Raw genomic sequence first — 72,089 nt, forward strand, 5'->3', positions numbered from 1 at the left:
TGGGGTGAGATGAAAGGTTCCTATAGGGAGCGGAGATGATGGGATCCCTGCATCGGGGTCAGTGGCCCTTTCCTTTGGACTTGACTTTTCACAGGGGAGTGAAGTTTGCTCTTTCCAAAGGGAAAAAGCACTGCGTTTTCTTGTTTTTATGCTCTGTATTTCCTTCAGTCATTTTATTTCAGTTTGCTACATATCATTTGAAAGCAATTTCATAAACATCAAAGTGGCTATGAAATTCAGTGTTTGTATCTGGCAGGTGGTTTATAAAATCAAGCCCAGGAACCACCTGGGTTTGAAGAATTGGGATGATGTGTCAAGGTGCAGTCAGAGAAACAGAACCATCTCGAGTGCTTAGAATAAAGGATTTGTTACAAGGTTTAAACCTTACACATTGTGGGAGCTGGTAGATTGATCCAGGCAGGCTGTTGCTTTGGTGCCCAGCTCTGGAACTAGAATTGGCATTGGTCAGTCAGACCAGCAGTGGTCAAGAAAAGCTTGAAATGGCTAAGAGTGAGGCTGAACTAGAAACTCACGAGGACAACTGAATCCAGTAGCAGCAACTGGAGTCCCCATCTATCTTTGACCACTTAGAATCTCAGTGCTGTCAGTGACTGCAGAGAGAAGATGGTACTCTCCCCCAAGGAGCTGCATGGGAACCTTGCCAAGGACTGAGAAGTTGAAGCAGCCGAAGCTGGAGAAACTGGATCCAAGGGCTGTAGCATGTCAGTGGGCTATGCCAGCAGGTCCCCAACAACACATATGAGCTGTCACTGTGCCTGGTGCCCAGTCACATGCACCGGTCTTGAGAGCATTAAAACAAGTCTGCCGCTTCTCTTCTGCCTTCCAAAACTTGCACAAAATGTCACTTGCGGGCACTGCTGACTCTAACCGTGCAGGAAGGGAATGCTGGGAATCAACCATAGTTCTTGCTTATATTGGCATTGTACAAAGTCACACCATGACATGGCTCAACAAGGAGTGTCTGTGCGCTCACAGATCCATAATGGAGATCTCACACTTCGGAGAAACCTTACTTCTTGGTGAATAGCAAGGTGTCACGGTTTGATGATGTCACTCAAACACATGTTGACCATATATAATTTGTAAGAGGGAATGAGAGAGCTGTAGTTGGCATACTTACTTGCTGATTGATCAAAAGGTGTTTTGTTGTAACTGTATTATTCCACTTAGGTGAGGTATATGACGAGTCACATTCATAGAGACAAAAAGCAGAGTAGTGGTTGCCAGGGGCCAGAGGCAGGGGGAAAATGAGAACTTAGTGTTTAATGGGTACGGAGTTCCATTCTTGTGAGAAGAAAAATGTTAAGTAGATGGATAGTGGTGATGGCACAACCATGTGAATGTGCTTAATGTTATTGAGCTACACACTTAAAAATGACTAAAATGATCAATTGTATATATATTTTAAAAAATAATTTTAAAGATATTTTATTGTTTGGTGGGCTTATAAATGGTTCTATTCAAAAAATATTTTTAAAAATATAGTTCCTCTTAAAATATTAAAATAACACATATCAGTGTATATTATAAGAAAATAAAACACTTTTTTATATTACGTGGACAATAAAAACAATGTATGCAAAGTAATTATTCTTAGTACATTTTCCCTACTTTTGTAAGTTCTTGAAGCCATGTTTCTAATAAAGTATCACTAGTATTCTGAAGAATATACTCTTTTTATTGTTATCATTACTTTTAAATTTTTTCATAAAATTGCCTGCAACTTTCAAAGTTGCATTTTTGGTTTGAAACTATTGACACTATTTAATTTACTCTGATACTCTTAAGCAAATAATTACTCTCTCTATAAATACTCAAGTATCTGATGAGCTCAGGGAAAAATTCTATTAAGTGGATTACATCTCAATTCTTCTTCTTCTCCTTTTGTCTCCTCCTCCTCCTCCTCCTCCTCCTCCTCCTCCTCCTCCTCCTCCGGCTCCTCCTTCTCCGGCTCCTCCTTCTCCTGCTCCTCCTTCTTCTTCTTTGTCTCCCCCTTCGTAATGAAGTGTGTAAATATTTCAGACCTAATATCTTCATTGGTACTATCTTACTGCTTTAATTCGGGGAAACTTCTTGTGATGAAAGGTTTGTAAGACAAAACTCGTAATCATCTGTCTTTTTGTAAATCTTTTGAATGTTTTGCCAAGTTAAGCTGCTTAAAAATCCTAAATTTTTTTTTAATGTTTATTTATTTATTTTTGAAAGAGAGAGAGAGAGACAGAGCACGAGCAGGGGAGGAGTAGAGAGAGAGGGAGACACAGAATCTGAAACCGGCTCCAGGCTTGGAGCGGTCAGCACAGAGTCCGACGCGGGGCTTGAACTCACAAACTGTGAGATCATGACCTGAGCCAAAGCCAGACGCTCAACTGACTGAGACACCCAGGTGCCCCAAATTGCTTAAAAATCCTAAGTTTTCTCAATTTCACTTTATCCAGTAAAGACATGAATTTATATAATTTTTAAAGAAGAGATGCATCCAAATATTCTTTGTACAGTTTGAGATAGTCTAAAGGCTATTTATAGAATTTCAAAGTAAAATCTTTTATATCATATGTGCTCTCATAATTTAATATGTTTAAATTTCCTTCTTGCTTTTTGAGGGATACATTTCAATGTATTCTTACATACAAATTATTGTGATTTTTCTGAATTCTTCAGGCTGTAGTCTTTTGGTGTTCATTTATTGAACACTTAATTAAAGCCCTCTAACTGATTTTTTTTTTTTTAAGTTTTTTTTTTTAATGTTTATTTATTTTTGAGACAGAGAGAGACAGAGCATGAACGGGGGAGGGTCACAGAGAGAAGGAGACACAGAATCTGAAACAGGCTCCAGGCTCTGAGCTGTCAGCCCAGAGCCCGACGCGGGGCTCGAACCCATGAACCGTGAGATCATGACCTGAGCCGAAGCCGGACGCCCAACCGACTGAGCCACCCAGGCGCCCCTAACTGATTTTTAACAAAATGCAAACAAAATATAGAGGACTCACTCATTTATAAAATTCATACCACTGTAAAACAGGTTGATTTATAAAGTAGTTCTTCAAAGGTTGAGATCTAAAACCCACTGATAAAAAAAATTAATGATGAGTAGCACAGAAAGAAAAATACAGTCATGGTCAGAATTTCTTTAAAAAATGAATTTTTTATCAGCTGAGTCATAAAATCTTTCTGCCTCAATTAATTTAATTTTGAGTATATAAAATATAAATTTTAACATCTATTTCACTTGAAACCTAAAGTAAATAAAATTAAGAGAAAATGACATTTGATCTAAATGAAAAGTCATGGTTGATAAAGTGGTACCCTGTCAAACCTTCTAGAGCTTTACATATTAAATAATTATCTTTTGGTATTATCTTCTCAGAATAACTAACTTTTTAAGTGGAACATAATATTTGTTTAGCAGATTGTATCTTTAGCTTTTTTTGTACTCAGTGGTATCACTATGATATCTCCACAGTAGATGGTCAATGTCAACATACGTTTTGTGCTCGTTAAAAGCTTTCATCAACTTTTTTAAGGAGTAGAAATTCATAACTGAAATTTCCTTTCAACATCTGTTTTTGTCATTTTGGGCTTATTGCTGGCTGAAGAGTTCATTGCAATATATAAAGCATTATTGGATATTAAATAGTCATAGGTTCTCACCATACATGGAGGCACAGAGCCCAATAGAAAGAGTACACACATTATTCTCTATGATCCATGACAGGACTGTTATAATTTTCCACTTCTGATGATTCTTCCAACCTTGTGCATCTTCTAGGCATGGGCCATGGCACACAAAGAAGCCAGCAAGAGCAGTGGTGACAAATATCTTTCTCACTACCACTGTCAACCAGAGGAGTTAGATTTCCCTAAGTGCTTACTTTATCCACAAATCCCCTGCAAGCCGTCCTTGAAAAAGAAGTATGAATTGAGTCTTAAGATAGACATGGGTTAGCAGTAGTCCTCTTTCAGATTTAACCATGTGCTAATGTGAGAATTCTGTTACTACACATGAATCGCATCCACAAGTAAACAATACCATGGCAGAAGCTAGAATTACAAAGTGCAGGTCTACTAGATCGGTCCTGGATTGATACATGATTAAGGAGAGAAAAATCCAAGACAAATGCTCAGGTAAATGAGACACCGGGACAACAGGAACACCCTGGGGTTGGCCTGGGCTCATCAGTACCTTTCACCCTACTGAAAGGCGAATTTTGTTGTGGTTGTTGATTCGCGTGTTGATTTCACTGCTCGTTTAAAGAACTTGAAGTAGATTATTTTCAACTCTGATCTTCCTTTGTTGGCAAGCAGATGATTTCTAAGAACTCATTAGGCCTTGGTGAAACCTTCAGAAGGTAGCACTTTGCATCATTGTTTTCTTAGCAACCAAGCCTGGGTGTTAATGATGAGTAAATATTGAAATTCTGAGTCCGCCTTCCTTGCCATTCTTAAGAGAGTTGATCCCTTTTGGTTGGATATTATCAAATTTGAGATTATTTAGGTTATTACTTAGTCTAGAAAGCTGTACACATTTTTCACACTCATCTAATTGATGGAAATGGTTATTAAATGGAAATAGTTTCATTCAGAGTTAGAATAATTTCTAAAATTACAGTGGTTGCTGCAGACTAAAAAAAAAACAAAACAGGAAATCCTGCAACTCCAAGTAGGGATCACATATTTAACAAAGCATCAGGCGTTTGAAACAGAAAAATGGTTTTATTCTGCGAGTCTGTATATCAGATGGTTTTTTGCTCAGAATATGTCCAATTCTGTCTAGTGCATCTTTCCAAAATATGTATCTTTAACCCTTCAGTCCCCCTATAAAGAATGGCTTTTCTCTTGCACTTTAAGCCTAAATGACTCCTGCTTCCAGGAATATGTTTGGGTTTTTAAAAAAATCTTGTTTGCCTTTATTTTGAACATAATGCCCCATTTGCATTTTCTTATTGTAGCCTGTCTCTCCTTATTTCAGAAACTTTCCTTGAGGAGTTTGGAATAGCTTTTTTCCCCTCTGAACATCACTGGTTTATGTGTATGAGCTGTTATAAAGTGCAGTGATTGCTTAAAACGCTATAGTTACTTTAAAAAGATGACTTTGATTGTGTGTTTTTTGTTCCCATCACAATAACACTTTGCAGGTGATTATTAAATTAGAGATTTTCTTTGTTTTTCTAACAAGAAAAAACCTTTTTTATGTCAGCGCCAATTATGAGTGGTAATTTTTCACATTTTACAAAAGATTTTTCTGTCCTACCTCCACGCCCCTCCCCCAGATAAAGAAGGGCTTTGACATTCTATGACAGGGAGGGTTTTTTGCATACACAGTGCTTTTGACTTTTCTTTTTAAAAAATCTGTTGACTCTATTGAAATGTGACAGGACAATATTTAACCTGAATAGAGGCATGTTGACTCCTCTTATTAAAACTGACAGTTAAGGACGTTTCTCTCTTTATTCCTTCTGATACACGCAGACAAGTCTTCACTGCTAACTAGTATACAAAATCAAAAACAAAAAAATACGGAGCGAAGAGATGACTACCTTATAAACAATATATGAATGACAATCGCAAGTTTAATCTAGCAAAGAAACCTTTTTTTATCCTTTAAGAAAATTAAAGCCCTTTCAAATTAGCTTGATATATGAAGACAGACTGACATCATTAATTTTCAAGCATTCACTCTTTTACTCTGGCTGCCTTTCCTCTCAAAGATATGGAGTTCTCCGCTAAGCCCTGGACAGGGCCACAGCGACATCTATGGAGAGAGTCCAAGGCCTTACTTGAGTCTTTCATAGAGCTTGAAACCCTGCATCTTGTTCCTTGGAACTCATCCATCTATTTTATCTCTCATGGGACAAAAATGGTGGCCATGGTGTTTGTCCCTGAGCTCCCTACTGATGCTTGGTCTCTCTAAAAAAAAAAAAAAAAAAAAAAAAGTCTGGAACTATCAAGCTTTCGAAGTCCTTCTCTCTTGTTGGACAAATAAAGGGCCTCATTAGCATGAATGAGGCTTAAGTTCCTTTGAATTGTGCATGAAGTGGGCCTCTTGGGAAGAGTACAATTGGGAACCTGATGCCAACTTTCAGGGATAGGCAGAAACCATATGGAATTTGGATGTCTTTGGGTACTTGCCCACTCTGCCTAGCTTCCAGGAGTCAAATCTCTTAAAAGGAAATGTTGGCTTCCTTCTGTATAATGCACTGGGTATTTAGGTGATATAAGTAAACTGTCCACTGATGCTCAATTTTTTGTGTGTGGGGGAGGGAGGGTATCATAGAAGGATTAATGATGGAATAATTTTTGTGTAATGGAATTTGAGCTGCAGCAAAATGGTGAATGGAACTGTGGGCTATAGTGCAGGCAGTTACCTCTTACTTTGATTTCCATACTGAGCATACTCTCTTCTGCATTTACCGCCCAATAAGGGTTCTTTAAACAGTCATTAAGTCTTTCAACATTTGTGTTGTAGAGAGTCGGAAAAATAGTTTGTTCCATAGCAGCCTCTTCTATTAGCCTTGCAGAATAATCAGTCTTCTGGGCATCTATGCTGATGTGTCCAGTTTATCTCTAGAAATTACCTTATTTGTATTACTCTGGTTATCCTGAAAAGGGCCACATGGGACATCTGGTCAGGAAAGCCTCTAGATCATACCACAGAAGCAATTCTAGATTTCCTTCCTCTTGAGAAGAAGGACCCACTAATGTGTCTATGAGATTCAACAGTGCCTATGGTAAGAAAACACCCTCAGGCCATTAGGTCTAAGGATGTCAAAAAACGTTAAAAATTGGAGGATAAGATTCAGTCCCTCTCCTTTGTGTATGTCAAGGTTGTGGGAGAGGCTACTGTCTGTCATGGTTTTTTAGTTGAGGATCCCCCAGAAGCAGATCTCAGGGTAAGGATACGAAGCAAGTAGTTAATGTGGGATTTGAAACAAGTAGTTCATGTGGGAAATGGTCCCAGATGTGCTGGAAGAGAGTAGGGGGAAGGAATATGTCCCACGAAGAATGTGGGCAAGTAGGTTAGTACCGTGAGCAGTTGGAGCTTCTTCCTGTTGGAGGTCCTATCAGATTCATTGTAGAACATCCTTCAGAAGGGGACTATGGAGGGACAAGAAAGCTATTTATGACTTCTATCTTTTGTTGCTTGAGGGCCATTCCTGGGCATTCATTTCTCAGCATTAATTTCTTTCTTCTGCTCCTAGTCAAACAGACCCACCTTGGCTACAGAGCGCAGGAAGGCAATGTATGTGGGACATTTTGCTGGTTCCCTCTGTGGTGGCCTGAGGAGATAAGGGGAAGGCACCAATAGTTTCTGGTTTACACAGTTTAGAGAATTAAGGTACAGTGTGTGTATGTGTGTGTATTGCCACCGTGACTCTCAAGCAGAGGTGCAAGGTTCTTGTTAGACACAGAGGGAAAACTGTCACATGGTACAGATTCTCAAGTCCTCTGCATGGATGTTTGAGCTCTAGTTGAATATATAGGCAAGAAGAAGAGATTCATTAATTGGACAAGTGTTACCATGTATGAGAGTGAGTTGTGAGCCACAGCAACCTGTGTTTTGTCTTTATTTCAGCTGTTATTAGCTCTAGAACATAGCTATCCTGTAGAACTTGTTGCTCCTTCCATGTGGTTATTGAGATATGGTTAGTGTGACTATGTTAGTTTGCAAAGGCTGCCGTAACAAAATTCCACAGACCAGGTGGCTGATAGAACAGAAATGTATTTTCTCATGGTTCTAAAGGCTAGAGGTCTGAGATTAAGGTGTTGGCTAGAAGTCTCAGATTTCATTCTGAAGCCTCTATTTTTGGCTTGCAAATAGCTGCCTTTTTTGTTGTCTGTCTTCACATGGGCTTTCCCCTGTGTGAACATATCCCCGGTGTCCCTCTGTGTATCCACCTTTACTCTTCTTATAAGGGCATTGGTAAGATTGGATTAAGACCCACCCTAAAGACCTCATTTTATCTTCATTATCTCTTTAAAGACCTTATGTCCAAATATAGTCACATCCTGAGATATTGGGGTTAGAACTTCAACATATGAATGGGGGAGGGGGGATGCAATTCAGTATAATGATGAATGAAGAGCTGTAATGTCTAACTTAATCTAATTATAGTTAATTTAAACTTGAGTAGCCATATGTGCCTAGTGGCTAATATTGGATAGTGTAGTTCTAGATGATTTACTTGTTAGCTTTTCTCCTGTGAATCCAGAACAGTCTACTGCAGCTATTGAAATTCCTCTTTGACCGCCAAAGGGATAGTTTAACTGGGACACCAGTCAATGGGTTGTGTCTTAGGGATTTCCTACATCAGAAAGAGCCATGATTCTGACAAACAGTGAAGTTCAAGGTTCGAAGAGACAAAAAAAAAAGTCAGATTCCAGGGTGATAGATCAGGAGTAGAGTCACCCACAAGAGTCAGGGGCAGAAACCTAGGGAGCAGAAGAAAATCTGGCATAGAATGCAGAGGGTCCTGGACACTTGGGGCAAGTCTGATTATAACTGGTCTCATCTTACTGTTTAGCGGCTACAACCCTTGACAACAGTCTCTAGGTTAAATTAATTCTGTTTAGGGTAAATGTTGGGCTAATGTAAGATTCAAACACCTTTTCAGGGAGGGTTGTTTCTCTTTCCTTTAAACTGTCTAATCCCACCACACTTCTTTTATTCCAGTAGCTTCTGGGTACAGGGGAAGAATATGTCTTCTTCATGGTGGCTCACAAGAGAGGGTCCTCGATATGTGTGTTATCTTTGGGTCTTTTCTATGGTGTCAGTGGCCTGGGTAGTTTCCTCACATGCAGTGCGAGTACCCACTGTGGTACAGTTGGATCTAGCTGGTCTTTCTGGGTTCGGTGTTGGCCTGGCCATTGCCTCTGGTCCCTCCACGCGTGGTGTCTTCTGGTCTACCAGTTCACCCACCAATTCTACATCCACCCCTTTTGAGGCATCTGGTCCTCCTTGATTGCCTGTGTTCTAGCATAGGTTCTGAGAACTAAGGTGCTACTTATAGTCCCATGGTTCTCTAGTCCCAACAAAGAATGATTTTTCCCTCTCCCTAGGGGTTCTTGGCAATGTCTGTAGACATTTTTGGTCACCTCAACCTGGGCATGTGGGTTGTATGCTGGCATCTAGTGGACAGAGGCCAACGATGCTATTAGATATCGTATAGGATACACAGGACAACCTCCAAAACAAGGATTATCTGGCACCAAATGTCATGTTGCTGACGTTGAAAACCTCATTCTAGTCCATCCTTTTAAGCAACTCTTTCAACCATTTCCAAACAGTGCTTGGCAATAACATTCTGTGAATATTTCTATCACTCCTTACTCCCAGTCTTTCTCTGGGGTTTTGACCCCAAAGGGAAATTCATGACACTTGTATCTCATCTGTTATTCCTTATCACCTCTTACATTTACTCTGCTCCATGGCTAGTTGATTCAGGTGCCCTGGGCTTAGCTCCATGAAGGGGAGTTTTTACCTCTCCACCCTTCTCTTGAAACAATGAAACTCCTTTATTTAATGGATGGTGAGGGAAATCCACTTAGAAGAAAAAATTAAATAGTTTAATGTTTTCAAAATATCACCCTTTTATGCTATGGCTATTGGGGTTACTTCAGAGTTGTTGGTGAGCATGTGGTGCATGAGCATGTCAGGTGCATAAAGGTTTGTGACCACACACATGTCCGAGTCTGTAACTTGGTCACTCATGGTTTGAAGGAGGATCTTTGATTTCATTCTCAGCACTACTGCTCAGCCCTCCTTCCACATAGCTTAAATTATGACCTTAATCTTGTTCCTAATAGCTGCTGATTTGAGAGAATTAGAGCAGGAAGTATAGGGAGACACTTGGTGCTTCTCTAGTTCCTTCTCTTACTCCTGATGTTAAGCAGTCTATACTCCACCGCATTCCTGGATCCCCTACTTGAGTGCGTGTACGTGCAGACGTGTGCACACACACATGCACGCACACACAGGGAGGTAGCAAGAATGAGAAATGGTGCTGATAGGAGGAAGATCTGTGCTTCCTTGGGAATCCCCATAACCACCTTGGTCTCTTCCGTTGGGGACCATAGCTCCAAATCTTGGCACCTTCTGAGCCCTCCTGGCTGCTTCGCCTTTGGCAGTGTGATTCGGGAGGGCTGCAGGCTTGCAGCTTGAGCACATTTCTGTTTTGCTGCTGCCTCGAGAAAACAGAACCCTTTGTGGCTAGGGTTTGGCAAAGCACAGAGCATTTGAAATCAGGCTGGGCCAAGAAATGCAGGTCTAGTTTTCTTTTTATATATAAAAGCTTTTAAAAAATCTTTAAATTTGTTCTTCAAGAAGAAATAAACCTTTATTAGACCCTCTGTATTGCTGTAAATTTGATTGACCAGATGTTTGTCAGATTTAATACACGCTGTTTAAAAAGTTGTTTTCTACATTTTGACTGAGGCCCTTTCTGGTGAGGAAAGAGCCAGTTTATAGGAAACAATGAAATCATTTTTTACACCTTACAGATGCTCTAATCCCATTACAGACTGAGGTGTTTAAAATTCTTGGTGTTTTCTTGCTTTATTTTTATGGTATGAGTGATTCTGAAGGAGAAAGCCAGGGCAAGAAAATATTTAAAGGAGACGTCCCCCAAGGGGGCTAGTGGTGTGGGGTGGAGGAAGGGGTGCAAGGAATGGTTGAGGGTTGCTCTTTGTATTTGGTTGGCTTTCCAGCCCTGGCTACTGGCAACGGCTGAAAGGCTACTGCTAGAACTTTGATCAGTGGTGCCAAGTGCTTGGACCCAAATTCTGAAAGTTGCTAAGGAGAAGAATTGGGGCTAGTTTCTCTCTGATCTCACTAAACAGAATATGGCTTTCATCGTCTCCTAAAATTCCTTCCTGAAAAGAGGCTGGTAGTGTGTTTCCTAAGAGGGTAGCACACTCACATACCTACGAGGGCCAGGCAAATAGCAAAAATGACCAAAGTCAGCCAGAGAGCCCACTGTGTCAGACTGGAAAACCCCAAGTCCCTCCCCACCTTAAAGAACACTGGGTCCTCAATTACAGCATGTCCTTTCCTCTGAGGATGTGAGCCCAGTAAAAGAATATTCACGAGAAGCTTCTCAATTGTTAGCAAACACAATTCATCCACAGGGTATATTCTGCCTGAGGACTGCAGGTTTGCAAATCTTGTTGGAACAAAATGTGTATAAATAGAAATGCACTATTTATAGGTAGTTAATCCCCAAATTTGAGTTACCAGGGCTAGTAAAAATGATTTTAAGCTTTGCAAGCTGATGACACAGGAGCTGTCAGCCTTTTATTTTGTTATGTAAGGGTATTAGTTACTATTTACTGTCATCAACATGTTTCATAAAAGAATGGATATTTAAATACCCTCCCCTCAATTCCCCACCCCCCACCAAGAAAAAGGAAAAAAAGAATGGGAAGGAGACTATCTGTGACTTAAGGACAGACTGTAATATGGAAAGCTTTATTTTTATGGAAAAATCTTCCAGTTATCCATTCATTTCTAATTTTCAGGTGACCATTTCATCAAAGGCCAATGGTGATCTATAGACCATTTGCCTAAGCCAAGCTACCAATTGATGCTAGCATAGATTGTTTTTTTGAACTATTTACATTATTAGAGTATTCTTGGGTTTTGTCATCTTCTTTCCCTTCTTGATATCTTTGGCTTCTGATCTGTAGAAACATTGTTCAGTAGAGTTGGAGGAACACTAAAGGTCACTGAATTCAGCCAATTTATCCAATATTTGAAAAAATTGTTTCACAGATTGTATAAGTCGTTGGTGTAATAACAGAGTTTATAACTAAGTCACACATGGGAGAAATATATAGTTTTTTTTAACTACAAAACCTCTACAAGCAAAAAGAAGAAACTAGACATGGCCTTAGTTTTGCTTCTGTGTGATGCTGCTTTAAACATTCTGGTGTGTATCCTTCTCATCTTTTTTCTGATTGTGTATTTATTTGGAATCCTGCTGTCTATGCTCTTTCTGTATTTTCTATTCAACAGTACATTGTGAACATTGTTATTTACTTAGTAATCTTCAGCAACACTTTTTAATGGCTGAGTAGCATTATATTTTGTGGCACAATTTAGCATTTAGTGTTATATATTCACATTATTTCTCATTTTGAATTTTCCGAAGAACACCAGAATGACTATCGTTGTAGCTGCAGAACTCACCTTCTGAATATCTTATTTTGCTTATTCTTGTTTTCATACTTCCCTAGATCTCTAGTAACTTCCTTATACATTAACACAAGTTCAGTTTATCTGTGTTTCCACTCTGAACCATATGTGAGTTGGTTAGGGAATCACCGTGAAAGATAAATTCTCCAGTTGAGGCTGTGTTTCTTTCTTTTCTTTTTAATGTTTATTCATTATTGAGAGAGAGAAAGAGACAGAATGTGAGTGGGGGAGGGGCAGAGAGTGAGGGAGACACAGAAACTAAAGTATTCTCCAGGCTCTGAGCTGTCAGCATAGGGCCCAACATGGTGCTCCAACTCAAGAACTGTGAATCATGACCTGAGCCCAAGCTGAAAGCTTAACTGAGCCACCCAGGCGCCCTGAGGCTATGTTTCTTGTAGTGGGTGTTATTACATAGTAAGTCTGAAGCACCATTGAGCTGCGTGGGTAGAATGGATGACAAGTGCTGGTCTTATCAGTGGAAGGGAGAACATTTGCACTGTGTCTTCTGACCTCAGCATTTAGCTTTAAGACTATACATCAAGAGGCCACATGAGTGTTGATGAGTTCGAAACTGAGGCAGTTGGAAATGCAAGGACCATATGATTGAACCACTCTGCTTGGAAAGAGATAGGAAATACCTCGCTCTCAATATCTGTATGCATCTTCCCATATTATTTAAGTAGATTTAAAACAATTATAAAACATACCCTTTCCAGAGAGACTTAGAATCTTTTTGTGTTAGATCCCGTTTGTACAGAAATGTTGTAAATCTTCCTTATCTAGGTTATTGGAGGCAATTTCATTAAATGTGTCATGGTTGATATCCCCATTCAGAATCTTCTCACCACACGGCTTAGCTTTACAATTTAGTTCCTCCTTAGTAAAAAGATACACTTTTCTGGAGATTTGGGCATATCTAATTTTCATGCCATTGTATTTCATGGAGTACTCTGTCTACAGCACTTTGAACTATCTTGTCTGAATGGGAGATGAGAGAAAAGAACTTCTGCCTTTGAAAGAAGTTTAATTTTGCTGCCTAAGAATCAGAACCAAGTGTGAGAGGATTTCTTGGTTCATAAAGTCAAGGTTATTTGGGGGAAAATAGTGTTGGTGTCCCAGATAGCTTGAAATTGACTTCTTATGGTTGGAATTTGTTTAATTCACTTTACATTTTTCATAAGTCCAAACAAGCAATGCTCCAAGACACTCAACCAGTTGAGTATTACATCGTTCTCTTCGGTTTCTTTGAATCATTATTTCTGAGCCCAGTGCGAATGCTTGTATATTGTCTGTTGCTAAATTAGCTTGTAAGTTCCATGAGGGCAGGGACCTTGTTATTTTGTTAACAGCTATAGGCTCAGTACTTAGCTGAGCCCTATGCCTATGGAAAGTACTTAACAGTTATTGAATGGGAAAATGAATGAAAGAACCATTACTACCAGGTAATTTACTAGTGGCATTATTCACACTGGCTAATAATAACTTGCCTTCGTCATGTACAGTCTTCAGAATCAAGATATTATTCTCATACAGACTGGATCTATAGCAGGAGAACAAAAGAGCATCTCCTTGCATACATCTTCAGGAAACTGAAGAAATAAAGCCCTAGAGGGAACGGTTGGAACACCTTGCCCAGTGAGGCTTGAAAGGGAGCTACGTTCCAGAAGAAGACACAAGGCTACCTCTGCCTTGGGGACACCTGCTCTGTGCCCAGGTACCCAGACAGATTTATGAAAGCAGCCTTGATTCCAGATTAACCCCTTGTCTTTATGATTTCTAGGGTATCTTTTCTCATTGATTATTTTCTGTATTATATTAATGATAAAATTGCCTTCTTTGATAATTCCATTCCCTTTCTCAATTCCTTCATGTAGTTAGCAGCTCGGAAAACCAGGAGGACAGTAAAAGGTGATGTGTCTTTGTTTTGGCAGTGTTGTACAAAAGGGACTGTGTATCCTGCATTTACCCCTAACTCAAATCCAATTCCCCTGTCATTTTTATTAAGATTGTTGCAGAATTACGATTTAAGAATTACAATTAATAAATAAGTTAAAATTGCAAAGTAGTTCATTAATCCAGCCCTTCAACAGGGATACCCTTACTGGAAGAGATGATGGGGCATAAAATAGAAGAATCTTTGTGGTAAAGAGCATTGAGGTGCAGAGGAAAGAACTAGGTTTTGGCACCGTAGACCTTGGCCCAGGGCCTGGCTCATACTAGGTGCTCAATAAATATTTGTTTGTTTAAATTATTTAATCCTTTTGTGCTTGTTGACCATTCATACAATGGAAATAAAAATAGCTTCCTAGAATTGTTATCCTAGTAAAGAATTAAAGGTGCTTATAAATACTTAACATGTTTTTTGGCACATTCTAGGCTTTCAATGAATAGCAACAACCATGAACTATGTGTTAGGGACTGAATATTGTGTCCCCCAAAATTCATATATGGAAGCCCTATCCCCCAGAAGGCAGGATCTTTGGGAGGTAATTAGGATTAGGCAAAGTCATGGGAGGGACCCCTCATGAATGGAATTAGTGCCCTTGTAAGAGTCACGAGAGAGCTTGCTTTCTCTCCTCTCTGCTATGTGAGGCTACAAGGAGAAGTAGGCCATCTATAACCAGGAAGAGGGCCCTCACCAGAACCTAACCATGCTGGCATTTTGACCTTCGATTTCTAGAACTGTGAGAAATAGATTTCTGTTGACTACAAGCTACTCAGTCTATGTTATAGCAACCCAAACTGATTAAGACACTATGTTTACAATGCTACTTACAAAGCACAAGAAAACCTTTCTAAAGCTTCTGTAAGGCCCTGATTGTAGTGAAGCTAGGAGTATACATGGGGAAGGGGTAAGTAATGTGCAGGTGGATGCATACATTAGGAAGAAGACTGAGGGGCCCTTCTCATTCTAATTTGGATTTCTGTTTATGGCAAAGTTGTTTCACGGAAATAGATAAATGAATTAGAAGTCATCAAATCCAAGAACTGGGAATTGACTCAGGATTATGTAAGACCTTGTGGAGGACTGAGGACTGTGGCAAGCTGGAAAAGGTAGACCTGCTCACAAGAATTCAAATTCATATGTTAAAAATACAAACAAGACATGTCTGTGGACTGCAGGTGGCTCCTAGTTTGTCACAGCATTATCCAAGAATGAATCCAGTGTTCTGTTTTCCTGATGAGAAGGTTGAAGCTGTTAACTTGGAAGGACAGTAGATGAATTATCTGTTCTCTGAATAATCAGAACAAAAATAGACGCAGTACCTTAGCTTTCCTATGTTTTCACGTTTTTTACAACGTTAAAAATTATCAGGAAATTTTTGCAGAAAGAAAGAGCACATTTTAGAAAATTTGGAAAAAATGGGAAAGTATGGGGGGAAAACACAAAATTACCTGTAATACCATCGCATAGAGATGACTTCTCCTTATATTCTATGGGTAGTCTCCTAGACTTTTTTTCAGTACAGAGGTACAGTCTTACAGAAATCCTAGAATTGTACAAAATTGAGATCATGCCCTACGGTTTGTTTAACTCAACATAACTAGTGTATTTTTCTTTCATTAAACATGACTTTAAAAACATGATTTTAAATGGCTACATTATAGTTTACTATATGACTCGACCAAATTTTATGTTGCCATTTAATACTTAACCACTGAAATGGACAGTTAGATTATATATTATCTCTTCTCCCTTTTGAATAACATTATGATAAAATCTTCACATGCAACATCCACCCGTAATTGTCTGATACTTAGAATCCATTTCCAAACACTGAGATTTGTGGACGGGGAGTACGAATACTTTAAGGGTGTTAATCAGTATGGCCAGACTGTCACCCAAAAAGTCTGTACCACTTTATACCCATGCAACCTTTGTCTGCAACTCCTCTCCACACTAAAAAAGGTAGTCATTAAAACATGAAGCAAATGAAATGTTGGCAGTATGTTAGATTGAAAATACTTTTTGTTGTATTTCCATTTTTGTTGGCTACTACTTATTGGTTCACCGTATTTCTTCTTTGAGACCTTATTCTAATGTCCTTGCCCATTATTCTATGGGTTATTCATCAATTTCATAGTTATTACACAGCTACTGTGGACCAGGTACTTTTCTAGGCATTGGGGAAACAGAAGTGAAGTAAACAGCAAACACCTGTTATTCTGAGAATTAATTGAAATCATGTTTATAATATCCTTACCCCAGTAGTATCTGGCTCACACAAGACTGTGGCAGATTGTCAGCCAATCTTTCTTGGTGTAGTTATGAGTCTCTGCCTGGAGCATCAGTTACTAATCTGGGAACAAGGTGTTTCTGGAATTTTCCTATATTGCATTGGTTAGCAATGACTTGGGTGTTCCTGGACGTGACTGTGAACCTCACATAGATGTATTTCTCTAAAACCAAGCTGAGCATAACCAGATTCCAAAAATGCTGGTGACCATTTGGGTGCCACATGACACGAAGGGAAGTGTGACAGAGCTAACGTGAAAAAAGACAGCAGCCTTAACTGAATGCCTTAGCATACCTTAGTTTTACCAATTTTGTAAAAACAAATGACCTTTACCATGGTTTCTCCCAGCACCTCACAATTAATCTGTCTCTGGGTAGGATAGAGAGGAGAGCTTGAATAGCATTACTCAGACTCCGTGTTCAGGTGGGATTATTGAAATACAGTTAAAAAGTGGAAGTTCGAAATCACCAACATGCTCGTTTCTCCTTCTTGCTCCGCAAGGATTTTCGAATCTGGTGTTCACTGCCATGTTGAAGTTGAGTATGTGGCATCTGGGTGACAAAGAATTAGGCAGTTGCAGTGAGAATTAGAGGTTTTATAGGGCTAATCCCATTCCTTCCCCTGATTTCAATGTGTTTTCCATATGGTCTGATACAGGGGGGGCTGGTTTTTGCTTTTAAACACAACTCAGTTGGTGATCTAGTCACAGCAGGTCAGGGTCCAAGTGGATTCCAGGTCTGCCTGTTTTAGCTACACCTCAGTCCCTCTAAACTTGTATGTTTGCAAGTGTTCCTACCAAGCAGGAGAGAGGGAGGGAAGGATGTGTGTGCTTTGAAGGGCTGGCTCTTGTAGTTGGGTGGTGGAGAAGGATAACATGTTAGGTGTGAAATTTACATCAGAATAAGTGTATCCTTTCAAGAAAGCACCGCTTGGAACAGAATGTCACCAAATCCTCGCTTTTTACCAAGAGCAAACTGGCCACTTTTCATCCTGCCATTTGATGGCTGTTGAGCTCCTTAGGTCTGAGCCGGAGGCTGGCGGCCTGTATGCAAAGTGCTGTGTAATTGTGCAGTTTTCTGTGGTCCGCCTTCGGAACAATGTCTCATAAAAATCTTAAGCGGCTATCACTTTTCATAGCTAATGAACTGAGGAACTGGGAATGAGATCCAGAGCCAATTCTTGGATTAAATCTTCTGAGCCTCAAACGAGGCTGTGGTTAGGAACTGGGCCGGGGGGCGGGGAGGCCCAAAGGAGGGGATGAAGGATGATAAGCCTCCACCTTCCTCACCAGCCTAGAAACCTGCTGGAAGGAATGCACCAATGACCGATGAAGGACATGAATATCAAAAGGCTTGTTTGAGAGTCATTAAAGCATTTAGTGTGTTTTTCCTCCCCTCTGTTTGTTTTCCATGCGATTTCTAAGAGGCTCTTTCTCATTTTAAGAAATATTTGAAGTAAGAAGCTTTTGCATTCACACACTGATCGGTAACCAAATGGTGGTCGCCTCTGGTGAACAGTGAGTTGGGGGAGGAGTGTAGAGCAGGAAGCCTCTGGCACAAAGGAATGAAACAGAATGGGAATTGGTGGTCTCTGTTACAGGGGGGTGGTCTGTTGAGAAAAGCATTTAAAGGCAGATTCCATCCTGTGATGCACACATGTAGATAAATAAATAAACAAATATATGTCCACTTTCCCTTTATTTTGTACTAAAGACAATGTCCGCAAATGCCTTAGCTCCCTGAGGAGGAATGATAGTGAGCTGGAGGCCAGGTATAGCTGCATTAAAAACATCTCAAATAATTCCCAACTAGATCTCCTTGTCTTTCATCAGGTCTTGTTTCTGAGATACTGCAAATTTCCTTTCCTTTCTTTTATTTTTCTGCCAGTCTATGGTGCTTGCACTCATTTCCAGCGAAGGACATGAACATTCTTTCGTATGGCAAGGTGAAAATAATTTTATTTTCATCACTTCCCTCACCTCCCCCCACCCCCAACCTTGTGATGGATTTACTTGAAAAAAAATAATGACGGGGCTTCACAAACTGGCCTGACAGTTGTGATGCGGAGAGCGAGCCAGCTGAGTAGGGACGGTGAGGCATCTCTGTACCTATTATGGCAAAAATCAATAATGCTTTCTGTAAATTGCTCCTCCCAAAGGAGCCAAACAAATGCAGGAGACAGGGGAAGCCATCATTCTGTGTGAAGGCTTCGCACACTTGGTCCGGTGCAATTATGAACGGGAGGGTGATTTGATGTGTGTGTGTATGTGTGTGTGTGTGTGTGTGTGTGTGTGTGTAGTAAGAATTGTGGGGAGGGGGACCTTATTCATCATAAAACTTTAATTATACTCTTCTTCTTTCGGAAAGGTGTATCCTTCCATCTTTGCGACCAAGATGGGAGAGAGCCTGGTGTCAAGTTACCCCAGGCAGCCATTTGGAAGGTGCAATGGGTAGATCAAAGGGAATAGCCAGCCTATTTAATTGTTGATTTCTGGGCTGGGGACTTAACCATTTTGATGCTTTTCTGGAAACTCACAAGGGCTTTGGGAATTCCAAAGGAGTCTTCTATAAGCAATCTTGTATGTTTGGGCTGTTTAAAAATTTTCTTTACATTCCAAATCTGTCATCTTAGGGATCTTTGACAAGATAATGTATTACAAGTTCCTCTAGTGACTGTTTTTTTCTGTAAGATTATGACACCTTTCCAGGCTGCCCCACCCTAACTCTCCAGGATTGCAGACTGGAACTGGGAGCCCTTTTCACAAAGATGATTATCTATTGGGAAGATCACTGGATTCAGAGCCTAGGTGTGAGGACCAACCATGCTACCTGCTAACTCCACCCCCAGCATGTTTCAGTCTTTGTGTCTTCATCTATACAATGGGGAAAGTGATACCTTCTAAAGCTCTTTCCCCATATTGAGAAATGCTCTTTCCCCATATGAGAAAGTTGTATGAAAATCCATTGCCAACATGTAAGTTATATAAGGAAGTCAATTATTATTAACATTGAAGAAGAGAAGCAAGGTCGGGCCTGGGTATGCTTGAATGGAAAGAACAAGTGGGTCTGTCCACAGTCATACAATGTCTGCATGCTTGATCACATTTGGTCTTAGATGCCATTCGTGAGATGATAAGAAGCCTAGGTTTCAGCCCATGTTGGAGTTGAGCACATACATCAGGGGGAAATGAACCTGTAGAGATGCAAGCTGTTGGAATTTTAGCCATAACCTGACAAAACCCCATTTCCCATGGCATCCAGTTTAAGTCAAGCGGGAAGATTGGGGACTGACACTATATCCTCAAATAAGAGGGCATTGCATTTTTGGTGGTGGGAGGGAGGCAACATACAAACTATTAGAAGGCGATGCAACATTCTAATTGAGAGAGAGAGAGAAAGAGAGAGAGAGATTTGGATTTTATCTGAGGAGATGACCCTGTCAGAGTTTCTGAATGTTTTGTTAGACTGTTTTGTTTAAATTAATGGGTAGGGGACTGGTGGGTTCATATGGGAGATCTGTGTAAATCCGTTAGTAAAAAAGTCAACAGAAGGAAAGGGCAGGTGGTAAGGTAAGGGGAGAAAACATTGTGCAATTGCTGAAGTTTTAGAAATAGTTACACATGTGTAGTGTTAAGGATAAATAGTTGTAGAATAGGGGAAGTAGACACACTGGAAAGCATCAAATATAATCAGTATCATCATGACCCGAGGAAATAAGGCAGTAATGGTTGAAAACATATTCCAGTTGCTTGGGAAGTTGGGAATACAATCTAACATGCAGGTTGAGATGAGTTAGGCAGACATGTCTAAGCAGGAAAGAATTTGAATGCATGAGTAGAAGAGGAGTCAGAAACTGGGGTGATTGAGAGGGCAGTTGGATGGATGGACACTTGGGGACGTCATTTGAGAAACAGAGTCACAAATACGCTAGGAAGGAGTAAAGCTAATGGCATTCTACCAGTTTGGTAGAAATGAGTTGAAAGCTGGGCAAGGGGAGTCCCCTGACCCCATCCCAGGCTGGGAGTGAAAGCATATCCTTTCAAACGGAAGGGAACAGTGTCTGATGCTTGCCCCCTGCTGGAAGCAGCCACTTTGGGTCCCAAAGGTGGAGGAGGAGGGGAAGGAGCAAACACAGGGAAAAAAAATTGACCTATTAAAGTCAATAATCCCGGGATCCTAATGGGTCCAACTGCATCTGAATAGCATATTAAAATTACCAAAATTGTCTTTTAAAACGTACTGATGTGGGTCACCCCAGCAGCATGCTCCCAGTTGTTAATAATTAATACAGAGCGTCCTGGGGGGGAATCACTGTGGATAATTGTAGCCAGTCAGGATGACTGTGGCAGCCCGGCGCGCTGCAGGTTGGACAAGGGCAGCGAGGAAGGCATCCTGCATCACGCCGGTGCCAGCTGCCAGGTATCGGTGGTCCGCTTCCTGCGGCTGTACTTCTTCTGACGGGAAAGCCTTCTAAACAAGGCTGTGAATTGGTTTTCATGCTCGCATTGACAGATTGGGAAAGCAGTTTGTTCTACCAAATTTAACAATGATATATCATTATCACAACTTTGGGGGAAATCTATAAAATCAATAAGTTTGTAGCCTGAACAGGATTTGTATCGCTTGCTTGCTGTGCTGGTGTCAAAGCGTGAGCATATGGATTGAGTCACAGCCTGAGATCAATGGAATTTGTGGACAGTGAGCTCAATAACAAGCCCTTCTGAAAAGAAATAGATGTAAAAAGCAAATTTACTAGAGTATAAAAAAAAAAAAAAGCTAATATCTTTTCCGCGCCTGGCTGTAAAGTGCTGTTTGGCTGCCTTTGGCTGTGGGTACTTTGAAAGCTGTCTAGGCTATGTGCTTGCAATGCTGAATGTTCCTGCGCCAGCTTCATGCATTGCATGTACAGTTGGGTGCTTCTATTTGCAGGGTTTGTACTAGGAAACTCGCCAAGAATAGGAGGAGGGGGAAAAATAGCCCTTTATATTGTAAACTGAATAAAGAATAAAAACAGTCAGTGTGTCTGCTGGGGAAAGACCACGGTGGCTTTATTTACTTTGTGCTGGTAGGACTTGCTAATGGAGAAAAATAAAAAGGCATAATTAAATAGTTTAATGAATTCGCAGCTCTTTTGTTTGAGTGGGACAGGAATGCATGTTCCGGAGAGGCCTCACAAAGAGCTTGGCTGGCAGTGAGTTAAAAGTAGGAAATCAGTTCTTTGAAGGCATTTTTATACTTCATTATCCCAGCATGTAAAATGACTTGTACTAAACGACTGAGGATTTTATTTTTCACTCTCTCTCTTTCTCTCCTTTTTCCTAAACAAAAGGGAGCATGGGGCGGCTGGTGTCTAATTCCCCTCTGGGTCCTGGAGCCGGGAGATCAGCTAGGCTGATCACCAGGCTGGTGGCCAGTCCCTGCACGGGAGCAAAGTCCAGGACTGTGAGCCACCACAGAGCCCACCGCGCAGCCCGCCAGCCCAGCCCCCGCCACTGTGTACAAGCCCCTGGAGCTGGTGCCCTGGGCCCCTCATAGCTTCCTCACCGAGGAAACCTACTGGCCGTTGCCAGGCTGCGACCTGGGGTGTCCTTTACATTTTGTTTTCTGAATGGCCAAGGTTACTTCATCTCTTATGGGGAAAACAAAGGGGGGAAAACACCTGGGGGAGGTGAAGCCAAGTTGGAGTGCCCAGATTCTGATTCTCAGCCCTCACCTGGTTCCCTTCTGTTCTGGGAAGGGAATGTGCTTGGGAGAGCAGGTCCTTCAGGGAAGCCAGCTGGACATCAGCACACTGCTCTCCCCCAGTGGCCACTGGATTTGCACGCTGAAATTGGCCAGCTGGGTGCTCAGGGGCTGGTGGGAGGTAGGCGTGTCCTCTGCCCTCAAGAGCCGGGGATGCCTGGGTGGCTCAGTTGGTTAAACCTCTGACCCTTGATTTCGATCAGGTCATGATGTCATGGTTTAGTGAGATCCAGCCCCGCCTCGGGCTCTGTGCTGACAGCATGGAGCCTGCTTGGGATTCTCTCTCCCTCTGTCTGCCCCTCCCCTGCTCATGTGCATGCTCTCTCTCTCTCTCTCTCTCTCTTTCTCTCTCTCTCAAAATAAATAAACATTTTTTGAAAAAAGTCAAACAGGGCTTGTGCTACCTGCACAGGACAAGTTGACAAGGTTGAGCCCAACAAAGGTGAATTCTAGCTGCTATCAGGCAGGGGATGGGGGAGGGTGCAGGAGATCTCAGGGGGTCCGAGTTTCAGGTGAGACTCTTCCTGATGGCCCATTGAGGCAAGGGCCCAAAGGAGGGTAGACTTTGCTGAGGGAGTGGGGCAGCTTGGACTTACAGGCATAGCAGGTAACTGAGGGGCATCCCAAAGTACCTCCGGGCAGGCATGGGTCCCCAGTTTTAAAACCATGGTGGGTTAGTTGAGCTCCAGTTCAACCTCTGGAACTTGGTGGTGACAAAGCCCATGTAATTTGTGGCCCAGGATGAGCTATGGGTGTTTTAGGGCCAGTCCTGACCATTCTTCAACCTCCACGTGAGGCTAGTGCATAGAGAGTAAGCAGAATGATTGCTTTTTCAATAAGTTGATTATTTTAAGTGCTTGGCAGGTTCCTGCCCTCTCTCTGCCCCCCTTCCCTCCCTCCCTCCTGTGCTGTTCTGGCACAGGCTTTCCTGGAGGGTGTGGCTAGGGCTGGGGCTCCAGGGGATGGCCCTGGGACCCGGCAGCTGCCTGAGAGCCCCTCTATAGATTTGTTGTTATTTTTTCCTTACAGCCAGAGTGAGGGCCCTCTCCTGAGCTTTGTGTGGCAAGACTTTGAAGGCAACGAGAAAACAGCCCTGCTGAGGTGGTTCTAGGTGACACGCCTAATCCATCTTTGGAGGAGAAGGACCCTCTTGGGTCTGAAAATAATTGTTTCTTGCCGCCAGCCTCTTATTTTCTTCCTTTCCCTGGTGTACTCATGCATTAGACTTGCTTCCAAATCAAGCCCACTGTGTGGTTTGTGGGCTCAATTTTTCCCCAGCTCAGTAGCATACCCCAAGTAATCCTCAACAGTCTATCTCTGCACCCTCCACGTCAGAAGGCTACTTCCAGGTGGCCTTTTCCCTCTGTCCCCTTCAGCTTGAGAGTCTCCCACCAGGCCAGAGGCAGGGAATTGCCAGTGCAGTCCTTCCCGGGGTTCGGAGATGTGCATTTACAAAGCCTCTCTGTGCCTTTAAATGGCTCTGCTTGCTTATAAATATCACTTGATGTTTGTTTCTTGTTCAATTTTACCTCATCAACAAATATTACTAGGGGAGTCTCACCTAACAATTGTTTAATCCTGACTTCTTTTTTTTTTTAATGCCTATAAACCCAAGATTTAACCTTTATATAGAGGATTCCTCTCCCCCCCCCCCGCCCACCCCCCTACCGCTGCCCCCATCTCTCTAGAGAGCCGAAGGTTTGTCTGTGTGTGGGTGTTTGAAGTGGTTGGACCCATCTGCGTAAATACCAGATACAAAGCGCATCTTCAGCATAAATAGAGTTAAACACCCTGGTGAAACAAACAAACCCCAAACGGACAGGCTCTGAGCTCTCTTGCCTCCTCTGATCCCGTGCTGAAAAGTGCAACAGAAATGATTTTCACAAATTAGCCCTAACTTTTGAATTACAGCATTTCTTTGGGTATAATGACCGGGCTGTGTGGTAATTTACAGCCAGTCCCGGCCTTGCTGAGTAGCAGGGAGATGCTGTGAAAGTGACTGTTAATATTGATCAATGAGGGCTGGAGAGAGTTGTAGACCCTCAGCATCGCCACTTAAAGTGGGCAGGAAACCCAAATTGACCAGTAATAAAGTGTTTGAGGTAGTGCGAGGCGGCTCCTGGGGAAGCTGGCTGCTCTGAGGGGAGGCTGGAGGAGAGAAGCTGTCAATTACTCTTGTTTGATGCCCGGTTTCGGGAGCAGGACGGAGCGGGCTGGGGCCGCTGGCAGGCGGAAGGCGGAGGCGGGCCGCCTGCCTCTCTCCGGAAACCACCCTGGTCATTGCAGGAACTGAGACACAGTGGATCTTTTTACATTCCTTGTGGGTCCAGAGGCCTCAACTCACCACGATGGAGACCTAGTTTTCTTTAATCTTAGGGGAGGAAGTAAAATCTCAGCTGTTTGCAACCTTCCCCCTACTTCTGTGCTGGATACTAGTTGACCATTGGGCTTTGGTTTGGGCACTGATTGGAGTCATGTGGGTGACAGACCAGAAATCTCAAAAGATAGTGTGGGAATGAAAATCAGCTTCTGTTAAGGACTTTGGGCTTAAGTCTCATTTAAAGTGATCACGTTGTCATTGCCATTGTATAGATAATTAATAATAGCAGCATGAACTGTGTGCTCTGATCTCAGTCCTTAATGCATTAACTCTTTTAATCCTAAAACCAGCCCAGGGGATGGGGGGGGGGGTGCTATTGTTTTACTAAAGGAATAGTATGTGATTGCAGTTTTGATTTGCAGTATTTGATTGGCAGTAATGTTACTACTCAGAGATGAATTAGAACATGATTGGGGTAAGACTATGCTCCAGGGGTGCCTGGGTAGCTCAGTGGGTTGAGTGTCTGACTCTTGATTTCAGCTCAGGTCATGATCCCAGAGTCTTGGGATCAAGTCCTGTGTCGGGCTCTGCACTGAGTGTGGAGCCTGCTTAAGAGTCTCTCTCTCTCCCTCTCTCTCCCTCTCTTTCCCTCTGTCCCCCTTTCTCCCCCTCTCTCCCCCGTGCCCTCTGTTGCTCTCCCCTGCTCATACACACTCTCTCTCTCAAAAAAGAAAAAAAAAAGTGAACAAACAAAAGACTATGCTCCAGAAAGAGTTCATGAGAAATCTTTCTTGTGCTGCCCAACCCCCATAATCATTGCTGGAGTAATCGATTTCCTTTAATGAACCTGTGGCATGGTAGCATTATTTGGGGTTTGTGGTGTTAACCTTCCAATTCATTGGGGTTTTGTTGCTTTGAGTCAGCTTCATATCCTTATTTGAGAGTGAGTAACTTAGTTAAAGCTAAAATTGGGTAATCAACCAAAAATAGACCATTGAAATCAATTTAGATTAAAAGATTAAAAAGCATTGATAAAAGTGAGACATCACTTATGTAGTCATTGTAGTTTTCATATGTTTTGCCCCATGCTGTTCAAGTGTTCTTTAAGTTATAGATCTTATTTGGGAACTCTTCCAATACTAGTAAATACATTTTTTTTCAAATTATGAAATATTTCAATTGTACAGGAAAAAGTATAGAGATTAATATCTATCTTGTCCACCAAGCTTTGTCTGAACATTCTACCTCATTTGTTTCAGACCATTTTTTTCCAACATATAAAATGTTCTGAGTCTGTCTGAAACCCTTGTATGTGACTCTCCTTGATCTCCTTTGTCTTTTTCTCCTGGGTCCCTGCCCCCAAGAATTAACCAGTTTCCTGGCCTTTTTCTTTCCTTTTCTTTTCTCTTCTGTTCTGTTCTTTTCAGTCTCCTTTTCTTTTTTTTCTCACATGCGGGTGAACATAAATGGAATATAGTTTTGTTTTTGCTTATTTTTAAACTTTACATAAAGGTTATTATAGTGTATGTATCTGAAACTTGCTTTGTTTTCATTTCTCCTTAGATTTAAAAAATGTCTGCACATTGATGTGTATTCCACAGGCCTTTTTTAAGTAAATTCACCATCTTTCCGGAGTATGGAGTGGGCATGTTTCCACCGACTCTAAGCAAAGGGGTCACTCTTGGTGGAGTGGTTTTAGCTTGAATCATGAGAGAAAAGCAAATACCGAGAAAGTTGGGCAGGAAGGAGTTTTTAAAAGTCAGCCTGACAACTTCAAATGAGTTGAATTAATTTTTTTATTTTTTTATTTTTTAATTGAATACAGTGTATTGTATAATAAAATATATTGGCTGTTGAATTAAGCTTAAACTCCCAATTTAGTAGCCAGTTTATTTGGATTGAATTGAACATAAACTATTAATTCAACAAATCTTAAACTCCTTCTGCACGCAACATGCTGTGCTAGGTGCTCCAAGGAGACAGAAATGAGGGCAGTAAGAATAGCAGAAGACACGCTGGTCAGAATAAAGACTGTAAAGGTGGTATGACAGTACATTCTGATCTTTGAAAAGGGGAGAGATTCTGGACTGGGGATGGGGGAATAGGATGTGGTGCAAGGAAAAGCTGCTTGGTGTATGAGACAGGTTTTGAAGGCTGGAGAACCATGTTTCTCATGAACAAAGCAGCTTGGGCAAAGACTTGGAGACAGAAAAACTCTAGGCATTATTATGGGGCCAGTAAGCCATTTAGTTTTTAAGGTCTTCCAGAGTTTGAATGAACGTAGGTGGAATAGGGCTTAATGGGAGATTGGGCTATACCAGAGGAATTAGGAATGCTTAAGATCTCTCATTGGCAACCATTGTACCACTCTTCAAGGCATGGAGGAAAAATTACTCCAGAAGTAATTTGTAGGTGGCTTGGAACCAGATGAGACTGGAAGCCATGAGTCTACTTAGGCATTGGGAAGAGCTCTATGAGATGTAACGTGGGTCTGGACCAAAACCAAATACATTGTCAAAGGAACTGTAACCGACAGTTAAGAGAGAACTTCTCAGGGGCTGACTGGATATGGATTCAAGATTAGTGGAATGGCAGTGCTGGGTGGCTCAGTCGGTTAAGCCTCTGACTCTCAATCTTGGCTCAGGTCATGATCTCATGGTTCCTGGGATCGAGCCCTCCATCGGGCTCTGCGCTGACAGCACAGAACCTGGCTGGGATTCTCTCTCTCCCTCTTTCTCTCTCTGCCCCTCCCCTACTCATTCTCACTCTCTCAAAAATAAATAAACTTTTTAAAAAAATTAGTGGAATGGGAAGAGGAGAGTGAGTGAATTTGTTTTGGACTTAGTCAATTTTAAATCATAAAGCAGGCCAAGTCGGTAAAGGAAATGGTCCAGTGTTCACCTGCTAGCATCTGCTTAGTCTGGCCACTTTGGTCCATGTCACCGCTCACATCCCAGACTGGAAGTAACAGGGATTTAAATCACATTGGGTGTGTCCTTCAAACAGTGATTATAGGGAATTTGTGCTCTGGTGGGTTGGAATTGGCTCACCCTGGTTTGCACGACCTGATTGCTAACTTTTCAGAGATTTTGTGAGTCACTTATTGAACACAGACATTATTAAAGTTAAATCATGTTCACTTATATTGAAGTAAATTATATTAAAAGTAATTTTTAATTACTTTTTTTTTTTAATTTTTTTTAATTTTTACTCACTTCCTAATTATATTACTATATTTTATGATTCCCCATGCTCTTTTGTGTGTAGAAATTGGCAATACCATAGAGCAGAGCCTGCTATGCCTCTGTTCCCAGCTCTCTGTTCAGTGATACTCTGCTGGCGGCTCAAAATCAGCCACTTTGGGAGTATTTACACCATGCAAATTGGCAAATGCTACAAATCAGGGGTCACTGAAACCCACTTCCATTCCTGTTGGAGAACTCACTGCTAAAGACTTACCAGCACACCACTGAATTGGTCAGTGAATACCCCAGCCCCTTTGCCCCACAGGTGGGACAGCCCTGAGGTACATGTCTACACCTTGTGAGTCCCCAGCACAGTTAAGGTCCAGTTTCTCACACTGGCAACTTGCTTGGAGGCAAATAATTTTTGGCTGCTGCTTTCTTTCTCTCACTGTTCGACTGCCTTTTCAATAATTCTCCTATCACTTGTAAAATAAACTGTTTGCCATTAAATCCTTGTTTTAAGGTTTGCTTCTCAGACAACTAAAACTAAGATGGGGGTGCCTGGGCGGTTAAGCCTCCAACTTCAGCTCAGGTCACGATCTCACAGCTTGTGAGTTCAAGTCCTGCATCGTGCTCTGTGCTACAGCTCGGACTCTGGAGCCTGCTTTGGATTCTCTTTTTCTCTCTCTGTCCCTCCCCTGCTCATACTCTGTCTCTGTCTCCCTGTCTCTCTTAAAAATAAATAAACATTAAAAATATAAAGCTAAGATGAATGGCAGGGATAAATGACAAGGTCAGTCAACAGATGCCTGTGGCCCAGTGGGTGATACGTTGAGTACGTGCTCTGTGGATCACCCAAGTAGGGTAATCCTACATACACCAGTATGTTTCTTCTCTCTGTGAAGGATAGTCATAATGACTTTTAAGTGGTTGGCTTCCAACCCTATTTTATTTTTATTTATTTATATATTTTAAGAGTTTATTTATTTATATTGAGAGAGAGGGCACGCAGAGAGAGAGGGTGAGAAAGACAATACCAAGCAGCCTCTGTGCCATCAGCCCAGAGCCCGATGAGGGGCTCAAACCCACAAACTGTGACATCATGATCTAAGCCAAAATCAAGAGCCAGACACTTAACTGACTGAGCCCCCTGGTTCCCCCAACTCATTTTATTTTTAAATCTTACTTTTTTTCTGTTGTGTGTTTTGGAGCACTCTGTACGTACAATTTCTTGTTGATTCCTGGAAGAATAGTATGGTGAACACATGATTGTTCTCTCCTCAGGGACTGTGAGTTCCAATTCCTCTGACACATACTGCTATGGGGAGAAAGTCACGGGATAACTGTGTATGTTTTTTTTGTTTTGTTTTGTTTTTGTTTTGTTTTTTTATGGGGATTCATGGGGTATAAGTGACCAAAGAGCCAAGAGTTGTCACTTTTTTTAGTCTGGAAATGTGTAATGTGAAAATGTGTAATTTGCATTTCTTTGTGACTGCTGGTAGGAGACAAATTTTCTGGTCCCAGCTGACATCTTATAGATGTGTATCACTCGGTGGAATGGCCTTAATTCCATTGAGTTCTTTAAAATAGAGGTGGGAGTGATCAGAATTAGCCAGTGAAGATAGACCCTGTTTGGTGTGGTATGGCCACCTAATGCTCAATTTCATCTTGCTTTTTTATTTCCCTACTCCTAACTCACCCACTCTGCCTTGGGTGCTTTGAAAACTTACCATGGTGGAAGCAGAAAATTTTTAGTGCATCTTAAACCTGAAGATTGCCTGTCTGTGCTTTCCTATCCATCTACCTGTGTGTCTACCTTAATGTACTTTTTTTGTTTAGTTATTGGAACGTCCAGTCCAGTGTCTGCCCTGAACCTCTTGGGACTCTTAAATCTTTCTTACTCGTGAAATGATTCAGGTAGGCACAGTCTACCAATCTCTGCACACTTCTTTATTACTAGTTCGTTATGGATACCATTTCATGGCTCTCTCTGCTACTGCTATTGGAAATTATAGACCTTCCTCCTATAAACTTCTCCCTTCCCCTTTCCACATCAATTTTTCTGCTTTCTCTTGCTTTCTGGTTTTCAATTCCTATTTGAATCCACAGAACCTAGTTTTAATATTATTGACTAATTAATATTTTATCTTTTAAAAGAATGACTTCTTTTTTTCTTTAGGTGGGTTGTTATTTTTAACGATTGCCTTAATGGGAGCCGAGGATGTCTCTGCTTAGGGAGGCCCTTTCTTTCTGTCCATAATGAGGCATAACTCATTTGCACCATCCGGAGATTTATGGAGGGACTGGGTGCAGTTGGGGGGGAAGCAACTTTTCAATTTATTACATCTTAAATGAACTGCTCCCAAAGCAAAAACAAAACAAAAGCAAACAAAAGGGCAGTAAAGCAGTGTCTGTGTACTGTTGAGTTTGACGTGTATTGAGCTGGATAGGAGTTTGCTGACTAGTCTAAGATTGGTAGGCAAGAGTTACCATTCCATTTGCGTTGCTCTTTTGTATTCTCTTTGCCTGTAGCTCTTCCTCCTTGTCCACCCTTACTACATCCACCTCTGCTCCTCTACTGAGTAATTGAAATAATTACCCGGGTGTAATTCTACCTTAGTCATTATTAGATAGTTAGGATGGTTTATTTAATCCTAACTTGGATTTGTTTGGAAGGAGGGGGAACAAGGTGAAAGAGGGACCTCTTTATTTCATCCTACTTAGCACAGCGGCCTAAGCTCTTAGGTGTATGATCTCAAGGACATTTGTAATTTAATAGGAATCGTTTTTCTTCCCAAACCCTTTTGTGAGAAGGTAGTAGAGCTTTCAATTCAGTCTTCCACTAAAATGCCACTTTATTTCATCTCTGGGGTCCGCTCCCTGAATTCTGTGCTCTCCCATCTTCTCAGGTCACATAGCAGGGGCTGTGCCACCAACACAGCTGACTTTTGACCTGTGACCTTGAAGTGCCCTGGGGAGGGGCAGATGCCTGCACAGTGGGAGAATCGGGAGGGAGTTCCGGGGCACCAACTGAATGTAATCTATTTTCCTGCCAGTAGCGGTGAAAAGAGCAGCTGGGTCTTTGAGGAGGGAGAGCAAACCCACGGTTACCTGCTCTTTGCTCTTGGTTTTGCTCTTGGTTTGTGAATTCTGGAAGGAGAGAGGAAACCCAGCCATTCAGCGGAGTTTTGGAACCTTCCCAGGAAGGCCAGAGCTGCCTGTGGTGTATACCCCATGACCGCGCGGTCGCTGCCAATGCAGTGTCCCCGAGAAGCCCTTTCCGTTCGCTGCGCCCTGACATCCCACCACAGGACTCTTTACTTGCCCACCGTGGTTCGTTTTCCTTCCTTCTTTTCTTCGTCCGTCCGTCCCCACCCCAATCCTCCCATCGTGTCAGTACAAAGAGGGTGCGGTTTTTATTCACCCCGCCCGAAAGCGGACTCGGAACTTGAAATTGTCGCTCGCGGCAACATTGCTCTCTCTGCTTCCTTGGTTTTGGAAATGAGGCATTTCATTTCTGACCATGGTTTGAAGACTATAGAAATGCATTTCACACAGGACGAAACACCAGCTGTATATAGATTCTAATATTTTTTTTCATTAAAAACCTTTTGCTTCTTTCCCCTTGCTTCTCTTGATAGGTGCTGAGATAGAAGGCTCCCCTACACCTAAGACATGCCTCCCCCCCTTTTTTTCCTCCTAGACTCAAACTTCAGAATATTTTCAATATCTGCAACATTATCTTTTGAATAATAATTACCTCTTATATTAAATTATAAGACAGCAGGATTCAGGATTAGATCTCCCCATATTATTCTAGTGAAGGAAATTATGACAGGGGTCATTTTTTAGAATTATGTAGCAGGGTAAAAGGTCCTAGGCAGCATTAGAAGGCAAAGGCGTTTATAATTAAATTGTAATTTAGGCCGGTGATTTATCGTTTTCTCAATGAAAAATTTGGTGCTGCCGAGAGATCCTAAGAGGAACTTTAGTGAGATACAACTTAATGAAATAATAAAAAGAAAAATTATTCTGCAATGGATTGTATTACAGTGGCGGAACCATCATTGCCTGCCTTCTGTGGGTATTTCCATTATCAATCCTATTTTTCAAGGATTTCTAATTTAACTATCATTTTCTTTTCAGAATAAAACATGGCACAGGAATTCTGTGTTTTATATCTAGAACATCTTTTTTGAAGACTTGGAAAATACAGTCAAAATCTTAGGTGTTGTTCATGTTCATAAATACATTTGGAACACGTAGCCCATTTGCTTAAAAGCTCTTTATTCTAATTCAAGCCATGCCTGCCTCTGTGACCACAATAAAAAAAACCAAAAAACAAAAAACCGTATTTACTTACTTCAAAATAACAGATGACTTTTCTTTGTGTATTTATTGTGGAGGCTTGTGTCCATGAAGGTGGACCTTTGGTATTTGTTACTTTCCTTCCCGTCGACAATTTGGCATCTCCTGTGAGTGAGGGATGAGATACGATCTATGGGATGGATATACACAAGCCAAATGGGACGGTACAGAATAGGAATCATTCTTCTGTTGAAAATAAAAAAGCGAGGGCAATTTTAAAAGTAAAAAGAGTGGAGTTCTTTGCTAAAAAAGATCTTTTGCAGCCTCTCTATAGGAAATCAGCAGTTTTACAAAACTAATTGTGACCGAAGATTTGGCTCATGATAAGGCCAATTTAGTTGGTGTTTTGAGCCAAAAGATTAAACAGTTGAGTTATTAAAAAAACAAAAGTACATTTTAAACTTGTGGTGTGATACTTGCATTTATTATAATTCAAATTGTTCACTTATTGTTATATTCTAATTTTCTCCATAGAACCTTGATTGCTTTAATGATCTTGGTGGTAATTCTTTAAAAATAATCACGCTAATAAACTTTTAATGGCATGTGTTTTAAATAATTGATTGAAAATGGTCTAAATATCTGCTTATCCAGTAGTCTATAATAGCTTCTTCACTAAACACTTAATCTATTGAGTAAATAATGTGTTTCAAAAAAATGTACTGTGTATTTATATAATAGACTTCAGGTGTTAAGAAAACAACATGGACCTTACAGATTTTTTTTTAAACATGTTTTCTTCACTAACAGAAGTTGTCACCATTCATTGAGTAAAGAACATGCACTTGAGTTATCTAAATACATGGTTGGATGAAAGATAATATTTTGCATGGATCTATTAAAGTTTATCAGTCTCTGCTCACATAGTACATTTTATCTTTTTACTTAAAAAAATGTTTATTTTTGAGAGAGAAAGAGAGGAAGAGAGAGAGAGGAAAGCAGAGAGAGACAGAGAGAGAGAGAGAGTGGGCAAGGGGCAAAGAGAGAGAAAGAGACATAGACAGAGACAGAGAATCCCAAGTAGGCTCCACAGCTGCCAGTGCAGAGCCTGACATGGGGCTCAAACTCACCAAATGTGAGATCGTGACCTGAGCCAAAACCAAGAGTTGGATGCTTAACTGGCTGAGCCACTCAGAAGCCCCTGTCTTTTTTACTTCTTTTATTTATTTTTTAATTATTATTTTTTTTAATGTTTATTTGTTTTTGAGAGAGAGAGAGAGAGACAGAGCGTGAGCAGGGGAGAGGCAGAGAGAGAGGGAGACACAGAATCAGAAGCCAGCTCCAGGCTCTGAGCTGTCAGCACAGAGGCTAGCACAGGGCTCCAATTCACAAACCTCGAGATCATGACCTGAGCCAAAGTCGGATGCTTAGCTGACTGAGACACCCAGGCACCCCTGTCTTTTTCACGTCTTAAAAATGGGTCTGACAGGCTTTGGGATAAAATTTTTAGGGAGAGCGAAACCCTCAAAAACATTAACTTTTCAGAGAGGAATGCTCTTTAGTTTTCAATATGCACTATGTCCTTCTGAATACTATTTTAGGCTGTTAACTTGTAGTTGCTTCTCTGGTCTTCCTCTTTCCTTCAAATTTGAGGCAGGATTAACCTGGTATGGTTTCCCCGACACTGTTCTACAGGAAAAGCCCAGTGGTTAAAAAAAAAAAACAAAAAAAAAACAAAAAAAAAAAACAAAAAAAAAAACACATGGGAAAAGCAGCATGACCTTGGGTGGTGACTTAATAGTTTTTCACAAGTAAAAATAGAAATAAAAATAGGCTTGAGCGTCATAGGGTTGTTGAGTACATTAAGTGAGTTCATACATGCAAAGCACTTACAACAGTGTTTGGCATATAGTAAGTACTTAATAAATGCTAGCTAGTATGACTGTTTATTTGTAATTATAGACCATGACCATCTTCACTAGACAGATATCGACAGAAATATTCTATTAAAGGTAATAAAAACTTGGCAATCTAAATTTTGACCTACATATGAAAAGCTTTTGAAAGCAAAGCCAGTAAAGAAACATGAACCCACTAGGGGAAGTGATCTGATAAAGGAGGTGATCCACAAAACATAGCTGTTTTATTAATGTGTGATATGTTAATTTGTCCTTTTATATTCAATTCCCATGACTTTGTTTTTTCACTTTTTATTTTCAAATAATTTTAGATTTAGAGAAAAGTTGTAAAATAGTAGGGAAATTCCCCATGTACCCATCACTCAGCTTCCCCTACTGTTAACGTCTTGCATAACCATGGTACAATTATCAAAACTAAGAAATTAACACCATGGAATACAATTAACTGAAGACACTTGGGTTTCCACTGTTGTCCTCTTTCTGTTCAAAGCCCTAGTTCAGGACCACATAGTGCATTTAGTTGTGATGCCTCTTCATCCTCCTCCGATCTGTGAAAGTTCCTCAGTCTTTCTTTGATGCCTAGGACCTTGGCCTTTTTTTTTCAATTGAGGTAAAATTGGTATAGAACATTATATAAGTTTCACGTGTACGTTATAACTCGACATCTGTACACACTTCAAAGTGGTCACCATTAAAAGTCGAGTTACCATCCATCACCATACAATTGACCCCCTCCACCCACCCCCAGCCCAGTTCCCCTCTGGTCATCACCAATCTGTTCTGTTTTCTGTATCTATAAGTTTGTTTTTATTTTTGACCTTGGTAGTATTGAAGTGTACTTATCAGTTATTTTCATAGAATGTTCCTCAATTTGGGGTTTTCTGATGTTTTCCATAGTTAGATCAAGGTCACACAGTCTTGACAAGAATATCACAGAAGTGATGCATCCTATCGTATCATGGGGTATGTGACATCGATAGATCTTATTACTGAAGATGTTAACTTTGGTTACTTGGTTAAGATGGTAACTGCTGGCTTTTTTCCCTGCAAAGTCACTATTTTTCCCTTGGTGGTAGCAAGATAAATATCTTGAGGGAACTGCTTTGAGATTATGCCAATATCATACTTTTTCTCAAATTTCCACTCACTATTTTTAGCAGCCATCAGAGGATGATACCTGCAACAATTATTACTGTGGTTTTCTAGTGGTGATTTTCTATTTTCCTTATTTCTTCCCCCTTGAATAATTGGAACTCTTCTGAAATAAGAGCTGTCATTTCTCCACTATTCTTTAATTTATTCAGTTATTTTTATTAAAGTGAATTCATTGATATTTATTTTAATCTATAGACTATAACCCGATACTACCATTAATTTTCTTTTTTTTCCTCAAACTACTCCAGTTGTGGCTCTTTCAGTTTGGTGCCTATGTCCTTTCAACATTTCTCCATCCTATTTTAGGACTTCCTTACTCTCCTCTACCACAAGATGTTCCATACTTATCTTGGATTTAAGGGGCCCTGGTTCCTTTTATTGGATAATGGTATTTAGGTACCAATGTCTAGACTCTAAGTAGGCTCACTATGACTTAGGGTATCATGGCTTCTAGGCCATCTCAGAGAGCAGGGCTTGGGAATACATGTATGTATGCTTAGTCAGGCATATAACCACATCTGGTTAGGGATTCTTATGTCACTTAGAATTGTCTATCATTTTTGTTTTTTAATGACCACAGAAGAAAAGCTGTGAAACTTTTTTTGGCACAATTAGTTTGTTTATAGGTAGAAAAATAAGATAGGAAAATTTTTAAGATGGAATTTAGTACATATCAAGGTTAGGACTGTGAACCTATCATAAGATTTTTGAGAAAGTCGTGATTCTTTGGTATATGAAACAGACACATGAAGTTCCTCCCCATCCTCGTATGTCAGTGACTTGGGGACCTGGTGATGACTCATCTTGAATTCCATTGTCACATATTTGGCAACTTGGGAACAATGCTGAATCATTTATCTAAAAAAAAATTGTAATAAATATTGGGGGGATATTTTAATAATTAGATGACAGCTTAATATTTATATGTGCTAAAGAAAATGTTTTGCATCTGTGTTTTGAAACCATGGTGTGTTTCTGTTCAAATATACATGAATTTGCTAAAAAAAAGAGAATAATTTTCAAAACTGCATTCATATTTTAAACAGCTTTTGCCTCACATGATCTCTATTCTCCTGATCATTTCTTACTGTCTACATAAAAAAGTTAAAATTTCAGGGGCGCCTGGGTGGCTCAGTTGGCTAAATGTACAGCTTCAGCTCAGGTCATGATCTTGGACTCTGTGGGTTCGAGCCCTGTGTTGGGCTCTGTGCTGACAGCTCAGAGCCTACAGCCTGCTTCAGATTCTGTGTCTCCCTCTTTCTCTGCCCCTCCCCTGCTCAGGCTCTCTCTGTCTCTCTGTCTCTCTCTCAAAAATAAGTAAACATCCAAAAAAATATTTTTAAAAAGTTAAAATCAGAAATAGACATTTCCTAACCTCACAGAATAATTTTATCTTGAAATATCAGAAGTAAGTGATCTCAGAATTGGTTTTTCTATGAGTCATTTCAATTAAGATACTTGTTTTCTATTCCTTATTTCTTCAAGAAAGATTTTATAAGTAATTAAATCCTCTTTTTTCTCTTTACCTATTTTTTTTTCCTTTTCTGCATAACTATTGTTTTCCTTTTTGATGACAAATAAGCAAATAGTTACTATTTCAATTGATTGCTACATGTTAGGTATAATGGTCACTATTGATTATTGTATAATTTAAATTTGGAGTTTACCAGCACTTATTCCCACCTTAAAACTTATATTTAAGGAATCTTATTATTTCCAGAAGTTTCTATAAAGATTAAAGATATGAAAGCCAAAAGCCACATGGATAAATGAAAATTAAGGAAGAACTTTGGTGTGCAGTTGCTGTGGGAGAAGGAAAGTGACTAGACAATAAATGACAGTGCCACTTAACATGTTCATAAATCTGGTGGCTTTGTAGGGCTGACGGTACACATAAGCCGCCACAAAGAGAAGCAGTGAGTTTAGAGCTGAACGATGAGGCATTTCCAGTTCCAGTTGGTGTGTCATAAAAACCAAATTGTATGAGAAGCTTTCTAGCCTGAATGGTTCATGAGCATTAGAGATGTCTTCATGCTTCTTTTATCAGTGGCTCTTTGATTTAGAATTTTTGACTCAACATACTGTTTCCTTGGCTATTGGTGATCCCAACAGCTACCACAGAAGTGGCAAAATGTCACAATATCAACCTCAGGAAGAATATCAAGGTGTCATTGCTTATATTACTGTCTTTACTAGTTGAAAGTCAAGTTATCATTATGGTGGACCCTGATGGTGTCCCATCCATATCCCATGGGCACTGACCTCTTGACACTGAAGGCTGCTTATTGAGAACAGCTGTGACTCTCTGCCAGAGCAAGTTTTTTTTCTGATTGTATGCTTACCTTGGCCAGCATGTAGGGCAAGCCAGAGTTGCCAGAGAGTTTATGTCACCAGAAGAAACCATCAACCAATGACAAATGAAGGTTTGACAGATACGCCCTACTTCTTTTCCTGGTTAGAATAACTCTGGGGTAAACAATACATTGTCTCCCAGACTTGCCAGTGGCTCCAATTTAATCAGAGCTTAAACTTAATGTTAGGGCCCCGTTGCCCCCTTAATAATATGCCCTTATTGGCCTCCTTCCCTTCCGTATTTCATGCCCTAATTGCCTACTGGTTTTTCCCAGGATGACCTCTGAAATGAACTAATTGTATTCCAGTTCTTGTCTCAAAGTATGCTTTTGGGAGAACCTAAACTATAGCAAAATTTAAGTTATCTCTTAGCTTAAGTTAGTTTGTAAATCCTTTACCTCCTCTGCATTGCTGCCTCTCTACGTTTACTTTTTTCTCTGGCCTCTTGTCCACCTGGTTCCTTCTGGAGAGGTTGGGAATGAGTAGGTAAGCAAGAAAGAAGGTAGTAGGGACACTGAGACAAATAGGCATGATAGAGTCAAGGCAGGGAAGAAGAATCGTGCATTTATTGAGCACCTGTTGTAAACAAGGCAGCGACTGTATTAAGTGCTTTCTAAAAGTTATCTCATGTCATTGTCTTGACAGCCCCTGGAACAGAGGGGTAGGTGGTATTATGTCTGTTTTGGAGATGAAAGAACTTGATATGCAGAGGGCTTAAAAGATGTGCATAGGGTTACCAAACTGCTAATGAGTAGAACTAGGTTTGGGACCTACGATTGTGTGTGCCCTTCTAGAGAAAGACCTAGACCAGCAGCCAGAAAGCTGAGCTTTGAATCCCAGTTCTTCTCTTTACATGTTGTGTGGTCTTGGGCATGCAATTTGCATTCTCTGAATTTGTTTTCTCATCTGTCAAGTAGAAAGTGAAAAGTGAGAAATGATTATCATGTTAAGACATTTTATTTAGTCTTAGCCAGTTGGATGCACTAAAATCATTATTTTAGAGAAAAAATGAGTATTGATCTACTTGGCTAGACGAGCTCTGAAAAACTACCAGCTGGAACTAGTCCATGGGCAGGAAGGGATGGGTCTGGGTGGGAAAAGTAGCTTATTTTTAAATTTATGACATTTTGGTAATCACCTGTGTAAATAGCTCTGCAGTGATGGGGCAGAGTTGTGCATCTGAGTAAGTTGCCCTTGTCTCTTGAGGTGGCCAAGCCATGGATCTGAACTACCTCAGCTTAGTGAAAAACTTGGGTCAGTCATGGCTGGTTTTTTCCATTGGTCAGCCAATGGCTTAATCATCACGTGGCCTTTCATTTCATATTTGTCACTGTCAGGTTGACTTTGAATTTTGGAAAGCTTCCAGCATTCATTACCATAATGAAAAAGAAGAGAAGTTCGTATTTGCGGCACACAGAAAGCTACTCAGAGGGACCATCCTTGCTCTTAGTATTTCTCCCTTCAACCCAAAGAACCTGCAAACATATGTATTAAAAAAAAATCATGGTTATTTGAGTCAGAAAAAGTGGAGCCCTAACCTTGTCCAGAACTGGCCTGCAAGATAGACAGGATTGATAGCAGAGCCCCCTTGGGCACTAATTGATTTATTCTTTTCTTTTGACTCTTTGCACTTCGGGAGTCACTTGTAAGTGTTTGGTAATCATGAGACATGCAAACTCACAGGCTGCTTCTTTCCATGGTTAGTAGATAGGCAAAGGATTTCTAAGAAAATCTTCTCTTAGATGAAAGCCTGGCATCTTATTTTGTATATTGTCATAGAGATCCTCACCTAGGAGAAGAGCATTTTGCACTGACTTACAGAGCTTCCTTGATGTGCCTGGAAGAACTTGAGTTTATGCTTATTAGTCAGAGGCCACTGTGGCCTTTATTGAGAAGAAAGGAGCCCAACTTTTATCTTCTGCTTTACAGGGCAGGATAGAGGCTAGTCTGTATTCGCACTTGTCACTTTCTTGCCTGCTCTGGTGTTGGGAGCTGTCCAGGAACACTTCATGATGCCGCTCAAACACAAACGTCTGGAGAAGCCCTAATCCAAAGTGAATCTTTTATAAATAATAAACAGCAAATAGGCTCCATTTAGTTATATTAACCCCCAAATAGGTCAGGCACGTTGTTTAAAAATGCAAACATCACAATAAAAAAGATTCCCTAGATGCAGAGTTTGATGTGTATGTGCAAATTTTCTGGACATGGTACAGGAAAAAATAGCCCACACCTATGCTTCACTACTTAAAATATTTATATATTATCTCTGAAAAGTGCTACTTTTGAAGTGCTATTTATTATAAGCTGATAGAACTCAAAGGCTCTCCGTCCTCATAGAAGTCCTTCTCGTTCCTGATTGCTGAGTAGTTGCTCATAACTTTACATTCTGAAACCTGTGGAGTCCTCAAGAGATTCAGAGCTCTTGCCAACATTTTCAAGATTTCTTGCTGAACAACTTGGCATTTGTTTGTGATCCTCTCTAGTTTCGTCAATGGGCCTAATTTCACACGTTGAGGTTCTTATTGTTTGCCAGCCAAAATATAATGGCATAGTTCAAAACTATTTATACAATTGAAAACATTTTTTTCATTTGGAGCTCACTTAGCTTGCCTGTCTGCCTCAATTGTGTATTAACCTCTCTTCTTTCATGCCAGGAATAATTAGACAATTAAGTGCTGATGCTCTGGATATGAAAGGGCATATTTTCATTGAAATTCTCACCTACAAAAATACCTAGTCTAATTCACATTCCCCTTAAAACCGGATGAGTAAAGTGTTCCGTTGTGAACTCTAACATATAGATCCCAAAGTATTTACACTTGGATAAAGATATGGCACTGTAATTCAGTTGAGCAATGGCAGTAATTACTTTTTCCCAGGGAAGAGTAATTCTTGCAATTAAAAACATACAGAGGTTGGGTGCGACTTTTCTGTACTTCCTGATTTGCTTGTGGCTCAACCATTACTTATGTCAATCTGTGATCCTCTTGTAATGATTTCAAGAGGAAATAAAGCTGCATGCTGTTCCACCAGTATTTCTAGAGAGAGGTGACCTTCGTTACTGTGTTGAAATTTCATGCCCCTTTAAAACTAGTTATGTCTTTTAAATCTGCATTTAATTCCTTCTCTTTTCCTCTCCGTACTCTAGAATTGCCAAGATTAGGAGATGAAGTAGACGCCCCAGTTTGGTTGGCATCCAGCTACACATTAGGCTAGATTCATTCATGTAAAAAGGATGTAATGTAACTCCCAGTCTAATCCGTGGGATCTCCTCTGTAGCTTCCCTTCTGTATATTGACCTGATCTCTAGTAATCTCTTAAAAAATGGAATTCTTCATGCTTTAGGAAAGAGCTCCCATCTCCTCCCCCACCCCCCATCCTGCACATGCCTTCCTTACTGTCATTTCGACCACATCCTATTAGAAGCAAGTCTGTAAGTCAAGCCCACACTCAAAAGAGGAGAATTAAGTTCCACTTCTTGAAGGGAGGAATGTTGAAAAGTTTGTGGGCATATTTTGAAACCAGCAGAATCCTGGAGAAGAATTTCAGGCAAAGGAATGATGCAGATCTTCAGTAGAAAAAGGTTGGTCTAGGGACGCCTGGGTGGCTTATTTGGTTAAGTGCCCAACTTCAGCTCAGGTCATGATCTCAATGGCTCGTGAGTTAGAGCCCTGCGTCAGGCTCTGTACTGACATCTCAGAGCCTGGAGCCTGCTTCGGATTCTGTGTGTGTCTCTCTCTGCCCCTCCCCTGCTTGCACTCTGTCTCTGTCTCTGTCTCAAAAGTAAATAAACATTAAAAAAAATTTTTTTAAAGAAAAAGGTCAGTCTAAAAATAGGGTGCAGAGTGTGCTGGTACAAAGAGAGACTGAGTTATTTGATTATAATCTCCTTTACCCACTAAACCTGAAACCCTATTAAGGCAGGGTCCACATCACTCTTCGTTCCTCAGCACTTCAAACCCTTGCATGTAAGAAATGCTCCTTAAATGTTTTTGGCATGGCTGAATCAATGAATGAGTAATTCAGTAAATGAGAAATTAATGAAGAATGAGTGACTTGGTTACATGTCAAAATGGTATCAAAATGCTCTCTGGAATCAGACTGCCTGGGTTCAAATCTAGGCTCTATTGTATACTGGGTGTCTTTTCTTGGGAGGTCATTTAATCTTCATAAGCCTCAGTGTAAAAATGAGAATATTAATAGAACTTATCCCATAGAATTATTATAAGGATTAATGCTACAATAGGTATAATATTAGGTGCATAGTAAACACAATGTTATCTATTTTTATAACTGTTTTTAATACTCAAGTTCTCCAGCTATTAAATGGTAGAGCCAAGATTTGAATCCTTGTCTGTTTTATTCAAAATCCCACAGTCCTAATTTTTGCACCTTCAAGATTGGACGTAATACTACTCTTTCACGGATAGTAAAGTGTAAACTCATTAGGCCCCTCCGGTCAATATTTTTATATAAAAAGCACTACAATATTTGGGTTTTACCAAGTCCTGGGATTTTTTATTCAGTTATGGAGGAAGATGATTGAGCTTTTTGAGGTTTGCTGATTTCACAGATTTTTTTTTTTCGGCTAGTTCTCAGAAACTAGCAGGTGGTATCACCAAGACCACTTTTAGAGAAAATTTGTTTTGATCACTACAATATATAGCAAGATTGGTAGTGGCAGCAGCAAGAACCCACTCTAATTGCTGTTTCTAACCAAGAGATCCCATGTAACTTATGTTGGTGAACAAGTAAGAAGCCTTTAATTGCTTATGGATAATAGTTTCTTCTGTGCTTTTTGTTTTAGAATGTTCAGTTTAATATGGGGGGGGGGCGGGAAATGGATCTATGTGTCATTTACCTGTTGATGAGTGAACAAACCACCCTAAACCGTTGAAGTTTGAAACAATGACCATTTAATTTGTTTGCCAGTCTGTAAGTCGGCAATTTGGACTGGGGTCTGCTGGGCAGTGCTACTGGTCTCACCCGGGGCTGGATGGCCGGAGTGCGAACGGATGTTCTAAGATAGCCTCACTCACATGTCAGTGGCCCTGGCTGTTGTCTGGACCCCATGTTTCCAAGCACCTAGCAAGAGATTATTCACATCATGGCAGTCCAAAGAGGAAAAGTCTCAGTGTGCAAGTGCCTTCCAAGTCTCTGCTTTTACATGTTTGCAAATACCCCGTTGGCCAAGAAAGTCACATGGTCAAGCCCGTCTTTAAGAGGCAGAGGAAAAAAAAGCACTTCTTGATGGGGGAGCTGTAAAGTTGCACTGCAATGGATGTGCGTTGCAAAGGAACTGGAGGAATCATTGTAGCCGTCTTTGCCAACAGTTACCAACCATAAAGTAGAAGATAGTTTCAGGAGGGTGCAAAGCAAATCCTTAAAAATCTTTTGAGGGGTTTGCAGCTCAAATTATATCTGGTACAAAATTGATTTGAAACATACTTCTTACATAGCTGCTTCCCGTAGGCTCCTAGGGAACAGCATAGTGTTAGTTGGTGGTCACTAAAACCTTAATGCGCTTGCCCTGCACGCGGATGCCTGATGCAGATCGCAGTCTGCGGTTGTAGCTTGCGACTGTTGAGTGGATGCAAAAGGCTTGTTTCTGCTTCTTAAATACCCTATGTCTCCAGAGCTGGGTAAGCTTTGCAAATGAAACTCCATAGTCATGTTTTCCATGGTTTCTTAAGAAAATTAAAAACTCCAGGAAACTCTCGGAAATTTTATTTATTCCATCTGATTTATAACAGAGAACTCGTGATCCAGCCTTCTCAGGGAGTTGCCATGCTGTGCCCAGCCTGTCTCTCTGCCTGCCTACCCTGTTAGCTCCACATCTAAGTGAGTCAGCTGGTTCGATGCTGAGCAAATGGGGGAGGGAGTGGGAGGGAGATAGGAACACAGGCTGAATTCCTGCCGAAGTGAATGAACGAAGCATCTGTATGGTGCCTACCCTGATCCCTGACTTGTTAGATCAGAAACCGTGCCTGCTGCACCCCCCTCCCCAGTCCTTGACCTTGTGGCTCAGACACGCTGCCAAGTCAGTGACCCTAGGAAATCATTCCCATGGGATTATGTGGCTGCTCCCTGGGATGTGGTGAGTGAATTTAGACATTTGGGGTTCCTAAAATCTTCCTGTCCTCATGGCAGAGAGTGTGAAATCACCATACCGTACACAATAGTGACATAGAACCCTGATGTTTTCAAATAACTAGATCTTATTTTGATAGTTTGACTTGGAAGAAGTGCAACATTATCAAGATAACCTCTCCTAAATTTGTTAATACCTCGAGGTTTAATTTACTATGTTTTGGAACAACAGCATCAGTCATTTCGCAAATATTTCTTGAATCATTTCAAATTAGTCGATTTGCATTAAACTCACCCAAATGTGTTTGCCACAGTGTCACGTGTCTTCTGAAATGCCATGTTCTCTTGTGGGTTTGGGGCTTTATACTGAAATAAACCTATTGTTTTAAAGACAAAACTACAAATATTGTGGAAATTTTGGGGGCTAACAGAAGGACAGTTTTTTTAAAAAATTTAGCATTTATTCATTTTTGACAGAGACAGAGCATGAGTGGGGGGAGGGGCAGAGAGAGAGGGAGACACAGAACATGAAGCAGGCTCTAGGCTATGAGCTGTCAGCACAAAGCCCAGTGCAGGGCTTGAACTCATGGACCACCAGATCATGACCTGAGTCGAGGTCCGATGTTTAACCGACTGAGCCACCCAGGCGCTCCAGAAGGATAATTTTTTTTTTTTAAGTTTTAAAAAATATTTGTTTATTTTTGAGGGAGAGAGAGAGCGCGCGAGCATGAGAAGGGGAGGGGCAGAGAGAGAGAGGGAGACACAGAATCTGAAGCAGGCTCCTGGCTCTGAGCTGTCAGCACAGAGCCCGATGTTGGGCTGGAACCTGCGAGCAATGAGATCATGACCTGAGCTGAAGTCAGATGCGTAACCGACTGAGCTACCCAGGCACCCCAAGGATAGTTTCTCATGTTAGCAATTACTAAACTTTTATAGGATGCTAATAATACTTCCTTGTTATTGTACATGAACAGAGAATACACTGTGGGGCCACTCTGTGGCTTAGCTTTCATTTCTTGACATTTAACAACACAGTAAACTTTTATAACAACAACAAAATAAGTTTGGGAACCAATTAAAATAAAAAATATAACTTCAAGGAAAAGGCATAATATGTCTCTTGTAACATCCTATTTTTTTCTTCTCTAAACATAGATGGTAAAAATTAAGCTCCCCCTTCCCAGAGGTGTACAAAAAGGCTCTTTCCTTGCAAGGGTGAAGAAGAGAGTGTGGGCCAAGAGCAAGACACCTCAAGCGAATAGCTGTGTTCTGTTCCTTTCCCTTGTGCTAAGGCCATACACTGTGGGACTCTCCTGATGAAAGGGTTTTGAATCCAGAAATATGTGCTACAGACTTCATGGTTATTCGAGTGGGTGTCCCACGTGCACAGACACGCACACTTTTACAGTTAGTTCAGTGAGTTAGTACATCGTACATGCCCTGCTGAGGGGGAGCCTGGAAGCTCGTCCTAAACAGAAGGAGGCTCAGCCTGGATGCTTACAGAAAGCATAAGAGGCCAAACCCCTTGTGAATTAGTCACAGTGGGCAGCTCTAGGGATCGATGGCTTAATTTCATTGGGCATTAGTTTCCTTAACACCTGGAGAGCATGTAAGAATTCCTCAAGAGTCTTGTGAGTTTGCCAATTGCTATATGTCAAAGTTTTCCAAAATGCGTTATGCAGTTTAGTAAGCTCCTGATGTTCCTGGAAAATAAAAAGGACTTATGGTTAGAAGAGTGTGTATATATGATTATCTTTTTGGAGATAAGCATAAACATGTTAAAGGCTCAGAGAAGACTTTATGTAAAGACAACTTTTTAATTTTGTTTGAGTGATCTTTCCTACACATATGCGAACACAGGTTTCTTTTTCTCCTGACACAGAGTAACACCCCACACCTCAGAGGATGTTGCGCTAGATGTTCTAAGTTTGATCCTCACGTGTAGCCAGACTTTTAGAGAATGAACCTTGTGCTGTTGGCTTCTTACAGAATAGCATTTGCTGTGCTTTGACTTTGCTCCTGTGCTATGGGCTTACTTAACAGTAATTTCAGGAAAGCGTGACAGGGACTTTGGCATTATTTTCAGTGTGGGCATCTCACTGAGTATGCAGTCCACATTATTACATAATACAAAGACCCACAAGGAAATTTCTAGTTTATGTTACGGACCTACGTATTAACTTCCTATGGTTGCTGTAACAAATTACCTAGAACTTGGCAGATTTAAACCATGTGTGTTTATTACCTTACGGTTCTGGAGGTCAGAAGTCTGAGATGAGTCTCACTGGGCTAAAATCAGAGCCCTGTTGGCAGGGCTCTATTCCTTCTGGAGGCTCTAATAGAGAATCCTTTTCTTGACATTTCCAGTTTCTGGAGGCTGCCCACATGCCCTGGCTCACGGCCCCTTGACCATCTTCAAAGCCAGCAGTAGCCAGTCCAGTCTTTGTCAGGATTACCTCTCTTGGGTTCTTCTGCTTCTGTCTCCCTCTTCCACACTTAAATGACCCTTGTGATTACATGGGGCTGACCTAGATAATCCAGAATGGTTTTCCTATTTTAAGCTCAACTGATGAGCAACTTTAATCCCATCTGCAGTCTCAAATCCCCCTTGCCATGTAATCCAATATATTCATGGGTTCTGGGGAATAGGGCACAGAGGTCTTTGGAGAGCCATTATTCTGCTATCACAGCTCAGCAGACATGGCAATCTTTTTGGTTTGGCTTCTAGGCTGCTTAGAGCTATTTGGGGACTATGTGGACCTTCATCTTACTTTCCTCTTATCATGTAGTAGAAACGATGACTAATAGTGAACCTCTAGAATAGGGGTAGGCAAACTGCAGTCCATGGGCCAAATCCAGCCCCCTCCTGTGTTTGTAAATGAAGTTCTGTTGGAACACAGCCACTGTTTTCCTGCTATGAGGACAGGTAGAGTAGCTGTGGCACAGACCATATGGCCCACAAAGAGGAAAACATTTGCTGTCTGGCCCTTCCTAGAAAAAGTTTGCCAGCCCCTGGTCTAGATACTCTGAGTCATCATGCATGCAAGTCCCTCTCTTTCTGATGGAAACAGAGATGTTGGGTCACTTAAAACCCCTGAAACATGTTGCAGTTAGCTCTGTTGTCATTTTTAGGTTTTGGCTTCAGTAGAGGGTTGTGAAATAATCCAGGGCATTGGAGACAATGTGACTATAATCTAAGTCACGTAAGAAAATAAAGTCACGTGTTTATTAAGTCAGGTTATATCTACCTATTTTCAAAAGGCTGAGCCGGACATAAGACTCTGATTAGAGCTTGTGTATCTGTGGTTACCACGTTGGTCACATGCATAGACACACCTACCTGCACCTTGTCCCTTCGGCTCAGTCTCTAAAAGTCTGGGAGGGAAGTGACTGTGGGCTCTGAGCTATTCTTAACATGTCATAAGTATAATGGAAACTGTACATTTACCCATAATATCCATCACTGATGGTTTCAAAATGGAGAAACACCATTTTAATTTATGCCATTTTTACGCCAATTTTATTTTTGCAAAATAATTATATAATTTTATAATTTTACTTTTGCAAAAAGTAAATTTTTATAATTTTATATTTATATATAAATATGTATATTTATATATAATTTACTTATATAATTTTATATAAGTTATATATAATTATAATTATATATTTTTACTTTTATTATAATTTTACTCTTGCAAAAATAAAAATGTTGGAAATCTGTTGAGTATGTAGTCTGTTTCCAAAAATAATGCAACTGTTATTTATCTTTCTTTTAAATATGTGTATGATATATGAACTATGAAGTCTATGGAAGATGGCAGTCTTTATGACCATTCTAAACGAAATGGCCTCGAATTTTCTTCTCAAGGATGTTTGCATTTTGAGCAATCTCTCTCTTTCTTTTCCCCATCCCTTTTTTCCTTCCTTCCTTCCTTCCTTCCTTCCTCTCTCTTTCCTTCCTTCCTTCCCTCCTTCCTTCCTTCCCTCCTTCCTTCCTTCCTTCCTTCCTTCCTTCTTTCCTTCCTTGTTTCCTTCCTTCCTTCCTTTCAAATAACCTCTCTGCCCAATATGGGGATCAAACTCATGACCCACTCACTGAAAGCGTGGGCCACATGCTCCACTCACTGAGCCAGCCAGGTGCCCCTGAGCAGTCTTTATCTAAAGTCATGTTCTTGTGTGCCTTCTGGCTAAACATCTAATTTTGAATGCAGTGTATACATGCAAAGAAGCATTGAACATTACGTCTGGAGAATATGATATGGTGCTTGTCATAGGGCACCTTCTGTCTAAGAGTGTCTATATTAGATAATACTAAGTGAGCTTAGTACTCAGCAAGGTATTTTTTCTTTTTCAGGATTTATTGAGATATTACTGATACACAAAAAAATTGCAGGGACACCTGGCTGGCTCAGTAGGTAGAGCATGCGTCTCTTGATCTTGGGGTTGTGAGCTCGAGCGCCATGTTAGGTATAGAGATTACTTAAATCTTTAAAAAATTTGCACACATATAATGTACACATCTTGATGACGTTGGACGTTATTAGTGTTAGATACCTCACGTAACTAGAATCGTGCAATATTCGTCCCTCCGTGACTGGTTTATTTCACTTAGCATCGTGTCCTCCAGGTTCATGCATGTTGTCACAAATGGCAGGATTCACTTCTTAATTTTGAGGCTGCATAATACCTAGTGAGGTGTTTTTATCTTTATAATGGCTCAGAAACACTAACTAGAACCCAAGGCTCAGCCTGTTGCAAACTCCTGACTGTTTGGAATTATTTTTCATTCCCTCCCTATTGACTTTCTCTTTTCCCAGTTTTGGTTACCCTATCCTTCCTAATCTTAATCTCCCCATGTTTCACGTAACTGTACTTTTAATGAAACAAGCCTTTTAAGGTTCATGGTTTTTTTTTTTTTTAATATATTTATTCATTTTAAGTAATCTCTACACCCAATGTGAGACTTGAACTCATAACCCTGAGATCAAGAATTGCTTGTTCTTCCAACTGAGCCAATCAGGTGCTCCTGTTCATGTTTTATTTTTAACATTTACTCTAGTCCTGCTTCATTCATTTGGTAAGACACTTCTGCCTTGATTTTAGACACTGATTGTTAAATCTGGTTTGTAAAGTAACCAGTAATTAGATCAATAACTGTTTATTCCTCTTCTAAAACAATCACCATCTTCAATTAAAATGCCTTTTTCTTCCATGAGCTCCTAATTTACATGTCTGTTTCAGTCTGAGAATAATGGCAAGATGCTTATGGAACCATTTTCTACCATGTTTGACCATCTCAGCATTTGTTTCTGTGCTTAAAAGTAAATAGTAAATAATAGGTTACTTTCTCCTATAAGACCAGACATCCACCAGTAGGTAGTCTATTTTTGATCTAACATTGTACAGACTAACAAAACGTTTGTAGTCACTTTCTACTTCTCTTATTCTTGCTGGATTTCTGGACTTGGTATTTATTACTTGGCACTCTTTGCATACATTATATTTTACTTATGCTCTGTGTCATCTTATTTGCATGATGCTGGTGACACTATGTGAGCCACACAACATCTAAGACACTTATCCCCAAACAGAAGCACAAATGGGGCAGACGTTCCCTCAAATTCACATCTTTTGCAAAAAAAACAGGATACAATTTTAGATTGGCTATTTTTATATTAACATGTTATGGTTAGACAAATTTTTGCAATAAACTCCTACCACTGAGGTTCATCTTCAACTCAGAACTCTTCTCTAATTACGCTGGGGGAAGAAATTGGCCGTCACTTACCTTGTACTTTTTCCAGATGGAGACCTGTGAGAAAATCAGAACTTTTTTCCCTGTCTTTTCCTCAATAAGTGCTTAAGCTTCTAATGAATTAAAATGTACACATCATTAGTTATTGTCTAATGTGAAATGAGTTTTTGTCAACATCTTCTACCTCTTTTTGGAGAGGGAAGGGCAGTGAATAATACTCTATAGGCTTCATTTTCAATTAGAAACAGTACCTCCATTTTGAGATGTGGTGAAGCAGTCAGTGTTCATTCTGGCCATGACTTCCATAGCTTGCAGATTTTTATCAACTTCCAAATGAGAATGCCTCATTATTAGCCAGGCACACATATTACTACTGTCAATTCTCCTTCATCAGTTTGATTGCTATTTTTTAGATATTTTTCTTAAACTGAACCTTTTTATTTTTTCATATTTACAGACTTCTGGATTTCTCAAATTCTTCTGTGAACAGAAGAAGAATAAATCAAAGAAGAACTCTTACCTTGGTATGTATGTCCATCCCATTGGGGATGCCCTAGAATTACCCGTGGAATTCTTTTCACACTATTGTTGTTTTTCTTTTAATTCAAAGTACTTGAAACTTGATTTCATCAAGGAGGGTGTTCTCCTGTTTGATTTCTTAGATATAATGATTTCGAATATTTGTGGCCTGAGAATAAACCACTTAAATGTTAATGGCTTTACTTCACAAACTTCTATGTATTTTTTCTGATACTCATCATGAATTTGACTTTTGTTACTGGGGCTTTGATGCCCTCTGCCCAATAAGAGGTACTCATCAATTTCTCAACTTTTGGTCCTGAAAAAAATCAATCCAGTTGCTAAAGATTCTGTTGGTGTGTAGGTAGGGACAATTGACAGTTTCTAAGGAAGGTGTTGTTGACAAAATTGATCGTTCTAGTCGTTAGTTATGGCTGGTTGTGGTAAGTGTCATGTGGATGGGTCATAGATGCACTCTGTGTTGAGACTGAGCATGACTCTGGACCCCTTTTGTTCTAGAAATGAATGAAGCATAGTAATGGAGTGGTGAAATACTATGTTGTTTGTGGTTCATTGGATGTTTCTTGGAATTCATTTCCATGTCTGTACCTAGACCTGAGGATATGGCAAATGTATTCACCAGAAAATTGTGGTTTGGGTTTTCCTACCTAAGGAAAAGAAGGGATGAGAAGGGGAGTTTGAGAGTTAGGGCGTGATGGAAACAGAACCAAGCTGATATTTGTCATTCCGAAGCCTCTTTGCTATTCCAGAATGCTTTTGACCTTGAGAGCATTTGACTGTCTCTCTGTCTGAGTAAAATATCGTTCTCTTTGGCCTGAAGTATACAAGGCAATTTTTTGTACTGCTTTGGAAATACACTTCTCCATGCTGTGATTTGAAAATAGCAGCACTGTTAAGAAAGAGCAGGGTCTTCGGTGAACGCATAAGACATTCATTTGATGAAGTGTTGAGTAAACCAGATGGTTGGTATCAAACGCCTTGATAAAATATTTTAGAAATCAGAGCTGGTTCTCATTAAAAAAATAAGCCCCTCTGGAGGAATTTGCTTATGACTTTCTCCATTTTGTTTTCATTTATTTCGAATGGTTTTTAAAATTAAGCATAGCTATGAGCATAAGCCAAGCTAAAACTATGGCTTTAAAAAAGTCTTGACTTTTTCATCCCTATCTGTGGTTCCTAGTCACCCGGTGGCCTCATTCTGGTTATCACGGCAACATCTGCTTAGATGAAGTATTGACATTTGTGTGCATCAGAGCCCCAAACACTTGAATTTTCCAACAATGAGAACATTGGATGTTTCCCTTTGTGTGTGCTAATGGTATAGACTGATTTTGCAGAATCACTGCAGCAAGTTGTAAATGATGTATGAAATGAAAAATTCCTGTCCAGTGCACAGAGTGAATATATACAGTTCTATGCAGTCACTGCAGTGCTGGGCTATTTGTTTTAATATTTCCTTCAGACATACAGTAATTTTTTTTGGTGAGTCATATCCAGATGCCTGCCATTGGCACAAAGCACAGATTTCCTTTATATACGTTTCAAATGAATTTTAGCCATGTATAAGTATACTTAATAGAATACTGGATTTTAGAAGATTTGACCTTTAAAAAAAGAATACGTTTAGGAAAACAATAGTAGTATGTTTATCTTGAAAATTTGGGGGAATACTGAAGAGTCCAAATATTATAAATCATCTAATCCTATTATGGGAAAAATATTCTTTGTTTACATTTAAGGTTTTTATCCTCTGTGATTAGATTGCATTCTTAAAAAAATTGAGCTACTGATTTATTTGTAAAGTTTTATTCCTAATTACCAATAAGACTTCAGCATCTTTCCATGACTTGTACAATTAATCACTGCATACTATTCAATTGCATGGATGTAGCTTAACGAATTCTTATCCATTCCTGCCGAACATTGGATATGTAGGTAGTTTCTAACTTTGCTAATGCAAATCATTTCCTATATCAGTGCTGCAGTGGTTATGTGACTGTTGGAATGTTGGTATATAGTTAGTAATGTCAATCTTGGCTCTCTTTTTCTCTTTCAGAATTATCTTAGCTATTATATCTATTTTTTGTGTTGATTTTGATGATTGGATTATATATATAAATGGTCAGAGTAGAATTGGCATCTCCATAATATTGAGTCATTCCACTGGAGAATGTAGTGTATCTTGCTATTTATTGGTAAATTTTCTAAGGTGGATTCATTCTTGAATATAAGAGATAAGCTTCTCTAAGTAGTGATAACATTTTAGAGTTTCCGCATGTAATGACTAAGTTATATCTGTAAAGTTCTCTTGTGTCATTTCAGTTATACTTTTTGGACAAGGGTGATTGTAGCTTCATAGTATCAATTAACAAGATTTTCCCCATCCTCCCTAGCCCTCCTCCCCCCATATCATGCTCTGGGGCCGTTTAAGTACAAGGAGTGATCTCTCTTTTTTAGATGTGATAGAATTAATGTCTGCCTCTGGCTCATTTGGGGGGATAAATTCTTTGAAACCTGTAACTTCCTTTTAAGGCTATTGACATATTTAGGTTGTTTTCTGTCTGTTTATTGAATCAACTTTGGTAATTTATATTTCCCTGTTGAAATATCAATTTATTGAGGGTTGATGGGGGTGGGAGGGAAAGGAGGGGGGGGTGATGGGTATTGAGGAGGGCACCTGTTGGAATGAGCACTGGGTGTTGTATGGAAATCAATCTGACAATAAATTTCATATTTTAAAAAAAAGAAACATCAATTTATCTAGAAGTGAAATTTGTTAATACAGATGCATACAAAATTTTCTGTTACCATTTAAAAATAATCCTATAAATCTATTGTGAGGTCACTTTTCTCATTCTTAATATGAATACCTTTACCTATTTTTTTAAACTTTTTTTGAAGTTTATTTATTTACTTTTGAAAAAGAGAGTGAGCAAGAGTGAGTGTGAGTAGGGGAGGAGCACAGAGAGCGGCAGAGAAAAATCCCCAAAATCTTTGTCAGCATAGAGCCTAACACAGGACTCAATCCCATATACTATGAGATCAAGGGCTGGATCCTCACCTGACTGATCCACCCAGGTGCCCCATGAATATCTTTATCTTAATGAGCTTTGCCAAATGTATTTTTGAAGAACCAGCTATTGAGTGTACTTACTGTTTCTATAGTTGTGCTTTTTTTTTTTTTTTTACCAGCTTCTTAAGTTGCATGCCATATCGATCTTTTTGTTGTTTGTTAATAAAAATATTTCTAACTATGAATTTTCCTACGATTCCCATTTTAGCTGTATCATAAAACTTTTTTAAAGTTTGTTAATTTGTTTGTTTAGAGAGAGAAAGAGAGAGTGAGTGAGTGAGTGGGAGGGACAGACAGAATGGGAGAGAGAGGGAGAGAGGGAGAATCCCAAGAATCTGTCAGATTACTGACAGATCTGAGTAAAATATGAGCAAGGACATTTTAAAGAGATAACTCAGATTCCCAAGAATCTCTCCACTGTCAGCACAGAGACCTATGCAGGGCTTGAACTCATGACCCATGAAACCAAGAGTTGGTTGCTTACCTGACTAAGCCACCCAGGTGCCCCTGTTTCATACACCTTTTGATATGTTAGATGCTTATTTTATTTATTAATAACATGAAGTGATATTTTGATATCCTCTATGACCTCACAATTCTTAAAAGACTAATTTGAAATTTAAAAGTGGTTGAGTTTTAAGATTCTGTTATGATTAATTCCTAGTTTTATTTAATTATCTCTGAAATACACCTGCTGTAATGTTGACTTGAATTTTATTGACATTATCTTTGTAGAGGAGTATGCATGTTCATCTTTGGGAAGGAGCCCATGGGCACTGGAGTTGAAAGTTATTTTATTTAGAGAATTTAATCTTATTAATTATATTATCAAGCTATTTTGTATCATAGTTCGTTTGTTGTCTTCTTTGATCTTCTTTGGCCAACTGTAAGGAAAGTTGAAGTCCTTTGTTAATTTGTTCTTACTATTCTATAACTCTTATTTATAGAGATACTTACATTCTGTGAGTCAGCGCAGTATTATTTGATGCATAAACATTGTGTATTTGCATTGAACTGTACTCCTCTAATATGAAATCTGTCTTTGAACATATAGTGTGTTTTGCCTTGCGTTTTCCTTTGTCTAATGTTAATATTAAAACTTCTATTTTCTTTTTATTTGCATCTCTTTAAAACATCCTTGCTCATATTTTACTCATCCTTTTTGAATTCACTCGTCTTAGGTGTATCTCTTGTAATACATATAGAATTGTTTTACTTATGCTTAGTTTTGCAACCTGGCTTTCTCCTTTTTATTCTTCTCATGGAGAAGTTTAAGACATTTACAAATACTGGGGCGCCTCAGTGGCTCAGTCGGTTAAGTGTCCAACTTCAGCTCAGGTCATGATCTCACGGCTCATGAGTTTGAGCCCCACGTCGGCCTCTGTGCTGACAGCTCAGAGCCTGGAGCCTGCTTTGGATTCTCTGTCTCCCTCTCTCTGTGCCCCTCCCCCACTCACGCTGTGTCCCTCTCTCTCTCTCTCTCTGTCTCTCAAAACTAAATAAATATTAAAAAAAATATTTACAAATGTTGTCATAAACACAGTATTAGCCTTACTATGTTCCTTGTCTTCTTTTTGGTTCTTGGGTGATTTTTCACCATTCTTTTCTATCTTTGACCATATAGACTGTGCCATTCTTTGTTAATGTCTCAGAGAGCATATGTTGTATATTAAGTTCTGTTTTCATTTAAGTTTCTCAGAAGCATTCTTTAGGCTTACTTTCTGTCAAATTTAAGGGCAAATCACATTTTTACATCTTCTAGTTGAATGGAAGAATTCAGCCTACTTCCCACCCCCTGTACACACACTACTGCTTCCTCTCAGTCCTATATCTTGTCTCTGTTAATGTAATCTCAGGTTTTAGAAAAAGTATTGTTTTAAGGTACCATTATTCTTGTTATGTATGCCTTCTTGTTTTTGTAAATAATGTTTCTGATTTCTATTTAGCTTTTAAAATAGATTTGATAGAATTATCTTGTTATGTCTATATTGAACTGATTTCACTCTTCCAAATTAGGTTATTATACTTTATCTTTTTATTTTTGACCTGTTAATTTTTCTTAATCTCTCAGTGGGTTTGATTATGGCTTTTGATAATTTTTCAAGAAGGACGCATGGTTAGTCTTCCGAGTTCATGCATTTGGAAGGATAGATTTTCTATTCTTTGTTTAGGTATACAATTCTTGAGTTGCAATGTTTTCCCTGAAAATTTCATAATTTTGTTAAACTAATTTTTGCATCAAAGGAAAAGTCTGAGGCGAGGATGATTTTTTTTTAAATCATAGATATTTGGTGAGTGTGTTTGTGTGTGTGTGGTTGTTGTTGTTGTTGTTGTTTTTGTCCCCATGCCTGGATGTTTGTGAGACTTTGTTCTTATAACTCAAAAATTTTGACAAGATACATCTAGGTATGAGTTTACTCTTACAATAATCATCTTTTTCATCTGTATTCACTCAACTTTTTCCAATTGATAAATATTTTTATCTATTATAGCTTAAATTATTAGTTTTGTCTCATTTATCCTGATCTTTTTAGGAGCCCCGGTGATTTAGATGTTGAAACAGTAAGTTTTGTGAAGGCAAGAACCATATCAGTTTTGTACTCTGCTCTGTACTTGGGTTTATGTGTCCAGATCCTGGCACATTCTAGTCACTAAATAAATACATATTTTCTAATGGATATGTGAATGAATGAATGAATGAATGAATGAATCCCAGATCTGACCTTAATATGTACTTTTTCACTTTTGATTATTTTCATCCTATTTTTTCTTCTGCTTTTTAGGAAAGTGGTAGGAAATGGTCTTTCCAGGAAACCATAAGCTGAAGACAGTACTGCAGATTTAACCTGCTCAACGTTACTTAGGCACTGACTCTGCTTTCCTTGTTCCCCTCCCCTGCCTTCTCATTAGGATATGACTTTCGTAGAAATATCTTTGGCTTAAGAACCCGCAGTTTCATAAGTCTGAAACGTTTAAGCTCTTCCCAGGTGCTGATTGAGGCGAGGAAGGGCAGCCAGGACAAGCTCAGATCCAGATCTCAAGGCTCCCACTTGGGCAGAGAGTGACAGCTGACTACCTCTCCATCAGCTAGCTAGCTTTGGGTGCAAGGTACCTCCCCACCCCCCACCACACACACCTCATTTAGTGGCTTAAAGTAGCAATCATTTATTAGTTCAAGATTTTATAGGCTGGTAGTTCGGGCTGGGCTCAGCTGGGCAGTTCTTACCTAAGCCTCACACGTGCATACTCATGTGACTGCAGCCAGCTGGTGAGTCAGTGGGGTGATCCTGATGGCCTCATGCGTGTTTCTGGTGTTGGAGCCACAATCTGAGAGTTTCTAAAGTAGCACATAAGGGCAAAGTCCAATGCTGAGTGCTTTCCGAGCCTCCACTTGCAGCACTTTGCTAAGGCTCTGCTGGTCTCAGACAGTCACCCAAATGTTGCAGATACAGAGGGTGGAGACATGAACTCTAGCTCTTAATTGGAGAAATGAGCATGCCATATCGCAGCGGCCTGGATGCTGGGAGTGGACACATTTGAGGCCTCTTTACAATTCACTATACTCTCTGTAGGGACTCTAGAAACCGAAGGAATTCATGCTGAGGCATATGGGCTCCTGCCTACATTGCTCTCTTGGCTGAGTTAAATTGGAACTTAATCTAACCTTACAGTGCATGCTTGGTCTCGTCCAGATGATTTGTGGTCCTGAAATGTTGCACTCTGGTATTTCTCCATTATCCTTCTGGTATTTACTGCTTTTAATGTGGATTTACATCCTGTCCGGGCATTTTTGGTTTCATATACTCTCTTCTTATCTCATTCATGTTCCTTTTTAAAATTCTGTTTCTCTTTCATATTTTATTTCTCCTGACTCTTTTATGTACCTGTTACATTGAGGTTTATTTTGCTCTCCATTGTAGATCCTAAACAGTTTAGTTTATTTTATTTTAAAAGAATCATTAGATGTTTACTTCCTGCCAGGTACTGCTTTAAATGCTAGAGACACACTAGGAAACGAGACTTGGACCCTGTCCTCAGGGAATTTACAGTTGGGTAAGACCTCTCATTTCCTCAAGTATAATATTTTCAGAGGCACTGACCTTCCTCTAAGTTTGTGGGATGTTTTTGTATCTTTCTTCTGCAGTAGCCTATCGTAGACGCTTTGTTTGGTGTTTGTCAACAGACTTAAGGGTTTCCTCTTATGTCTGTCCTCTTGTGTGATGGTCAGATTTCATTCTTGGGTTTGTATCTGGAGGATATATTAGTGCACAAACTTCCTTGTTCAACTGTCAGGTTTCAGGGAGCATCATCTAGAGATCTAAACCCCAAAAGTCTAAATCTCTGTTCAAATATATAAAACACTCTATTTCCCAACGTGTACTCTTGTTTTTCCTTTTTCTTTTTTTTTTTTAATGTTTATTTATTGTTGAGAGAGAGTGTGTGCACTAGTGGGGGAGGGGAAGAGAGTGAGACACACACAGAATCTGAAGTAGGCACCAGGCTCTGAGCTGTCAGTGCAGAGCCTGATGCAGGAATTGAACCCATGACCCATGAGATCATGATGTGAGCCAAAGTTGGACTCTCAAGCAACTGAGCACAGGTGCCCCACGTTCTTTCTTTTTCTCCCCCAACTTCACTACTTCAATTTTGAGGATGTTATTTCCCAGGGAGATGCCATATTACCCCAACCTCCTCCCCACACTTTTTTTTTGTACTTAATGTTTCTGAATGGATGGCAGGAGGGTTAGTGGCTATATTTTTGTAGAAGAATACTCTAGCTCATCATAAAATAGCTCTTGACTGGTAGAGAGATAGCTTCCAGTCTTCTGGTCCCCTAGGTCTATGGACTGTGAGGCTCTAATCGTGCAATGAAAAGGACCATTTGACAGGAGAAATCGGTCTCTTTCTTCTTTTCTCTGCTTTGTTTTTATTGGTAATATTTTATACACACAGATGAAATATGTTATATATGTGTAAGTTATAAAGCATAATAATGAAATGAATACCCACAAACTTAAAATCCAGTTTAAGAATAGGAACATTAGTGGGCCGTGGCATTCACCTGTGGGTACTTTCCTTCATCCTTATCCTATATCCTCCTAACCTGGAGATGACCACTCTTCTGAATATTGTGCTCACTACTCTCTTGTCTTTTGAAAAAATAATTTTATTTAATAAATATGAACAGTATGGGGCGCCTGGGTGGCTCAGTCGGTTGAGCATCCGACTTGGGCTCAGGTCATGATCTCACAGCTCGTGAGTTCAAACCCCGCGTCGGGCTCTGTGCTGACAGCTCAGAGCTTGGAGCCTGCTTCAGATTCTGTGTCTCCCTCTCTCTCTGCCCCAACCCACTCGCATTCTGTCTCTGTCTCTCTCTAAATATAAATGAACATTTAAAAAAACTAAAAAAAATATGAACAGTATGTTAATAAAATTGAACAGTATGTTGTTTAGATTTTTAAAAATTTTTGAGTGTTATAAAAAATTGTGTTACACTGAAGGTAGACCGATGCTAGTGACATATTTTCCCTCAGGACTATGTTTCCAAGATTCATTTATATTGTTGAATGTGCATGTGTTTTACTCATCTCCGGTGTTGTACAGTAAGCCTTTTGGGGAAAGCATCATTAAAAAAATTATTAAGTTAAAAGCAAAGTTTTTGTCTAATAAGCTGAATGTTGCTTTGAATATTTTGGTATATTTCTCCTGGCTGGCAGGCATAACAACTTCTTTTAGATATATAGAGACCTCATTTTCATAAATGCATATAATTATGAATGTACAAAGGTGTAAATGGTTACAAGGTATTTTTGATGATCCTTTTAATGTCTGCAGGATCTTAGTATTGACCACATGCACCTTCTCCCTTTCTTATTTTCATATCTCATCGTGTGTTTATTGATTTTGTAATTCTGTTCAAAACACAATTTTTGGCTTTGTTGATTATTATCTGTGATTTTTTTTTCTCCTTTACCAATTTCTGCTCTTTATCATTTGATATTGGTACTGAGTTTTGAAGGGTAGGTAAAATTTGGCCAGTGTAAGGGTATAATGTGATTAAATATTTGACAGACATCAGACCTTCTTTATAGCAGTCATGAGACTCTAGGAAATACTGTTTTAATGTGTGCTGTTAAAGTAGTTAGTCCTATGGGATATGCTGAATTTCAGAACTGTCAGTATAGAAGTCTCCAACACTTGGGATCATTTGAGTTCATGTAAGCATGAATAATCATTTGTGAGTGATACTTCAGGTCTTTTGCTCTCTCCTTGGTTTACCACGCTCCCCTTAATTCCAGAATGTTCTTGTTCTTTTCTCTTTTTCTCTTTCTAATCTCATAAAATCAGATTCTAAAATGGAAATACACCTCATAGGGGTGTCTCATTAGAAATTATGTGATAATGTTTTTCTAATAGATTTCATCTGCTACCCAAACTTGTCTTATGTGCATGACTCTTTCCTTAAACTCTCATTGGTTTTTATTTGCTTTGGTTATGCATATTTCCTCCCATGCATTTTTTTTCCCCTCACATCTGTCCCTTGTTCTTGGATAGTATCAATTTTCTTCACCTAGTGTTTCTGTCTTTGAAAAAAGCAGAAGGATGACACTGTTAAATGGGCCATTTAACTGAAGAATGGCATGTCAGACATCCTTTTTCTATATATATAATGAGAGAGATGTATATAGGTTAATGTATGTATTTATAGAGATGAATATTACAGCTATTTTATGATATTTAAGACTAAATGCCACAGTTGTATTTTTTTAAGTAAGTCTAAACTTCCCTTAAAGGAAAGCTGAGAAAAGTAGTAATTTGGAACTAGTTGGCTTAACTTAAAAAGCTCCCCTGTGACATCGGAGTGTGTTTCATGCAATTGCTTTCTTAGACTTCCTCATTAAAATATTGACTACTCTTTTTCTTCCGTAAATGCTAATCCCGGCTCCCATGTACATGTATTTACATTTCACTGCAGGCAGCCTGCCAGGTTAGAAATAAAACCAATTTGTTAATATCACTATTTCCTTTTCAGCAAAGAAAATATGCATTAAATTAAAGACTTTCTAAAATAATAAGAAACAGCTCCTGTTGCTCCCAACCATTTATTTGTCTCTCTGGTTGAGGATGTGATGGCTCATCTTTATGAATCTCGATGAGCTTGCCTTTCTCTGCTCCTCTCAGCTCTGGCCATCGCTGCAAAACTTCAGCATCTGAAAGGTCGCTGTCACAAGCCTTGAAGGTCTCTCTGCCCCCTTCTCCCTACCGTTCCCACCACCGCACTTGTGCTAGTGCCTGCCAGCACCTATCTGAGGGTGCAAAACGCTGTTTTTAAAAGAGTGTGAGCATGTATGGTTAATCCTGGCTGATAACATGCTGCTTTGCTGGAGCATTCTCTCCAGAAATCTTGGAAATCTTTGAACTGCAAGAGAATCCCCATTTGATTTATGTTTCATAAGTGGATCAGTGTTATTAAAATCCACAGGAGCTCTTTGTTCATTTAGTCATTCTGAGGGCCACCCATCACGCACATCCATACACTATTTTGCACAGGAGCACCTTTCTGGAGCCCGTAACTGTTCTTTAAATAATCCTTCAACAGAAAGCAACTAATTATGCAACAAAACATCAAGGAATACTAGTAAATCTAGAATGTTTGTGTGCATTGGGTGATCCAGTCTTGCAAAGTCAAGTGAATTTCTAGTAAAGCTAACACGTTATTAACCTTATCAGCATACTTTGCCTGGCTGGATGCTACTCTTTGACTTTGTTGAACATTTTATTTATAAAATGGATTGATTGATATTTACTATCATTCTTGTGACCCATAAGGAAAAAGGAGTCCTTTGTAAATGCCACTGTGTAGTTGGTGCCAGGAGAAGTGAAATCTGGCACCTAAAAAATGTTGTACATACATACTTTGTTCATTTCTCCTGATTTTTCTGCGTATTTCATTATGTTTTCCCCGTTGTTTTCCTCTCTAGTCAATGTTGGCTTCTGCTCTAATAAGGTTAGAAGAGTAAGGTACTCTTTGTTTCTGATTTGTTCCTGATAATCTTTGTTTAGTTTCCACTTTGAGGAAAATATTAAAGAAAGAAAAGACTTAGCCTAAGTAATTGACGGATTACTTCCTTTCTGATTTTGCCTTAACTGGCTTTAAGATTGAGGCCCCAGTTCCTTACCGCAAAGATTCCATAATGGCCAACAAAATTGGGAACTATTCCCCCCTCTTAAGCTCTTTCATCTTCCATAATTTTATTCCATCTTACTCCCATTCACTTTGAATGGAGTTGTTGGCTTCTCTCTTGCATCATCGTTTTGGTATTGTGGATTGGTAGAGCATGTGTCCGTTTCCTGAAATCCTGTACAACCTTGAGCTGGGTTCTTAACAAGAGCCTACTAGTCCTTCTGCTGTCGTCTTTGGCCCTGAAAGTGTTCAACATTGAGACACTTCTCAGGAAGACATATTTAGCAGTGCGGTGTTGTTCCGTGAGGAAAAACGCCTCATCCAGCTGGTAAGCAATTTATGCCCTGAAGCATGAAGATTTCATAGCCCTTGTAATTTTATCCTTCCTGGTGTCGCTGCAGGTGCTATTTTTATTCATATAAATATTTAATCTTCTATAAAACTTATTAAGCTGTTGGCCTCAATAATATTTTTTGGCAGAGAGTTCCCTAGGTTAAAGGGACACAGTCAAGTACAACAGCTTAGCTCAAGATCACAGTTTTAAATAAAGGTATAAAAGGTGATTTTCTGAGATTTAAAAAAAAGACTCCAGCAAGGCTGTTTGGGGTTCAGTTCTGACATTTCCCAATAATGCTGCCACAATCTCAATAGCACTGAGTTGGCATTTGAGGGACCAGGAACGAAGCTCGGTTGAAACTAATGTGAAAGTTGTAGTTAACATGTTTTTGTTTTTGTTTTTTTCTAGACCTAGTAAAGAAGAACAGTAGATAAAAATTTTGTGCGGTCAATGCTCTTTATTTTCTTAGACCTCAGCTCTCACATTAAGGTTTTTACATGACTTTTAATCCATGGAATTATTTTTCCTTATCAGTCTTCCCTAACCTTCTTTAAGTAGTTGACGTCTTTTGATGGATACCTCTTTTCTTGTGAAAACAGATGAAATTTTCTGAGTCTTGTGGTTTGTTGGAGGACCACCAGGCAATGTGTGGTGTGGCATCTTCTAATTCTCTTTAGATGATTATGTGGAAATTAAGGGGAGGTTTCTCCAGTTAAATTCATTTAAGGCGGACCCACAGTGGAAATTTTAAACATAAACAACTTGACATACATGCATTGACTGTCGAGAAGGGTGTGAGTTGACTCTGGAGTACTATATTTTTTTGTCTTCTTGAATGTTTATAGTGCCTGGTGCATTTGACCTTGAACATTATGGACACTTGTACCACAAAAGAGTCTGGCATACGAAGACCTATCCTGGCTTATTGCTGGTGCAGATGAGTTGATTGCTTTTGGCGGCCCTAGTATAGGAAGCGTATGATTCTCAAGGAGGAGAAAAGAAATATACATGTTTTTAATCGAATGCAAGCCATGGGATATATAATGGAGTTAAAAATTATAAGGAACTATAAGGGCTGTATGAATTCAGAGAAAGAATCGGCTATTGTATTGCCTAGAATGCTTCAAGAGAAGCTGGTATTAGGTGTGCCTGGGTGGCTCAGTCAGTTAAGTATCTGACTTTGGCTCAGGTCATGATCTCTCAGTTTATAAGTTCGAGCCCCGCATCAGGCTCTGTGCTGACAGCTCAGCGCCTGGAGCCTGCTTTGGATTCTGTGTCTCTGTCTCTCTCCACCCCTCCCCCACTCATACTCTGTCTCTCCCTCAAAAAGAAATAAACATTAAAAAATTAAAAAAAAAAATAGAGAAGCTGGTATTTGAATTGGGTCTTCAGGATTCCTGAGGTTTGGACACGTCAAGTAGAAGTGAGGGGAGAGGTGAGGAGGTAACTGGAGGCGCAAGACTACCATATCCAAATGGCAGAACTTCAGTGTAATAGATTTAGTGACTCCTAAAATAGAGTCTCACCTAAAGAGTCAATACTGAAAGTAAGTGTTGGCTTAGTCTATCTGCATGGAACTAAATTTAGTGCTGGTCTTTCTTTTATTAATGGCTCTGCTTCTTATTGATATAATTGTTTAAAATATTCTCATAGGTCCATGGGGTGCCCAGGTGGCACAGCTGCTTAAGCATCTACCTCTTGGTTTTGGCTCAGGTCATGATCTCACGGTTCAGGAGTTTGAGCCCTGCATTGTACTCCCGGCTTAGGATTCTCTCTCCGCTCCCCTCTCTCTGTCCCTCCCCCATTTGAAAACTTTTGTTTAAATAACTACCTTTAATTCCTGATGTTTAGCACGTCATTAGCTTTTTAAGCTAAATAAGCAACCGAAGTGTCCTACATGCTGATAGAATCTAAAATGGTACAGCACTTTGGAAAACAGTTCAGCAGCATTTTAAAAGGCTAAATATACATGTACCACATGACTCAGGAAACCCATTTCTAAGGATTTTCCCAAGAGAAATAACTTATCTTCACACAAAAGCCGTCTGTTAAAAATTTATAGTGGTAGGGCGCCTGGGTGGCTCAGTCGGTTAAGTGTTTGACTTCGGCTCAGGTCATGATCTCACAGTTCGTGGGTTTGAGCCCCACGTCAGGCTCTGTGCTGACAGCTCAGAGTCTGGAGCCTGCTTCAGATTCTGTGTGTGTGTCTCTCTCTCTCTGCCCCTCTCCCGCTCATGATCTGTCTCTCAAAAATAAATAAACATTTAAAAAAATTAAAAAAAAATTATGGTGGTTTATTCGTAATCACCCAAACTTGGGAATAGCCCAGGTGTCCTTCAGCTGGTGAGTGGATAGACAGTGGTATAGCCATAGGAGGGAATACTATTCAGCAATAAAAAGGAATGAACTGTGATACATGGAACAGACAACATAGCTGAATCTCACGTGTATTATCTAAGCGCAAGAAGCCAGACTCAAAAGTCTCCTTATCATCGATTGCATTTACATGGCAATATTTTAGGAACAGAGAATGTATCAGTGGCTGCCGAGGATGGGGGCTGGCGGAGGAGGTGACTGAAAGTACAGTGGGATTTTGGAGGAGTGATGGAGCTTTTCAGCATCCTGCATGTGTTGGTGGTCACCTGACTAAGCATTTGGCAAGATTCATAAAACAGTACACTGAACATGGTATTTATTTCATGTGAGTCCTACCTCAGTAAGGCTGACTCTAAGAGAGAAGTAGGCAGTAGTTCGATGTCACAGATCTGGCATTATGATCCCACATCGGTACCCTGTGGTTGAACCTGCCGTGCCTCTCTCATTGGCATCTTCTCCATCTTGCTTATCCACTTCCATCATCCCGTGAAGGAATTTTTTACTTAAAACTCTCCTAGAATTTTGGTGGAGAGGCTCAAAGACCTAATATGTGATGATAAATGATAAGAGCTGTCATTGAAACACAAGTATGTAAATAAAGAAGCACTGTTTTGGAAGGACTAATTCATGCGTGATTAGGTGGCTCTCTTGAGACATGGGTATGATGTGATGAAATCCCATGTAACCTCTTTGCTATGTGATAACAGATCTGCAGGCCTTAGAAGATGTGGAGATTGGAATCCTTTAAACCAATCTTCACATCCGCTTTTCTATACAGGAGTAAACTCTCCAGTCTTCTGTCTTCCAAATTGTCACGCAGGCTACTTAAAGTTGATTGAAAGAAAACCACCCTGTGCCACAATAGGAAATCTTTTGTTCCTCAGTGATGCCAAACCATCAATTTATGGGCAGTTCAAAAAAATCGTTTGTGTCTCATTTGCGTTTCAAATGGATTTGAAGTGCCTCCTCTTAGTAAAACAGATACTCTGAAGTTTATCCATCCTGGGTCGCATTGACACTTCCATGTCCTTCACTTTGCTGGAACAATCTCTCCGTATCACCTTGGGCAACTGGCTGCCCTGCTTCTGGGTCTCAGCTTGTCTTCTCGAAAGTGAGGGATTACAATGATGATCTGAGAAACCATCTCCTCAGTGGTTCCCAAGCATCCATTATGTCTACTTTCATTACATTTGTTGTACCATATTTATTATTTATTAATTCATCTCCTACATTAAACTGTAACTCAGCAGGACCATGCTTCTCTTATTTACTGGGATATTCGCAGCAGACAGGAGGCACTAGTGCGGTATTTGTTGAACAACTGAACAAATGTAGGGCACCTGTCACCCCTACAGTCCCAGATTGTGCTGACTACATCTGACTGCATGTTTATACCATTCTGGATCGTAAATGAAATAGGTTACTGGTGAACATAGCTGAACTAATGATCATCTTTGTGCAAAAAAATTTTTGGTAAGGAGGTTGCCATTACAATTATTTTTGGTGTGGTTGGATCTGAACACTTGGTTGAAATTTCCTCTTCGGTACATGGTTTGTGTCTTTGCCTATTTTTTTTGGGCTGGAATGTAGCGAGGTGCGGCTCTTTCAAATGAGCGTTTGGTATAGTTGTGCCGTATCTCATCACGGTTTATGTACAGGTAACGTTGAGTAGGTAGTTGGTGGTTAGTCTCTTGACATGTGCCTGGTTGTGATTGCTCCTTAGGATGGAAAGTCCAAGATGACAAAATTATATGGGTTTTCAAATTTCAATGTCGATCTGTGGCCATTTGTCCATATTGATAGACTGATATGTTTTAAACCAGTTGTAATCACTGAATTGAGGACTAGCGTTTTAAAAAGTAGCTTTCTGAGAAGAAGTAAATATGTGGCCATTACATAGAACTTACACACAGTATATAGTGCTGTATGTAGAGCATTTAACTTTAAAATTAAACTCTCTTGGATTTTTGTATCTGATGTTGATGCAATTATCAAAGCCCCGTTCCTCTATTTACTGTGGTTCTTTGTGCTTAATGGAAAGTTAGGTCAATACTGAACACTGCCAGGGCATCCCAAGAATTTCCTCCAGAGATCAAGGATGCCAGACATGCAGAAGGTCAACAACACTTGGCGAAGTTGCATTCCCTCGTAGTGACCGCAGTACCTGCTTCAGTTTGGAAAACAGTGACTGGTGAAAGGATTTTCTTTTTCTCCTATTTTTTCTTTTTCTTTTAAAAACCACTTCCCTTTCCCCTGTAAAATTATTTTGTATCGCATTCTCCTGAAAGCAATGTGTCTATTTAAAGAAAAATGTATGCCACATTTTCAAACGACCACATTCCCTGCAGGCCTACTAGACTCTGCAGCCTTTTGAGTCTTTTGAGTCTAGATGATAACTTAACTGTGTGAGAAAGAGCACCAGGACATGCTGTGAGAAAGAAACATCTACTACATCCTGAAGCCAGTTCAGTGCCCTCTTAGAGACAGTAGGTTCACAGCACTAGACATCATCGATTTCACTTTAGTATACACTGTTACACTCTTACTCTGATTTTCTTGGCTTGTGCTTTCCAAACTACATTCATTCTTTTGTTAACAAATATTAACTTACCACCTCCTCTGACTTTGACACTTTCTGGGTCTTGGGGATGCGTCTGTCTTCAAAATGAGCCAAGTGCTTTCCCCTCGTTTTCTGTTATCCTTACAACCCCAGGAAGCCAGTAGGACTTTTATTTGTCATCCCCTCTAGGAAATCAGAGACTTTGTGGCTTTCCTCTGAGATCGCACATGAGGTTATTGGCAAGACTGGAACGAGAAACCGCTCCCAAGAAATGTGTCTCCAGCTAACCATGCTATAACCATTATACCAGACATTACCTGTGGGCGGGGAGTGGCAGTAGTCAAGGTACCCTCTGGATTGGTGCCTATCCTATTTGTCCTTGGACTGTGACCTTCCAGAGGACCACTGAACAGCTTGTCTTTGAGAAATGACCAGCCATTTTCAAACGCCGTCCAGGAGAGTCAATTAGACAACAGGATGGAAAGCGGAGTATTGAGTTTTAAATTTTCTACCTGTGTATTTGGAAAGAGAAAAATAAGTGATTCAAGGAGAAGGTGTAAAACAAAAACAGTTTTTTAAAACTCTTTTTGCCTGGGGCGCCTGGGTGGCTCAGTCGGTTAAGCAGCCGACTTCGGCTCAGGTCATGATCTCACGGTCCGTGAGTTCAAGCCCCGCGTCGGGCTCTGTGCTGACAGCTCAGAGCCTGGAGCCTGTTTCAGATTCTGTGTCTCCTTCTCTCTGACCCTCCCCTGTTCATGCTCTGTCTCTCTCTGTCTCAAAAATAAATAAACGTTAAAAAAAAATAAATTAAAAAAAAAAACAAACAACTCTTTTTGCCTGTAGAGACGCTACTAATCAGAGGGTGGCGTTTTTCCTCTCTTCCCCCACCCCCCCCCCCGCCCCGTGCTTCTTTTATTTTTTATTTTATTTTATTTATTTATTTATTTATTTATTTATTTGGAAGGGGAGGGATGACCCTGCTGAGTTTTGGAGTATGCCTATAGCAGCTTTTAGCAAATCACAATCCCAGCAGTAGGTTCAGCTTTGAAGAAAGATTTACAAATCTCTCACTGCTTTATAAATATCTGCATTTATATCTTAAAGAAGAAGAAGAAAAAGCCCCTCACGGTTGGTCTCAGCCTTCTTACCCTCTCCCCCCCTCCGCCTTCCCCTTTTCTTGCTTTCCTCTTTCAGAAATTAAAGATTGTGATGTGTGCAGGAAATGAGGGTCTATAAAATTGTGATAAAATGTTCCTGCAAAATTGCCTTTGAATTTTCGCCTTGAATTGCAGGCGAAATGAAATTGTTCGCTTTCAGCATTGCTTTGTTTTTGACCCCTTTTTGTGAATTCTCAAAGGAAAGAAACATATTCCCATCTTTTATAGTAATCAAATTTATCTGGCATCTCTCAGCCTCTTGAATTACTTATGCTAGAGTTGGCCAGCCTCAGGAAGGCTGTGGCTGGTTTATTTATTTATTGTTCTAAAGTGAGGGTTTTTGACATGAGGTTCCCTACATCATCCTAGGGGAGTATAAGAGAAAAATCGAAAGTGCTTTCCGACACTGCATATGTGTCTTATGTACATATGTGCATATGTGTTGTAAAGGTAAAAGAATCCATCTAATGGGAAATAACAGGGACTTTATGATCACAGGTCATGGCTGTTTAATATTTTCACATGAGAGGGAAGAAATTTTATGTTGCTGATAAAAGATTATATGTAAAAAGCAAAAAAAAAAAAAAATCTTGGGAAAGGCTTTGCATTTGGACAAAAGTACCAACAATAGCTGGTTGCAAACCTGTTTGGAAACTAATTGGTTTTATCATGTATTACTTCCATAACAGGTGATTATATCGTCTTGTTCTTTGGGGCTTTAATAGGACTGTTTCATATGAGAATGTGGGATCAGAGGGCAAGCTTCGGCCATCACCTGCAGCCACATTCTTCAAGCCCGCCTTGCCTGGTCACTCTGTGTTCTCCTGTAACACGATTCATTCTCTTTTTATTTCCAGTGCTGTGTGTTTAGGCTCAAAACACCTAGCCTACAGGTGCAAACCTACAGAAATCAGATTTGAGTTTCTAAACTAAATCTCTCCTATGCTGAGAAAACAAAATAATACACAACTATCAGGAAGAATACATAAATAGTACTTCTTTGTGTGGCTGTAAACTCCACTGGGCTAAGTTAAAATTTTGCTAAGAGAAATTATTTTTTGAAACTATTACTAACGCCTCACACAGCTGTTCTTCAAGCCTATGCTTAGAAACTCTGATACACGCAACTATTGGACTTCTTCCATGTATATACATTTCTAAACTCTAATAAGTAAACCCTGTAATGCTCCAGTTACTTCATTTTCCCCATTTTTTTTTATAATATAAGCAAAATATGTTTAGGCTGCCACCTATTCTCTCCATGCTAATTTTTCGAAGCTTTTCATTGTGTGTTAATGGTTTATTCCCTGTACATTTCTTAAATAGGAACTCGCATAAAAACCAGACACCTTCTTTAAAAGTCTTCTTATTTAAGTCAGTAAAAAGTCCATATGAGTTTAAGAAAATAGAAAATAAAGATCCTTAGGGAAAGGTGTGATATGCATAGTTTGGGGGTCTCTCACATACTCTACTCCTTCGATGGTGTGCAATTTCAGGATCCTTGGAACAGAGGGTGATGTGCAAGTTACTCTCTGACAGAAAAGCATCTATCTTTGTGTCAGCATCTTAATAGAAAAAATATTAGGATTAAGCAAAAAAAAAAAAAAATCATGTTCAACTTAAGTAAAAGGGTTTGCATTAAATTAACTAATAGCATTGGATTTACATCAGAAATATTTATTTTCACGCTTATTACCTGTGACTGAATTTCTGCTATTTTTTACAGTCAAAGGAACCAACTAACTCAGCTGTCACATTTTGTTTGTGGTGGAAAAGGGAAGAAAATTCGAGAAGATTTTAAATGCAAAAGCCTCAGTTTTCATAGCATTTCCCGTGGGGCTACAGATTTCAAGAGGATGTAGCATCCTTTATGAGCCGTGTACAATAGATCAGCAGCTTGAATTTCAGTTGCTCTTTTTTCCCGCATATATAAAGAAAGTCTTAACATTTATATAAATACTTTAATCCACAGAAGAGTGGATTGGTATGATTCTTAATTGCGGCAGATGAGGAAATAGAAGGAGCAGTACGTATCCGAAATAATTTTGAAACCAGTTCTCTTCTTCTGTCTCCTCAGAGAAGGCAGCACAGATACTTTGCTGGTTCGGACACAGTAATTTAAATGTGTCCGGTTTTGCAGTTGTGCCTACGAATCAATTTAGTGTGGGTTTGTTCACATCTAAAGGAAAGTTAAATGCTGACTTTGAAAGTAGAGAAACGTTCCATAGATATCCTTTGCTTTCAAAAAGCATGCGTTTGACTGTGATCCTTAAAAGCTCTTATTGAACTATTTTCTTTTTCTGTTTGCAAAATTCACAAAGGGCTGTTCTGTAAGCCCTCTTCATATTTTCCCCGGTTTGTCCTAAATTTTGCCTCAGGGGAATAAACAGCAACAGTGTTCAATTTCCCATTCTGAATGTATATGCCAACACAGAGAGCTTTTATTACAAGGAGAGAAATCAAATCATTGTCACCTAAAGTGCTAATTATGTCTGATAAATGTACGGCATACACTTAATGCAAAGAGAGCTTAGGAAATGATACACCTTCCATAATTACAGTGACCAACCTAGCTCCATCAATCTAAATTTTTTTTCAATCCACGTTCATTTGGGTGGCTTGATTTTTATTAAATGGCTTTCTTAAGCTTCAACAGACCCACTTGCGGCTAATAAGGAAGCTCGCATTAAGTATTTTGGAACTGCTACAATAAGAACGTGTTACATGATATACGTGGAGACGAGTGTACACGGATAAACAACAGGGGCCAGTGAAAACAGTTACATTTTTCTCCCATTGGGGCATGGAACTGCCAGCCGAGGGTGAAATTTGCCAGTCTTTGCTTGCCTAATGAATTTGTGTATCCAGTTAACTAAGGACACTACATTTCAATTTCAGGGGAGCCTGAAATCCTTCCATACAGCCGACGACAGAGCCTTTCGCCCCCTCTCCAGGGACGTTAATGACCTCGTGGGTAGGCGTGCTGCCCCCAGAGCCTCTGATGATAACATTTAGGAATTATTGCTCTTCCCCTGTTTTTCCTCATGAAAGAAAGCCACCATTCTTCTCAGAGCCAAATTGTTTGTGGCCTCTAATCGAACCTGACACGCTTATACAAACGAAATCAAAGTAGGTTTTAATTAGACTGAAGGATGCTGATTTTCTCTGAAGCGGCCTCAGAGCCCCTCTCCCCCCAGTCCTCCAGCCGGGCCCGCGTATTGGGCCCTGGCGGTGCTGCTCCCCGTGCGTGTGAATTCATGGCTGTCCTCAGGGCCCACTGGCCGAATGTGAGGTTGGGTTTTCGTGTTGCCATGTTACCATTCTCAGTTTTTGTCTGCCGATTTCAGATCCAGGCAGGATGCCTACTGTGCGAACCAGGCATATCTGGGCAGATTTTCTCATCAGCATCAAAAATCCAACCAAACCTTCTTTTTGTTCTTTTTGCCTTTTTTTCCCTTCATTCCCGCCCCCCCAGTCTTTTCCTCCAGGACTCCTCTTAAATTCTAAATCTCCTTCTTTGTAAACTCTCTCCCATTTCTCTTTCTGGTTATTGTTGCCATTTTTCACTTTAAACTTTGAGCAGAGATGGGGTACCTGGGTGGCTCAGTCCATTGAGTGTCAGACTTCCACTCAGGTCATGATCTCACAGTTGAAGGGTTGGAGCTCTGTATTGGGCTCTGTGCTGACAGCTCAGAGCCTGGACCCTGCTTCAGATTCTGTGTCTCCCTCTCTCTCTGCCCCTCCCCTGCTCACGCTCCGTCTCTCTCTCAAAGATAAATGAACATGAAAAAAATTAAATATTTAGCAGAGAGCTACACATTCTAAAATCTGTATTTTTGATGGCTGAAAAGAGGCTCATAATTCTTCCATTTTCTTTTGGTTACCTAACTGAGAATCTTTTTGGGTTTGGGGGAAAGTTAGCGTTCCCTGATTGAACAAAAGAGTGAGTAGTGAATACTGAATTCTCCACTTAGGATTACTTTTATATCATAACTTTGCTCCCAAAATTCAGTTTTGGTTGTTACAGTTATGCAAGTGGGTAAATCTTGAACAAAGGTGTTGTTTTGTAGAATACTTTTTTTTACTCTTAGCTAACAGTTGTTTACTAAATTTTCAAATTGTCCATTCTTTTAGCCTACTTTAGAAAAATCTTTACTAGGGTGGGTGCCTGGGTGGCTCAGCCAGCTAAGCATCTGAGTCTTGGTTTTGGCTCAGGTCATGATCTCACGGTTTGTGGGTTCAGGCCCCACATCAGGCTCAGCACCGACAGTGCGGAAGTGGCTTGAGATTCTCTCTCTTTCTCCTCCCCTTCCCCTGCTCATGTGCTCTCTTTCAAAATAAATAAACTTAAAAAAAAATCTTTAGTAGGATTTGCTATCATTAAAAATGGTAAACATATTTGGACTTACTCCATTGGGTAATTACATAGGTGGGATTATTCTTCAATTAAAGGAGTCTTAAAGAAAATTAGAAGAATTTTCATTGTAGCCTTGAAAATTCTCAATGTATGAGAGATATTTTAAGAAACTTTCCATGAGTTTAAAAGACTAGTGTTTCCTGAAATCCACATGTTGTAGCTGAATA

The sequence above is a fragment of the Panthera tigris genome, chromosome E2 (genome assembly GCF_018350195.1).
Source record: "Panthera tigris isolate Pti1 chromosome E2, P.tigris_Pti1_mat1.1, whole genome shotgun sequence".
Taxonomy (NCBI): domain Eukaryota; kingdom Metazoa; phylum Chordata; class Mammalia; order Carnivora; family Felidae; genus Panthera; species Panthera tigris.